Source organism: Erythrolamprus reginae, chromosome Z (assembly GCF_031021105.1).
Source record: "Erythrolamprus reginae isolate rEryReg1 chromosome Z, rEryReg1.hap1, whole genome shotgun sequence".
NCBI lineage: Eukaryota > Metazoa > Chordata > Lepidosauria > Squamata > Dipsadidae > Erythrolamprus > Erythrolamprus reginae.
The window spans coordinates 11,005,933-11,078,021 of NC_091963.1; the positions used below are offsets into that span (position 1 = coordinate 11,005,933).

General features: G+C 43.0%; 1 protein-coding gene across 5 annotated transcripts; it reads left to right on the top strand.

The window, feature by feature from the left end:
- Nucleotides 1-24,099: 24,099 nt before the first annotated feature.
- Nucleotides 24,100-40,538, top strand: INSIG1 (insulin induced gene 1). 5 transcript variants are annotated; one of them, XR_011556977.1, is made up of 7 exons: nucleotides 24,102-24,267; nucleotides 27,978-28,384; nucleotides 30,487-30,611; nucleotides 33,551-33,717; nucleotides 34,656-34,755; nucleotides 36,618-38,298; nucleotides 38,432-40,538. XR_011556977.1 is itself a non-coding variant. In XM_070729835.1 (6 exons), exons 1-6 carry the CDS (start codon nucleotides 24,276-24,278, stop codon nucleotides 36,645-36,647), a joined length of 834 nt encoding a protein of 277 aa, XP_070585936.1. In that variant the 5' UTR covers nucleotides 24,100-24,275; the 3' UTR covers nucleotides 36,648-40,538. The 5 variants fall into 5 exon arrangements, 3 of the variants coding, with proteins under 3 accessions (XP_070585936.1, XP_070585934.1, XP_070585935.1); XR_011556976.1 differs by having other exon boundaries at nucleotides 24,255-24,280; XM_070729835.1 differs by having other exon boundaries at nucleotides 24,100-24,280; nucleotides 36,618-40,538.
- Nucleotides 40,539-72,089: the final 31,551 nt, after the last annotated feature.

A 72,089-nucleotide genomic window follows, 5' to 3' on the forward strand; every position in this document is an offset into this window, starting at 1 on the left:
GGGCTGAAAGGCAAAAAGGAAGCTGTGATGCTCCTTCAATATACCAGGGTGATTCGACACACACACACAAAAAATATATATATGGCCCACTCAGGTTTTTGGCTTCTGGTGTTTTCTTTTCTGTGGGAAACAGGTCCAAATAACTCTTTGACTGTTTAAGGTTGCAGGCCCCTGGGCTATGCCAAAGTGACAATCAGCCAGCTGAAAAGAACAAAAGATTCCAGCATCTCCCCAGCAGTAATCAGCAGATCAGCATAGATTAATTCCAAGGTTAATTTCAGACCTACAATCAAGTAAGCAATTCCCCAATCAAGGAACTACCAAAGAACCATAGGTAAACAGTCCAACCAAAGAATCTCTAAAGACCGCCTCACCAACAACGAGAGGCAAGCCACCAGAATATTAACTGACAGCAAATAGCATTCCTTACTAGCACTGATGATGTTATCTAGTTAGGGTAATGAAATGTTTGCAAGAAAACAAGAAAATTCAGAGAGCACCAAGGGCCCCTTAGTGTTCAGCATTTGTGGGTGGCAGATATGTATACGTGGAAGGTGAAATCCCATTTCTACCTCTTCTTCCATCTGAAAAAAAGACTCAGTCAGAATAAACAAATATGCACGTCCTGAGGTCTAATGAAAACACACACGCAATCTGACTTTGGTGTCAATCAACAGGGATTACTTGCTCAAACCAGACAGCAGGAAACAAATTGAAGACCAGCCAAATATTTGAGAGAAAACATCAAAGTAAGAGAATGAAATATGTATTCAACATGTAGTGTGATGGAAAGAGCAAGAGAAGCCAGCATTAGGGGGCGGGCAGAAGGGGGGGGAAGGACCGGGTCTCATCGGGGCTGACACAAATTGCAGGTGACAGCCTGCAAGATTATGACTAATTACAGTGTGTTTACATAGGAGAACCAGGAGGAATAATCTGTCCAAGATGGGAACAGCAACAGAATATTAATCTGAAGACGGCTACCTGCTGAAAACATCCCTCATATGATAACCATCTGTACATACTCTACTAATCTGTAGATTAGGAGCAAAAACAAGGCCATTTTACTACCCTTCTGAATGTTTTCCTGTTGAGAAAGAAACGTCATCAACGCCAATTCTATGATGAATATCATTCGCTAAAAATAGAAAAAAAGTAAAAGCAAAAAATTGTTTGGCTTGCAGTAAAGGCTTAGCTCAAAAGGTTGCTTCATTGCTCTGAATATGCTGGCTTGCTTAGGTTTTTGGTCCATATTTTTTGTCTAGGTTATAAACATTGAATGCCTTCCTTAAAAAAACAGGTTAAGAATTATGGTAATACAATAAAAAGTTTAAGTCACCTAAGACTCTTCAACTAATACTGAGCCCTTGATTTAAGACTATAATTATGCCCACCATGTCATGATAGCTGTTGAGTGGGTAATCACATGACCATTAACCATTTTATGACTTTTCTACAGCATGCATTAAGCTGACACAGCAGTTGTAAGCCAACTCTATGGTCATTAAGGAAACCCATTATTCACTTTTTTTTAGTTGAAAACGGACTAAACAAAGGTTTCCAGCAAAAACATAAATAAAGGTCACATGACTACATTATGTTACAAATAGCCATAAATATGGATTGGTTATCAAGTGCCCAAAATGCAGTCACATGACTGCCGGAGAGGGGGGGGGGGCAACCAGCAGAGCTTCAAATCCAAGTTATAAATATTGTAATGCCAACCAGTGGTAAGTTGAGGGCTACCTATAGTAAAATAAAACTAAGGCTAATCTCAAGAGAAGGTCTCATCTTTCCTAGTAAGCAGGATCAACAAAGATAAAGCAATTTGCTAAAGACCCTGATTTATTAGCTATTAATTTATTGGTATTGATTATGTCATTCAAATGATTTCCATAATCAAGCATTTCTGGCTCATTGGATTTTGGTTATTAAATTGTAGGCCATGGTTTCGGACTGTTTTAAGTATTTTAACTGTTTTAATTATTTTAAGCTTCTGTTATAGACTCAAATATGTCCGCTGATTAGTTCAATAGTTTGAGTCAATCTCATTTTAACATTAATTGTGTTTAGTGCAGCTAATTCCCTTTCTTTGCAAGTACCGCATGGTGAAATTTCAAATCATCTGAACTCTTTGGGTCTCTTCCAAAACCATTCAAAGGGCATAGCACTTTTCTGTGCTCTGTCCTCTTTATACAGCTTCCGCCTTAAAGAAGAACAATTTTTATCCTTTTCCTTAAAATATATACACATCTATTCCCTGTCACACTTCACCAACTTTATAAGATACACAGAGGTATTGGAGAAAACTCCTGAGAATATCAGTACCAAGAAAACAAACTAGATGAATCGTCAAACAAATCAACCAGACTCCTAAGTCAACAGAAACGACCAGGCTCAAATTATGGGATCTGGTGCATATTATGCAAAACTCTCTGGAGAAACCCTCAATATTAGAAATGGTGGGAAGGAAGAAAATAAGAGAATACCCAAGAGAAGGAGGGGGGAAGGGAGGGAGGGAGGGGGAGAGAGTGGGAGAAAGAAAAGAAGGAAGGAAGGAAGGAAGGAAGGAAGAGAAAGAAAGAAAGGAAGGAAGGAAGGAAGGAAGGAAGAAAGGAAGAAAGAAAGAAAGAAAGAAAGAAAGAAAGAAAGAAAGAAAGAAAGAAAGAAAAATGAATTTTAGTCCTGCCTTAGATATAAAAGCTGGCTGGGTGACTGGGTGAATCATCAGAAGACAAGTGAATTTTGCCTTAGGCATAAATAATGGCTGAATTATGCCTTAGGCATAAATAATGGCTGAATAACTCTGGGCCAGATATTCACACCTCACAGGATTGTTGTTGTGGGAAAAATAGGAAGAGTAGGAAGGAGTATTAGGTTTGCTCATCACCTTGAATTATTTATAAGAATAATAAGGGCAGAATAAAATAAATACAAAATCGTTACCTAACTAAAAGTTGATACCAACGATGTGCATAACCATTCAATAGCAAACAATTTCTACTTGCAAGTTACAAAAATGTAACAGGAAGTTTCTTTAGCTGTACTGTTTTGACCGATTTGAGGAAACATACCCATATGTGAACCCTCTTTCCACACAATTACACCTATGCATTAATATTATCAAGCACAACATTTGGACACCTGAAAGAAAGCGTTCCTATCTCAACAACAGGGCTGACTTGTCATATTTTAAAATTGTTTAGAACACTTTTGCATTTGAAGAGCTTTCTTCCCAAACCTATTCAGTGTCTACAGATTAGCTAATTCACTACCACAAGTGAATGCAAATAAACATTTTTGAAAGCCTGAGTCACAAGTTTAACACTCAACAGTCAGCCCGAGCTATGAAATCGTACTAGTTCAACCAGTTTCTCAAGCACTCTGCAGTCAAATGCTGCAATTTATTTTTAAAAAATTCAGTCCTTGAAAATCAAACAACATATGGCCCACAAAACTATTTCTCAGCATCCAAAATGTACCATGTTTATAGGTGCCAGCCTAATTTTACTTCTTTTTTATTTTAATTTTAGTACGTTTCTTTCCACCTCTTTCTACCTTCCTGTGGGTCCATTGTCCTCAGCTGAGGACACGTGTCAGGTGAATCCAAAAGCATCCTCACATATGGGACCATCCAGAAGTAATTAATATAGACTGAATTATAAGTTTTACTGCCTGCATTCTGCAATGCATGTTATTGATGGAATCAACAGAATTGTGAGTAAAGATTGTACTTTTCATCTTTATGAAGGACTGATCATTTACAGGTAGTCCCCGGGTTACGTCGTCCCCGACATACAACGTTTCGTCGTTACGACGACCCAGGGCCAGCTTCGAAGCCACTGCTGCTACCGTGAAGCAGCAGTGGGGCGAAGGGATCTCCGCGGTGGGCTGCCGCTTCGGAGACCCCGCGGAGATCCCCTCGCCCGAAGGGAGGCGGCGACGGCTTCAAGGGACCAACAGCCGGTCCTTCTCGGCTTCCAAGGCTGCCACCGCTGCCGCCTCCTCCATTCGGGCGAGGGGATCTCCGCGGTGGGCGGCCTCAGAGGCTGCAGCAATGCAGCGCCGAGAAGGACCGGCTGTTGGTTCCTTGAAGAAGCCGCCACCGCCGTGTAAGTCAGAATATTCATGTAAATCGGAATATTCCGACTTACACCAAAGTCGGCTTACGACGGGTCATGGGAACGGATCCCCGTCGTAAGTCGGGGACTACCTGTATTATTGAGAAATAGGATTCTGAGCCATGTGTTAATTTCTTGCCATGCTGAATTCGCTGCAAATTAAGCCAACTGAACTCTGCTAACATTAATAATATTGATAGTAACCAAAATACCCAACAGCTTTTACAAGTGTTCTGTCGGATTTGGTTTTACTTCTCCAATGCTTCTCTAGACATCTCTTCTGGCGTTTCATCCTCCGGAATTCCTCAGTGAAACAAGGAGATCTCTAGGGTCTACTGCCACAGAGAGGTTGCAAAGGCGCAATTTGGTCTAGAGCCTCTGCCACCGCGTATTCCAGGCTGCAGCAATAGACTCTGCCGAACTGTGTACAAGTGAATCCAGGAAAACCCCAAGCACCCTCTGAAAGCCCTCTGGATCCATCCAGCGTCTGGGGCGGAACCTAATCGGCTCCGCCTCCTTGCGGGGGAGAATTGGAACCTTAAAATCCAGCAGTAGCAGAAAATGATCTGATCATGACAAAGGCAAGGTATCTAAGCCCCTTAATTTCAGATCATTGCTCAACTGTTCTGAGAGAAATACCATATCGGGAGCATGTCCTCCTTCGTGAGTCGGGTCCTGAACTACTTGGGTCAGGTCCATGGTTGCCATGGTGGCCATGAACTCCTGCACCAACCCAGAGGATTCGCCGAGCGATGGCAGATTAAAGTCCCCCAACACAATAAGTCTGGGGAATTCTACCGCCAGCCTGGCTACCTCCTCGAGTAGTGCAGGCAGGGCTGTTGACACGCAGCTGAGAGGCAGATATGTGAGCAACAAGCCCACCTGTACCCCTAGGTCCAATGTCACAAAGAGGGAGTTGCAACCCGGTATCTCAGTCAAGACCTTTTTGGAGGGTAGCACTGTTATCGGTGGAGTTGAAGAGTTATTCATAATCGGAAAAGAGAACCGAGTTGCTTGTAATGTGATTGCAAAGGTCATTTACATAGAGCATAAAGAGCGTTGGTCCTAGTATGCTGCCTAGGGGTACACCGCTGTTAACAGGAACGGGATTAGATTGGACGCTCCCTATTTTGACCACTTTCATAGCTGAAAACTGACTTATTTTAACTCTCTTATAATAATAATAATAATAATAACAACAGAGTTGGAAGGGACCTTGGAGATCTTCTAGTCCAACCCCCTGCTTGGGCAGGAAACCCTACATTACAGACAGATGGTTATCCAACATCTGCTTTAAAACTTCCAGTGTTGGGACATTCACAACTGCTAGAGGCAAACTGTAGCACTGATTAAATGTTCTGACTGTCAGAAAATTTCTCCTTAGGTCTAAGTTACTTTATTATTTATTATTTTATTTATTACTTGGATTTGTATGCCGCCCCTCTCCGAAGACTCGGGGCGGCTCACAACATGTAAAAGACAAATCATAAGTAATCAACAATTTAAAATTTTAAAGATTTAAAAAACCCCACAAACTAACAGACTCACACACAAGCATACCATATATAAATTCAACGTGCCCAGGGGGGGGGATGTTTCAATTCCCCCATGCCTGACGGCAAAGGTGGGTTTTAAGAAGTTTGCGGAAGGCAGGAAGAGTAGGGGCAGTTCTAATCTCCGGGGGGAGTTGTGAAGGCATGCAGCCCTCCTTCAGTGGGTCGCCCTCGGGAAAGGCACTGCATGCCATGATAGTCACATCAGAATGAAGCGACAGAGAGAAAGATTTTGGGAGGACGACCCAGAATGGATCCAGGTGTCTCCTATTTATTGTGTATTGACAGTTCTGACATGTGGTACAGAATGACCAATTAGCAAATGCCACATACATTTAAACCATCCTCCAGCTACTATTTACTTTTGTACCTTATAAGGCAAACTTCTTACATTCCTTGCCTTTTCCCATGCTTGTGTGATTGCAAAGGAATGTCAGTAATGCATACCATATATTTCCCTATATGGAAGTTCTATATGTTTTCTTTAAATGCTTTCCATACATGGTCATGATTCTGCAGAATGCTTGCTCAGCCTAGACTTTATTGCCTTTCCATAGAGGAAGAATTAAGATTTTAATACAGCACATAATTTAGGCTTAAATATCACTCTCCAGTAATATCTTATTCCTTAATTTCAGTGCTTATAAATCTATGATTACAACAGAGTTGGTTCCAGAGGGCCGGTGCCGCCACAGAGAAGGCTCTTCCCCTGGGGCCCGCCAACCGACATTGCTTAGTTGACGGGACCCGGAGAAGGCCCACTCTGTGGGACCTAATTGGTCGCTGGGATTTGTGCGGCAGGAGGCGGTCTCGGAGATATTCTGGTCCAGTGCCATGAAGGGCTTTAAAGGTCATAACCAACACTTTGAATTGTGACCGGAAACTGATCGGCAGCCAGTGCAGACTGCGGAGTGATGGTGAAACATGGGCATACCTGGGTAAGCCCATGACTGCTCTCGCAGCTGCATTCTGCACGATCTGGAGTTTCCGAACACTTTTCAAAGGTAGCCCCATGTAGAGAGCATTACAGTAGTCGAACCTCGAGGTGATGAGGGCATGAGTGACTGTGAGCAGTGAGTCCCGGTCCAGATAGGGCCGCAACTGGTGCACCAGGCGAACCTGGGCAAATGTCCCCCTCGCCACAGCTGCGAGATGTTGTTCTAATGTGAGCTGTGGATCGAGGAGGACGCCCAAGTTGCGGACCCTCTCTGAGGGGGTCAATAATTCCCCCCCCCAGGGTAATGGACGGACAGATGGAGTTGTCCTTGGGAGGCAAAACCCACAGCCACTCCGTCTTATCCGGGTTGAGTTTGAGTCTGTTGACACCCATCCAGGCCCCAACAGCCTCCAGGCACCGGCACATCACTTCCACCGCTTCGTTGACTGGGCATGGGGTGGAGATGTAAAGCTGGGTATCATCGGCATATTGATGATACCTCACCCCATGTCCTTGGATGATCTCACCCAGCGGTTTCATGTAGATGTTAAATAGCAGGGGGGAGAGGACCGACCCCTGAGGCACCCCACAAGGGAGAGACCTAGGAGTCGACCTCTGTCCCCCCACTAACACCGACTGCAACCGGCCAGAGAGGTAGGAGGAGAACCACTGAAGAACAGTGCCTCCCACTCCCAACCCCTCCAGCCGGCGCAGAAGGATACCATGGTCGATGGTATCGAAAGCCGCTGAGAGGTCAAGGAGCACCAGGGCAGAGGATAAACCCCTGTCCCGGGCCCGCCAGAGATCATCCATCAACGCGACCAAAGCGGTTTCCGTGCTGTAACCGGGTCTGAAACCCGACTGCTGGGGACCTAGATAATCGGCTTCTTCCAAGGACCGCTGGAGCTGGAGTGCCACCACCTTCTCAACAACCTTCCCCATAAAGGGAAGGTTGGAGACTGGACGGTAGTTATTAAGCACAGCTGGGTCAAGGGAGGGCTTCTTGAGGAGGGGGCGCACAAGCGCTTCTTTATAGAGTGATGGAAAACTCCCCTCCCCAAGGAAGCGTTGGTAATCTCCTGGGCCCAGCTCCGTGTCACCTCCCTGCCGGCCGAGACCAACCAGGACTTGTTTACTTTCCACCCATTGCTTCTTGTTCTACCCTCAGGTGCTTTGGAGAATAGGTTGACTCCTTCTTCTTGGTGGCAACCCCTGAGATACTGGAACACTGCTATCATGTCTTCCCTGGTCCTTCTTTTCATTAAACTAGCCATTCAACCATGCAACCGTTCTTCATATGTTTTAGCCTCCAGTCCCCTAATCTCTGTTGCTCTTCTCTGCACTTTTCCTAGAGTCTCAATATCCTTTTTGAATCGTGGCGACCAAAACTGAATTCGATATTCCAAGTTTGGCCTTATCAAGGCCTTATTAACACTTCATGTGACCTTGATTCTATCGCTGTGTTAATGCAGCCTAGAACTGTGTTGGCTTTTTTGGCAGATGCTACACACTGCTGGTTAATATTTAAATGGTTATCCACTAGGACTCCAAGATCCCTCTCACAATTACTACTGTTGAGCAATGTACCACATATACTGTACCTGTGTATCTTATTTTTCTTGCCTAAATGCAGAACCTTACTTTTTCCACCATTGAATTTCATTTTGTTAGATAGCACCCATTGTTGTCTGCTTGACAGGAACGCAGTTATCCAGTCATGTAGGAGTCCAGAGGTATCGTAGGATTTCAGTTTCAAAACAGTTTATCATAAACCACTGAGTTGAAAGATTTACAGAAGTCTATATAAATTACATGTATTGCCCTAACGGACGCAAGCAGGTGATGCCATGTTTATTGAAATTAGTATTAAAGGAGATACTAAATACACTTCTCAAAAAAATAAAGGGAACACTTAAAAAACAGAATATAACTTCAAGTAAATCAAACTTCTGTGAAATCAAACTGTCCACTTAGGGAGCAACACTGATTGACAATCAATTTCACATGATGTTGTGCAAATGGAATAGTTGTGCAAATGAAATATTCAATGAGAATATTTCATTATTCAGATCTAGGATGTGTTATTTGAGTGTTCCCTTTATTTTTTGAGCAGTATATTTTGTTTGGAACAGATTTCATTACTAATTATGTAAGAACTTTCAGGATATTGATAAATAAAACAGGCAGCTTTTTTATTTGCAGCTGTGTGAGGGATGTTGATCAACTAATTTTACAGAAATTATGATAAAAATCTAAATACTTGCAGAGATCGTTTTAATTTCTCCCTTTCTCTATAAATAGACCTAAAAAAATAAGAAAGTAATGTGAAACAAGCTATCAATGAGAAAAGATTAAATAAGTACTAATTAATATCAAATTCTTATTGCTACGAAACAAAGAGTAAATGATTCCTGATCAAGGAAATATAGTATTGTTGCTGGAGAAAAGTTAATGCAATGGTACCTCTATTTACGAACTTAATTTGTTCCGTGACCAGGTTCTTAAGTAAAATTTGTAAGAAGAAGCAATTTTTCCCATAGGAATCAATGTAAAAGCAAATAATGTGTGCGATTGGGGAGACCACAGGGAGGGTAGAAGCCGTTTCCTCCCAGGAGATTCCTAGAGAGGCCCCACGGAGGCTTCTCCCTGCCTTTTCCGGTTAGTTTCAGAAGCTCGGGTTTGTAAGTGGAAAATGATTCTTGAAAAGAGGCAAAAAAATCTTGAACACACGGTTCTTATCTAGAAAAGTTCATGTGTAGAGGTGTTCTTAAGTAGAGGTACCACTGTATTTGAATAGGGCATTGTTTTTTTTTATTAGTTTAATTTTGTATAGTTTATGTAAGTGTGGTTTTAATTGGTAAATCTTATATGACTGTTGTTGTATATACTCCTGGTCAGTTGGAGGATGATGAAGAAATTGGGGACTCTGATACAGATAGTGTTTATGAATTAGTGGTGGGCCCGGGGTTACAGGTAGTAGAACAGGTGGGAGGTCAGCCACAGGATGTGGCTATGAGTCCAGAATCTAGTGAGAAAGAATCAGACGTTCTCTGGGTCAATCCTAAATTCAGAAGGGTCCAAAAACGTAAGGAACAGGTGTTTGGAAGAAGATATTAAGGGGAGGAATGGGTTAAATACTGGAGTGATGTATTTGGTACGTCAGGGGGTCAGTGAGGAAGAAGGGTGGAGTTTCAATGTTGTAGGGCTAAAATGAAAGGTATTTTGTTCAGCTCCCAAGCAAGCAAACACATTCTGTGTTATTTTACAGTCATTTCTGCTGTTTTTGAATCATGCTGTGAGTACATAAATCTTGTTAAATGGAGAAGGCTGGGAGGAATGTATGAGGAATGTAATTAAGAAAGATAAAGGGTGGAAGAGGAATGTGCTAGTATGAACTGTATTTTGAATACGGAAGGAAAGAGAAATAAAGATGGAGTTTCTTTGTTTAAGAAATACTGCATTTAGTAAGAGTTACTTGTAATAGCTAAAGTTCCACCAGAAACCAGAACAACTAGCCAGATATTATCTTTCAAATAAATGCACTAGAGGACATACAATACTTAATCATTTCATTGCACTAGATCAGAGCTTTTCAAATAATGGGGCACCCTCCCGAGAGTGGGCACTGACCCTGGAGAACGTGCTTTTTTGTGTGGTAATGCTGCAATAATTGTTAAGTGTGAAGACCATCATGACTCACTTTTACCAATATCATTGTAACTTAAACAGTCACTGAACAAATAGTTATTAATCACCTTACTTATAGGTTCTTTAAGGATTTCCATAATGTGTTATTTGTCCCAGGCAAGTATGCATAGCTCCATCCAGGGGGAGAAATGATTATATTGTGTCTGTGATATGAAAAGGTGTTTTGATTTCACAGGACACCATGAGATGCTGAATTATTTGGGTTTCTCTCAGATAAAGAAAATTGGTAGAGAGAGCTAAACCATTATCAGAAAAACATTTCAGTCTTTCCCCCGTTTAACTTTAAACAAAATTATTAGAGAACATAAACAGAACTCATCATATTTCTGAATCAAAAAACATTTAAAAAAAATTACAGTGCAGAAACTTAATAATAGCTTGCAAAAAAATTAAATGTAGGTTGCCTGTTCCAAGCTTGATCATGTCCAATTCATCTTAGACTGAGGCAAGAATCTTTGGCATTTCAGCATCTGGATCACTTCCATTTTCTTGCCAATGAACACCAAAAGTAAACATGAGTCCTTTTCCAAAAAGCACTAAAGCTTCTCAACAAGCTTGTTATCAGAACATGCATTTCCTTATACTTTAAATATTTGGTGGAGAAACAAGTGCCCGGACTTTATGAAAAGATATCTTAAAATGTTGGGCCTCTTCCAAAGCAAAGAATAAACAAATCAGTAAGAGAAATTAAACACTTTAAAAGGTGGAAATCTTAAACCTTACCTTAAGTAGGTAAAAAGAGCTATTCGTTAAAAAATTAGGATATTTGACCTGTAGTAAGATTAGGCCTAATTTGAGGTTATTTCTTCAAATTAGAATAGCTCTGATTCAACCAAAGCATTCCTTGCAAGAAAAACAGATCAATTTGTTTATGGAATTGGAACTATTTTTCTTGTTTTCATTGGATTTTACGAATTAGTCAAAATACTGCTGCTTCTACATCTGATGGGAACAAAGTTAAGGGAGGAAACAGAAATTTCTAGAAGAGATCAGCTGAGGGGGTGAAATATCTGAAAGAGACTCGGATGTTCTGCTTTACATTACTAGCTGTAAACAGAATTATTTGGAAGGCTTTAAAGATTGTTACATTGCTCTACTAGTAATAAAGTTCTTTCCAGAAATCCAATTCAGTCTTTTGCTTCAGTTTCTGAGTCTTATAAAACTTGACATTAGATCTGAAAAGTTTTGCCTCTGCTTGGGGGCCCAAAGACAACTTGACTTTGTTTTTCCTTAAAGACATTTAGATGCCCATCCAACAAACCTCTTCAGAACTTCAAGGAAAAACAACTCCAGTTGTCTTTTGAAAGGCTATGTCCTATGACAACTATGACCTGGATGATTGAAAATCTCCACAGATTATCTGTAAGTGCAAAGACTTCTGGTGATTTTTACAAAATCATATACTTCACCTACAAACACCTCTAGAGGTAGTCTTGGACTTAAGAACAGTTGCTTAGCTACTATTAGAAGTTAGCATACACCCACCTGGGGGCCATTTACAACCTGGATGGTCAGACCTCCACTATAGGGACATGACTTAACTTTGGTCTCTTGGCATCCAGGTGACTATGGTTAGAATGGGGATGCGATGGCTCAATGGCTAAGACACTGAGCGTATCGATCAAAAGGTCAGCAGTTTAGCAATTCGAATTCCTAGTGTTGCATAATGGGGTGAGCTCCCTTTGTCCCAGCTTCTGCCAACATAGCAGTTCAAATGCACATAAAAAATGAGAGTGGGAAAACAGGGACCACTTTGCTGGGAAGGTAACACTGCTCCGTGAGCCTTCGAAGTTTAGTCATGCCGGTCACATGACCATCGAGATGTCTTTGAACAGCACTGGCTCTTCAGATTAGAAACTGAGATGAGCACTGCCCCCAAAAGCAGGAAACGAGTAGCACGCATGTGCAGGGGACTTTATATTGTGGTCACATGACTGCATTTTATGACGGTCGAAAACCAGCATTAACTTCTGACTTTCCACAAATCCACACCCTTAGCTAAAGTGACCAGATTTTAAGATTGGGAAAGAGGGACACCATTGAGAGGCGGCGGAAAGGGGGGGGGCTTATGAGGATAAAAAAGGGTTTAGCCAAAAAAAATTAGCAAAAAACTTTCTCTCTCTCTCTTCCTCCCTCCCTTTCTCTCTATTTCTCCCTCTTTCTCTTCCTTCCTCTTTCTTTCTCTCTTCCTTCTTTCCTCTCTTTTTTGCTCTCTCTTTTTCTCTTCCTTCCTCCCTGTCTTTCTCTCTCCTTCCCTTTCTTTCTTTCTTTCTTTTCTCTCTTTCTCTCTCTTCCTCCCTCCCTTTCTCTATTTCTCTCTTTCTCTCCCTCCCTCTTTCTTTTTCTTTCTCTCCCCCTCTCTCTTTTTCTCTTTCCCCCCTATTTCTCTCTTTCTCTCTCTCCCTCCTTCCATCCCTCTCTTTCTTTCTCTCCCTTCCTTCCTCTTTTCCCCTCCCTCCTCTGCCCCACGAACCCAGCTCTTTCCCCAGGGCTCAGTAGGCGCTCCTGCCCAGGAGCAGCTTCACTTGGCCCACCTGGAGAGAGAGGGCAGGCTTCCACTCCTTCTTCGGGCTCAGAGGCTGACGGGCAGTATGGTGGAGGTGAAGGCGGGAGAGGAGGTGGATGGGTGAAGCAGGTCCGAAGGCTCAGCATGTGTTTCCCTTCTCCCATGGAGTCTTTGCCCAGGAGACCTGGACTGCCCTCTGACCCGCCCTCCAAGTTCCTCCACTGCTCTTTCATACACCCCGCCCAGCTCCAGGCCAAGATAGAAGGCCAGCTGCAAGGGTGGGGATGGAAGGATGACCCCCCCAGTTCCGCTGTCCTGTTATTCATGCACGCAGCTGGCCTTCTTCTTTGGAGCGGGGGACTGGGAAGGAAGAGCAGGCAGCAGAGGCCTGGCCGGCCCTTAAGCTCCTCTCGGGTTGTGGCAAATCCTACCACCTGCCGTTCCCTCTTCCCCAGGGGTGCAGCACCGGGACACGACTGGGTCCGTCTGGGGGTGGGGCAGGGGAAAGGTCCTGCACAGCTGGCCTGAACTCCATGCAGAAATCTCCGGCCAAGCTGGGTTAGGGGTGGGGAGGGCAAGGCAGCAGCGGAGAGCTCGGAATCCCCTCCCTCCAGCCTCTTTCCAAGAGAGCTGGTTGGGAGGAAAAAAAGCAGGACATTTTTCAAAGGGTGTGGGATGTGGGACAAATGATGAAAAGGCGTCTGGTCACCTTACCATTAGCCAATCATTAATTTGCTTAAAGACCATGGCATTTGGTTAATGACCCCACAAAAATGTCATAAAATCTGTACCTGTATAGCTGTGAAGGGATAGAGGTATTGTCTGTGAATGTTCATAGAGGTTTACCCCGCAGCAACACTGCTCTTTGTTTTTGATGCAACTCTAAGCGGCCAGCCGTTTTGAATTTTCCTTGGGAATCTACAATCCTAAAAAGTAAGAAAGAAAATATTTCAGAATGTAAATGATACAATCATTTATAACTGGGAAAATTTTCAATATTTTTATCAAACACTTCACCTGAAATAAATAAAATTACATTTTGACTCACCCTCGTACATATCTAATATCTTTATGCATCATACTAAAATGCAACAATTATTTAACCATCTTCAAAAAATAAAAAGCTTTCCTGAATGGGCAATAACATCCCCTCTCTCCCCCCAAAATGCCATAACACATAAATGTTGGTTCAACTGTTACCCATCTTTCCTGTACTTTGTTATCCTGTATTTTTACAAGATTAATATTCCAGCAAAGTTTAATTTGACTAAGCATCATTCCATTGATTGTATGCAAATGTTATGACAAATTAAACATCCATGATTTCTCACAAATATGATTCACTATATGATAAGATTCATAGGTCAGGCGAGTTTGCTGGCCAATCAAGCAGAGTACGGTAATCCCATGATTATTGAATCAGGTTTGGTACTTTTGGCAGTGTGGGCAGGTGCCAGGTCCTGCTAGAAAATGGAAATCAGCATCCCCATAAGCTTGTCTGCAGAAGCATGGAGTGCTCCAAAATCTCCGTAAACGGCTGCGTTGACCCTGGACTTAATGAAGCACAGTGGACCAACACCAGCAGATGACATGACATAGACTGTGGAAACATTTGCATCTCATTTGGAAACCAAGGACCCAGAGTATGGAGGAAGAATGGAGAGTGTGTGAACTGCAGTATGAAGTTTCCACAATCTGTGTTGATTTGGGGAGCCATTTTGGATTACTGTGTTTGATTGGCCAGCAAACTTGCCTGACCTGAACCCCATAGAGAATCTATGAGGCATTGCCAAGAGAAAGATGAGAGACATGAGACCGAACAATGCAGAAGAGCAGGAGGCCGCTACTGAAGCATCCTGGTCTTTTATAACACCTCAGCAATGCCACAGGTTGACAGCTTCCATACCATGCCGCATTGAAGCAATAATTGCTGCAAAAGGGGCCCAAATCATAACTTGAACTACCTTATGTATTATATTTCACATTTTAAGTTGCATTACTGAAATAAATGAACTTTTGCACAATATTTTATTTTTTCGAGTTTCACCTGTACTTAGTAAAATGCTGTTATTTCAGATTGTAAGGATCCTTTAAGGAAAGATGCTGCCAATGCCCCAATAGGCAACAGTATGTGATGCTGCCAGTGCCCCAGTAGGCAACTGTATGCTTCCATTCCACAAATCAACAGCAGTGACAGATGTTTCAGTGATAGCAAAGAGTAAAATAAACAATAAAAGGTGCAAAATTTCTGGGACAATTTGGTCCAATGTTTTTTTAACAGATGAGTGGGCTATCCTTTCTTTTTAATCTTGTTGCAGGAGACTTCAATCTCAACTGGTGCTGAGTAAAATGTCATTTCATTGTAAACAGAATTTTAAGACATTTAGTTCTTAAATTTAATTATCTTAGATTGGGTCCATACAATTGTCTTGCCATGCTCCCTTCCCATGCCAAAGCAGGCAGGATATCATTCTGCCCATATGTCCTTACTATAATCCAGAGCAGATCCCCAATGTCTGCTACTCTTATAATGCACAAGTTACTTTAATAAGAAGCGATAGAAGAAAACCACCAAACTTCATCAATCAAAAGTTAGCCTGAAAAGCGTTTTGGTTATTTCATCCATGATTCCCCCCCCCCCCCAATTCCCTCGAATAGTGTTTAACTCTCCTAAATTTGATATAACTCCAAGTCTATTGGTCCATTATTTTGCTACTGGATGGCAGCAAAGAGTTTTTTGTATCTTAACGACCGTATTTTTCGGTGTATAAGATGCACCTTTTTACCTCAAAAAAATGGGGCAAAAAGTAGGTGCGTCTTATACATCGAATGTGGCTTGGGGGGGGGAGTTGGGTGGTGGTCAGCAGCAGTGGCAGCAGCCATTCCGTAGTCCTGCAGTGGTGGCTTTTCACGTGGTTTGAGGGATCGCACCGGGTGCCACTGCCAAACTGTACGAGAAGCCACCACTGCCGGACTAGCTGCTGAGCGCCACCACTTCAGTATGTGAGAAGCCGTCACCACCAGACTATAGGAAGTAGCTTCTCTCAGCAGTCAGCAGTGGCGGGAGCGGCTTTCCCGTAGTCCGGCAAGCTGCCTCTCTGCAACCCCTTATTAGAGACCCCTGGACCCGCTTGCAGGCTCCGCTCCCAGGATAAAAAAAAAAAAGACCCGCTCCGAATTCAGCAAGGAATTCAGCAGCGATTCTTCCCGGCGAGTCGTGGGCTAGTTAGGGCTGCAGACCAGTCTTTCACCACAACCACCACCATCCCAAAAGACCCACAAACCGGCACTTGCCGAGCTGACTTAGGCGACAACTCGTTCCCGCGGTAAAGGTTAGTACGCAAGGCTCCCAATCTTACAGCCGACGCTTCTTTGGATCCTGCCTCCTGTGCGAGCGGTGGAGGTCAGCGGCGGCGGCAGTGGCTTTTCTGAGCATGTGAGGCTCTCATTGCAAGTGCCACGCTGCTCTCTTTGGCGGACGGGATGGGGAAGGAAAGGTGGGCGCCCTTGATCTCTACACCCAAGACAAAGCTACCAAGGGAGTCGACCATGCGACAGAGGACAGAAGTTCGGCTTTCCCCCATGCCTGTCATGCCGACTTGCAAAACAGGAAAGCCGCTACCACCACTGCTGACCACTCAGAAAAGCCGCCGCTGGAAGAAGCCTTTATCTGAGGAGCCGCCACCACTTCCCCTGCCTGAAGCAAGCAGCCTGGCAGGTTTGAAGACCAACTTCCAAGTTGGAAGACCCCTGAGTTAGGAGTACAAGGGTCTTCAAACCTGGCAAGTTTAAGGCTTGTGACGGAAGGAGGAATTCTGGGAGTTGAAGTCCACCAGTCTTGAAGCTGCCACTGAATAAGCATTGTTCTGAAATCTGGAGTCAGAGAAAGATTTTGCTGTGGGGAATCAGCAGGAGAGCAGTAAACAATTACACAAAGGGACAAAATGAGCAGCCAAGGACTCCCTGGGGGTTGTGACTATTGGGAAAAACAATCCCCTGCATACAGGCTTCAAAATTGCAAGAGCTCACCAATTAGTTTTAGTTACAGCTTTTAAGCTGGACCTAGTCAATTTCAGAAACAAAAAGGTCTGCAGAAACCAAACTAATGCTCAAAAACAGGCACTGAGACCCACAATTAGATCAAAGAGCCAATCCAACAGCATATTTAGAGGTAAGAAGATCGAGGGTACACATTAAGTTAGAACTAAGCACCCACAGTTGATAACAATATATGCAGGAGCGGGTCATCTAAAAAGCTAATGACACCACTAAATTCATAATTTTAAATCTCAGTGTACACAGACCATTAATATGACCTATCTAATGACGGGCTGGGTGGACATGGATAGGTAGTTATGTGACAGGGGAATGGACTAGGCAGGTACTAATACCACTCTATAAAGCCTTAGTTAGACCACACCTAAGTACTGCATACAATTTTGGTTGCCACATTACAAAACAGAAACTGAAATTCTAGAGAAAGTACAGAAGAGAGCAACCAAGATGATAAGGGGACTTGAAACTAAAACATATGAAGATAGGTTGCAATGGCTAGTCTAGCAAAGAGAAGGACCAGGGGAGATATAATGGCAGTGTCCCAGTATCTGAGGGCCTGCCACAGAGAGGAGGGGGTCAGACTGTTTTCCAAAGCACCAAAAGGCCAGAGTAGGAATAATCAGTGGAAGCTGACCAAGGAGAGATTTAACCTGGAATTAAGGAGGAACTTTCTGATGGTGAGAGTGATCAACCAGTGGAACAGCTCCAGCTCTTCGCTTCCCACCAGGCTTTGGCCAAAGCTCTACACCTGCGGTCCCCAAACTACAGCCCGCTGAGGCCATTTATCCGGCTCGCAGGTGAGTGACAGGAGCACAGGATGCATCCACATCCTGTGCTCCTGGTCACTGTTCCCTCTAGCGGCTAAGGGAGCTGGGCATCGGAGTTGGGGCAGGGAGCAGCAAGAAAAGTGGGGGGAAGTCTTGCACCAGCAAAGGTTCGCGTTCCACTCTCCATTCCACTGCCAGCCCACCATGTGCCTGGGGAGGTGGGGAGGCTGAGCACTCCGCCGCAAACTTCAAACACTCTGCACCGGCCCATCCGCGGCGGATAGTGCCGGGGGCGGCAGCGGCTCCCTCTCCTTCCCCACTGCTTGTGTCTATTGCTGGTGCCTCCCGCCAAGGCGGGGATTGCGCCCGGAGGAGGCGGTGAGTCTCTGTGCCCGCTCACTGAGGCACCTCCACATCCAAATCCGAAGCGACAATGGCGAGAACTTCCCCCTCGATCTCATCTCACCTGAGGAAAAGGAAGGCCAAGCCGGGCACATCACACACACATACACGCACACACCCGCCTTCACCTTCTCTTTGAGTTGTCGGCTCCTGTTTTCTGAATGGGGATTGAATGGGAGTCCGAAGTCGGAGGGTGGAGGCTTGTCGGGTGAGTCCTCCGCGGAGAGAGAAGAGGGAGGGTGAAAGAGGGGAAAAGAGAGAGAGAAGTGCAGAGAAAGAAAGAAAAGGGAAAGAGAAGGGGAAAAGAGAGAGGAAAAGACAAGTGGAGAGGAAGGAATGAGGGAGGGAAGGGAGGGAAGGAAGGAAGGGGGAGAAAGAAAGGGAGGGAGGAAGAGAGATAGCAAGAGAGAGAGAGAGAGCAAGAGAGAGCAAATGAAAGTAAGAGAGAGAGAGAGAAAGCAAGAGAGAAAGAAAGCAAGAGAGAGAGAAAAGGAGAGGAAGGAAAGAAGGAGGGAGGGAAGGAAGGAAGGATAAATGGAGGGAAAAGGAAGGAAGGAAGAATGAAATGAATGGAGGGACGGAGGAAGGAACGACTTTTTTGGGGGGGGGGGTTGTACATTTTAAAAAAAATTTCTCTCAATATACTTTCAAACAATACAGTGTACCATCTAATTTTCCATGAATAAAATGTGGTATTTTGTTAGTAACTAATATCAATCATTAAAAAAGTTGCAAAAGGTTTTTTTCTAATGTTGTCATCCAGGTACATACGGTACTTTTCTTTTAATTAAATTCCCTCCTTAATGTTCCTTCAAAAAGTACAACACCAATTATATTTCTAACTTATTAATCATTATGCCAAAGTACTTCCTTCCTTATACATTTTTCTATAAACCAAGAAAACCTTGTATAGCCAATCAGATGTTAACAAAAGAAAATTAAAAACAAAATATAAACATATATGAATTTCAGACTTCTTCCCCCCCTCTAAATAGTACGTTCCCATTTTGTTTTTTACTTTAAAATAAGGTATGTGCAGTGTGCATAGGGATTTGTTCATAGTTTTTTTTAATAGTCCGGCCCTCCAACAGTCCGAGGGACAGTGAACTGACCCCCTGGGTAAAAAGTTTCGGGACCCCTGCTCTACACCAGGAGGCTGAAGCAAACTCTGAGTTGGAATATTTGCCCCCCTCTGCCACACACAAAAAGGGGAGACTCTCTGCAGCAACACAAATGTTCACTGCACCTATATAATGTAGTGGCCGTAGTTTGAGGACCCCTGATTTAGTGCAATATAAAAAATGCAAATAATTTTTCCGTGAACCAAAATTTTCTCACCGACCAAGGGTGGACCACAGAGCACCACTTGGTGACAGCTGCTAGATTTCCATCAAAGGGCATTTTCTACTATACTGAGTACCTCAACTAATTTTTAACAGGTGAGCATTCGAGGTTACATCTTTAACTGATTCTACATAGACGTGCTTGACTTCCTGACAAAGCTGGAAATTAGCCTATTTATCTGTTTGTAACCTAATGTTCTGACATTTAATACAGCCTTTCCCTAATGTTCGGACATTTAATACAGTCTTATTCTCACATATAACAATTCTCAAGTATGAGTGATGCATATGACAGCGATAGTCTAACTTCAAATACACACACACACACACACACACAAGGGAATCTAGGTAGTCCCTTGACTTACAACCATCATTTAGTGACCATTCAAAATTACAAATGTGTTAAAAATTATGATCAGTCCCCACACTTATAACTATTGCAGCAGCCTCATGGCCATGTGATTAAACTTTGTGTGTTTGCGATCAGCATATATTTACACTTCACACATCCCAGAGTTACACAATCGCCATTTGTGGCAGTTTCTGACAAGCAAAGTCAATGGGAAAAACAGAATTCACTGAATCATGTATAACATACAATTATTTGCTTAATCATGGTTTTAAAAAAAGGTTGTGAAATGAGGTGGTACTCACTTAAAAACTACCTTATCAATGGAAAACCTATCACCAATTATGGTCATAAATTGAGCACTACCTGAATCCAGCAATATACAAGTGCCTGGCACAAAGGTAGGGTATTCAAAGGTCTATTACACTCCAATCACATAAACCTGTCTTAGCAGGTCTGCCGGGAAGGGCATGCAATGATGGGTCTTGTCCAGAAAAGAAAGGTATCTGATGAGTGTCAGAGGACCTTTTTTCTGCTGTCATCTGTCCGCCGGAAGCGAGAGTGACTCTGACCTTCTTGAGATTGTAGAAGAATCCAGGGATCCAGTGACATGCTAAGTAGTTGTATTTTTAGGAAATGGTGTTCCACTGATGGTTATTTTTAATCCTTTTGATCAATTTTATTGCTTTCAATGTTACTTTTTGGATGGGTTTTTGCATCCAAAGTGTTCGGAAACTTCAGATCGTGCAGAATGCAGCTGCGAGAGCAGTCATGGGCTTCCCTAGGTATGCCCATGTTTCACCATCACTCCGCAGTCTGCATTGGCTGCCGATCAGTTTCCGGTCACAATTCAAAGTGTTAGTCATGACCTTTAAAGCCCTTCATGGCACTGGACCAGAATATCTCCGGGACCGCCTCCTGCCGCACAAATCCCAGTGACCGATTAGGTCCCACAGAGTGGGCCTTTCCGGGTCCCGTCAATTAAACAATGTTGGTTGGCGGGCCCCAGAGGAAGAGCCTTCTCTGTGGCAGCACCGGCTCTCTGGAACCAACTCCCCCCAGAGATTAGAACTGCCCCTACTCTTCCTGCCTTCCGTAAACTCCTTAAAACCCACCTTTGCCGTCAGGCATGGGGGAATTGAAACACCTCCCCCGGGCTTGTTCAATTTTATACATGGTATGCTTGTGTGTGTGTCTGTTAGTATATGGGGTTCCTTTTAAATCTTTAAATATTTTAAAGTTATTTGAATTATTTATGATTTGTTATATCTTGTTGTGAGCCGCCCCGAGTCTTCGGAGAGGGGCAGCATACAAATCTAAATAATAAATAAATAAATAAATCCTTTTCTGAATTTTTAACTTTTCAACACAGTCACTGTAGTTGAGACAGGTGGCTACATCAACTGAAGGAATGAATCAATGATCTGGAAGGAGTCCCAATTTGTTTTGTTTTTTTCCAAGCCAAAAAATCCAGAATCATGATCAAGCTACTGCAAACTCTAACACTGGAAAAAGAAAACTTCCCACCTGTAGGAGTTCAGTATTAGAAGTAGTTCTTAAAAAGAAACAGATTATCCCTTCTCTGGATGTGCTTAAGCAGAGAGGAATACTGTGTCCAGCTCTGTTTAAACACATCCAGAAAAAGGTGGTCTTAATTTGAATCACCTGGATTTAATAGAGGTTGGATTGGAGGGCTGCACAGCAGTGGTGAAATCCAATTATTTTTTACTATCGATTCTGAGTGTGGCTTGGTGGGCATGGCAGGGAAAGGATATTACAAAATCCCCATTCCCACCCTACTCTGGGGCCAGCCAGAGATAGTATTTGCTGGTTCTCTGAACTACTCAAAATTTCAGCTACCTGTTCTCCAGAACCTGCTGGATTTCACCCCCGCTACACAACCTTTCCACTACACATTATTTTCACTGCAGATTTGCATTTGGATAGAAATTGCTGGGGAAATTAGGGGAAAAGGAAAAGTGGGATGATTCAGTCCTAAGGGACAGACACTTTGGCCAGTTTACTGGGTATTTTCTTTGCAATGTGCCCTTTGGTAGGAGGCAGGATACCGGGATAAAGGCCAACCTCTTTTCTCCTCCAAAATGGAGCAATGCTAGCAGGGGAAAGATGCAGATCATGGGTAGGTAGATCATTCTCATTGTATGCCTAAATAAAATCACATCATCCTTGAAGATTATGACAAAAACTTCTAGGATGTCTGGTATGCATAATAGGTTCTCCTGCTCTCCATAAGTTCTCCCTGTGCAGGCTGTGATCAAAAAAGTCAGAATGGAGGTCTTCCATTAGAACCATGGTGGCACAGTGGTTAGAGTGCAGCTACTTCTGCTGATCCCAGGTTGTCAGCAGTTTGGCAGATCAAATCTAATGAGGGTCAAGATTGACTCAGCCTTCCATCCTTCTGAGGTGGGTAAAATAAGGAGCCAGATTATTGGGGGCAATATATGCTGACTCTGTAAACTATTAAGAGAGAGCTGTAAAGCACTGTGAGGTGGTATATAAATCTAAGTGCTATTGCTATGGCTTCCTGATTTGGGGCCACAATTTGCACACTCTTGTCTTTTAGGGAAAAGGTTTTCCGGTTCTCCCAGAAAACGCACACTGGAAACAATCTTGTCATTCCATCTCTCTTGTCCACTATGGCTCCAAACTGGTGGGTTAAAATACAGATAGTCCTCGAGTTACTACAGCTCATTTAATGACTGTTCAATATGACAACAGCATGGAAAAGAGTAATTTATGACTGTTTTTCACATTTAACAATTGTTGCACCATCCCCATTGTCACATTATCAAAATTCGGCCACCAATTTCTATCTATGACATTTGCAGGAACACAGGGTCCCCTTTTGTGAGCTGGAGTGGCGCAGTGGTTAGAGTGCAGCACTGCAAGCTACTACAGCTAGTGCTATCTGTGGCTCACAAGTTCAAATCTCATCAGGTTCAAGGTTGACTCAGCCTTCCATCCTTCCGAGGTGAGTGAAATGAGGATTGTTGCGGGCAACTTGCGGATTCTGTAAACAACTTAGAGAGGGCTGTAAAGCACTATGAAGCAGTATTGTTCCCAAGCTTTTTTTGCCCACGCCCTACCTAAACATCTTTAAAATCCTGATGCTCATCCCCCCACATATAATTCTTACTATTCAAATAGTGAACTGTGGAGGAAGCCTAAAAGGCCATTAACTTGCTTTAAACAAGTTTCCACAATTGCCCCTATTAAAAATCAAATGCCCCCCCCCCCTCCTATGGGGCATAGGCCCCACGTTGGGAATCACCAGTCTAAATGCTAATGTCAATGGACAAGCCAAATTCACTTAACTAATCTTCAGGGTGTCCAGGAGGAAAGCATTTTGAAATTCCCTGATATTGTGATCTAGTCACCCCAAAGAGCTAAGCTGTGGAGAAATATTGGTAGCTGAAGAAGCAAGTTGTTGCCAAGTTATGCTCATTTTTGCTTGACTCTGCCAGGCAGCGTGATCCGCTTTGGGGTTTTTTTAACATGATTTTCCCCTGACTTTTAAACATTTTAATAGTTTGGGTTTTTTCCCGATTTATTCCGGATTTTTTTCGTGAATTCCCTGATAATTCCCCGATTTCCCTATTTTCGAGGATTGTTTGACATTTTGTAACTCACTTAATAACTGCGATGATTCACTTACTTGTGGCAAAGGAAAGTCGTAAAGTGGGGCAAAACTCATTTAACCAACGTCTCGCCCAACAAAAGATTTTAGGCACCCTTGTGGTACACGTCGTCAAGACTACCTCTAACCCTCATCCTCTCCCAGTAAGGCCACCAGTGACGATGGCGGGTGGGAGTTGAGATACAAAGGTATTAAAAAAAAAAAAAAACCGGTCAGGACGACCTTTTATTCTGAAGCGCCATCCCAGCTGTGCTACCTCACGGGGCTCTCGCAGCCACCAACGGTTCACATAACAACGGCGACGTGACTAGTAGGAGGAGCCAACGGCCAAAAAGGACGACAAGAGTACAAATCTGGGGGGAGGGGGAGTCGGGCTGTATGAGGAAAGACACGCGGATACTCCCTATGGGGGCCCCGCTAAGGGCGTCACAACATCCCCTCCCCCCTTCCGCTGGAATTGGGACGTTCCATCCTGCCACGCGCCTTCTCCCCCCCCCTTCCAGCCCCCCCACCCGCCGTTTGCTTTCGCTGATTCCCTCACTCCTTCCCGCCCTGTCAGTTGAGGGGAAGAGCGGGTGGTGTGTCCCTCACGTCATATGGCCCGCCTGTCTCCCATTGGCTGGCTGGCCTCACCAGACTGCAATGCTGTTCCCGGGTACTGCTCGGGCAGCCCCGCCTCCTCTCTCCCCTCCGCCGCGTCAGCTTCAGCAGCAGCGGCGCCGTTGCTGAAGGGGCGGAGGCGCGCCGCACGAAGTGCCTCGCGCCGCGGCGCTCGCGCCTTTATAAGCCGGCCGGGCGCGTGTACGCGAGGGGGTTCGATTGAGAGGAACGCCGCTACCGCCGACACCACAGCCAGACTCCCAGCAGGTAGGGACATGGGGTGAGGTGTGTGTGTATGTATGTATGTAAGGGGCGCTCCCTCCCCCAGAACGGTATCTGCTTCATGGAAGACGGACAGTTAGCGGTCACCTGAGCCTCCCCAGTTGGAGGCAGTCTACCTGAGGGTACCGGGAAGGAGGAGGGGGGATCCCCGCGTCCTACCTGATGGGTCTTGGATGGGTCCCTCGAATCTGCTAAGGGGAAAGGGATGGGATGGGTGGGTGGGAGCTCTGCCTTTTGCAGCTTCTCCAGCTGGGCGCCCACCAGATTTACCCTCCAGGAGAGAGGGGTGTTATTTTCCTGACCGACCATCGTTGGAGGAAACTTAATTTGTAAAAATAAAATAATCCAGTTGGGCTTTTCTGGGGGTGGGTGGTGGGTGGGAGAGAAGAGATGGATCTTTGGGTGGGGGTCCATTTAGTGGTTCTTTGTAAAAATGCTTTCTGATTTTTATATCGCACACACCACACACACATAACTATGGCATTGCAATAGGTAGGTGGGGGGGGTTGAGCACTCCATGTCTAACATGCACCATGCATGGTGGTTTGCATCTTGCCTTATTTCCTCTGATAGCTTGCAGGCAGTGGCAGGGCTTAGGAAGTTAAGAGCCTCAGGACCAAGAGAAATGGCATTAGAAGCTTTAAGCTCTCTTCAAGTCTTTGCAGTTAAATGCTGGAGGGGAGAAGAGACAGATTTGTAAGTCTTTAGGCTGCACTTGAAGTAGAAAAGGTAAGCAGTCGCGTGAGTCAAGCTTCACTTTTTGTGACTTCACATAAAAAATAAATAAATGTCATTTCTTTATCCTACCAAGGCCATTGCCTTCCAGAATATGTATTCAGTTTCCCAAGCTGGCCTACCCATTTAGTTTGTCCTGGTGGTCTCCTATCCAACTATGAAGACTGAGCTTGCTTAGTCTTTTTCCAAAGTTTGAAGTCACATGTTTAGGCTGGTGAAATCTTGAGGAAGCACAGCTGGTCTGAGTTGGAGGGAGACTTGTTTTGCTCCTCCCTCTTATCTGATAGGAGAATATGGTAAAGTCAGATGTCAGACTGGTGGTTCTGTCCCTACAGCAGGAAGGATTCTGTGACCAGATACAGTGGCCTTGCAGGTACATCTCTCAAGAAGCTGTCTTTTTCTTATAATATTAGCATTCTTGTAGCAACAAATAGACAAAACTAGTCTGGCATCTTATTACAGTTTGCCCTACTTTGAAGAGGGGGAGGAAAGGGAAGTTCAGTAATCTACATGTAGTGAGAATGTTTAGATTATAGGCTCAAACTGTTTGAAAAATTAAGCTTTTGAAAAAGAAACTACACAACCATTTGTCCAGAATGGTATAGTCTCTCTCTCTCTCTTGGACTAGAAGACCTCCAAGATTCCTTCCAAGGCTATTATTCTCTATTCTGTTACTTAAACATGCCATGTCACTGGTTTTGGGGCAATTTGATGCTGCATTTCATACTGGGTTAGGTTTGAAAGGTCTATACCAGCATGTCCAATTTTGGCAGCTTTAGGACCTGTGGATCTCAACTCCCAGAATTTCCCAGCCAGCCTTGGCTGAGGAATTCTGAGAGTTGAAAAATTCACAATACGTAAAGTTGCCAAAATTGAAGATCCCTGGTCTACACATACAAAAATCAGAATTGTGTGTGCGCTTTGTAGAAATTAAATCCTGGAGGTGCAGGACATAAATCGTACCTAGAGAGTTTTGAAGTTTGGTATTGGAGAAGAGTACTGGGACAACCATGGGCAGCCAAGAAAATAAATATTATCATAGAATAAATTGTCTAGGATTCTCTCTGGAGACAAAAATGCCCAAAGTCCCAAATTATCATGTTTTGCACACACAGGGTGAGGATCCAGCTCACTCAAGAAACCTACAATGCTGGGAAAGGTGGAAGGAAGGAGTAGAGGGCAATTAGTAACAAGGATGAATGCATCTTTGGAAAACCTGAAGGACCAGGTGTTCCTGGAAACAATATACTTATGTAGTCACCAACTTGTTGGCATTTAATCAGTCAGTCAAAAGTTTAAAGGGCTATATTCTATTCCTTAAAAAATCTTACTGTTTTAACATTGTGGTATATATCAGGGGTCTCCAAACTTGGCAACTTTAAGACTTGTGGACTTCAACTCCCAGAATTCCTCAGCCAGTATAGTTGGCTTGAGAATATAGAATGGAATAGAATTCTTTATTGGCCAACTGTGATTGGACGCAATTGGTTCATGTGGTTTTGGTGCATATTCTCTCAGTGTACATAAAAGAAAATACCGTATACATTTTGGGAGTTGGAAATCCACAAGTCTTAAAGTTGCCAAGTTTGGGGGTCCCTGTTTTATGCGGATGATTGCGTTTGGAATTCTGGATAAAACTCTTCACTGCAATCTGGGTTGAATTCAATACTCGTTGAAGCAGTGTAAATATTTAACTCTAATAATGGTTTTATCTGGCGGTGGTTCTAAAAGTTCAAAGCAAGTTTCTTTTGGCAGCAGCTTCGTGTGATAAGGAAAGTCAAGTGACTTCATAAATATACTTGGCTAAGTAGCAATTTAATCAGCCTCTAATTCCGTAGCCTGGTAACAAGACACGGAATTACTGCCTCAGTTTCACTATAAGGTACTTCACACATCCTTAATTCTTACAACAATGTAGTTAGGTGGGCCAAGACGTGAGATGGAGAGGAGTTTTTTAAATTAAAGATAAGGAGAAAATTCATTCCTTAAGGTCGTTTTCTTTCCTCCTATATTAATGCCGTCAGGGCCAGAGAATAGCAATAAAGGAAGGAAGGTCTAGTCCAACCCTTTGCTTAGGCAGGAAACCCTGCAGACAAATGGTTATCTAATCTCTTCTTTAAAACTTCCATTGTTGGAGTATTTACAACTTCTGGAGGCAAGTTGTTCCACTGATTAATTGCTCTGCCCGGAAATTTATTTGCCTCTCTCCTTGATTAGTTTCCACCCAGTGCTTCTTGTCCTGCCTTCAGGTGCTTTGGGGAAGAGGTTGACATCCTCTTCTTTGTAGCTCTTCAGATATTAGAATAGTGCTATCATATCACCCCTAGTCCTTCTTTTCATTAAACTAGACATGCCCAGCTCCTGCAACCGTTCTTCATATGTATTATCCTCCAGTCCCTTAATCATCTTTGTTGCTCTTCTCTGCACCCTATCTTAGAGTCTCAACATCTTTTTTATATGGCAATACAGTATTCCGCGTTTGGTCTTACCAAGGCATTATAAAGTGCTATTGATTCCACATTATAATGGAGTTCATTAAAGAAGTATAAGGCCTTTTTTTGTAGAGAGGAAAGCATACAGCACATGGCATATTATTATTATTATTATTATTATTATTATTATTATTATTATTATTATTTATTGGATTTGTATGCCACCCCTCTCCGCAGACTCGGGGCGGCTAACAACAATGGTAAAACAACATGAACAATCCAATTAATAAAAACAACTAAAAGACCCTTAATATAAAAAACCAAACATATACACAAACATACCATGCATAACTTGTAATAGCCTAGGGGGGAAGGATAACTTAACTCCCCCATGCCTGGTGACAAAGGTGGGTCTTAAGTAATTTGCGAAAGACAAGGAGGATGTCTTCCTTCTAATCTCTGGGGGGAGTTGGTTCTGAGAGCTTTCTGAGTCTTCTGTATCCCACAAGACCTTAACATCTCTTTCAGGAACCCGATGGAGAAACCTGCACCCCAACCTGAGAATCATACCTGGAGTTGCTCCTGTACAGCCAGGGGAAGATACAAGGGTCACCTGGGTGGAAGTGCAACAGGGCTAGCAGCCAGAGTGGGTGAAATGCTGACCTCATCTGTTTCCAGCTCTCCCCTGACCTTAGTGGGTCATGCCACACGGCACCCAGGCAGCCCAAACAGAGGCCGTGTCCCCGGGAGCAGCTTGAACTTAAGCAGAGACTTAGTGCAGCGCAGCCTGGTGCTTTTTGCTGTGGGCACTTTCCTTGCCCTGGTGCTAAACCTACTGCAGATTCAGAGGAATGTAACCCTGTTCCCTGAGGAGGTCATCTCTACCATCTTCTCTTCCGCCTGGTGGGTGCCCCCTTGCTGTGGGACAGCAGCAGGTAAGTGGGAAGCTTATTTAAAAAAGAAAAAAGAAACTGGTGGAATTTCCAATTGTTGTGTCTCCAAGACAGGTTAGAAACGTAGGATATTAGCGGCAGAAAAAGACCTCATGGTCCATCTAGTCTGCCCTTATACTATTTCCTGTGTTTTATATTAGAATGGATCTATGTTTATCCCAGGCATGTTTAAATTCAGTTACTGTGGATTTACCAACCACCTCTGCTGGAAGTTTGTTCCAAGCACCTACTGCTCTTTCAGTAAAATAATATTTTCTCTCTTTGCTTCTGATCTTTCCCCCAACTAACCTCAGATTGTGCCCCCTTGTTCTTGTGTTCACTTTCCTATTAAAAACACTTCCCTCCTGAACCTTATTTTAACCCTTTCACATATTTAAATGTTTCAATCATGCCCCCCCCCCCCTTTCCCTTCTGTCCTCCAGACCAGTGTTTCCCAACCTTGGCAACTTGAAGATATCTGGACTTCAACTCCCAGAATTCCCCAGCCAGCAAACGCTGGCTGGGGAATTCTGGGAGTTGAAGTCCAGATATCTTCAAGTTGCCAAAGTTGGGAAACACTGCTCCTGACTGTACAGATTGAGTTTATTAAGTCTTTCTTGATAAGTTTTATGCTTAAGACCTTCCATCATTTTTGAAGGATGTTAGTTCATTGCCCAGAATGGTGGGTGCTATTTTCCTTTTTGTTTACTTTAAAAGTGATTTTACATTTTCCTCATTATTTAACCAAACAGGTAACAGAGTAGAATTTAAAGGTGTGCGTGTGTGTGATATTTGATAGGACTTGACCTCACAAGGAGAGCCTTGGGATTAGATATAAGAAAATAACACCTTTAGCAGCACAGCGGGTTTCCTCCCCCTCCCTTCCAAAAGCTTTGCGAGTTTGGCATTTATTTTTTCACTCTGGGAAGCGGAAGAGTGCTCCTCTAGCTATTATTGCTTGGCAAGTTTTTAACCCAGGAGCTGGCATGATTCATCATTGCTCTTGGCCATATCATTGGCTCTCTGTGGAAACTGGTGAGTCGCGTGCTCCGTTTCCTATTGGTCCTCAGTCTGAACATGCCACATACTCAATCAAAAACAAGGAAGTCACATGTTGTGACAGAGGAGAGGAACTGAGACTGGCTGAGTGCCTATTTTTAAGAGCAGTAGCTTCAGTTCCTAGCAAGATGCTCATAGAAAATTACCCTTTTAAAAAAAATTTGCAAGGTACAAATAAAAGTTCAAAGTTGAATGACTACAATTCCTTTTCGATTGAAATATTTTGATATTTATTTCAATATGGTATTTTTGGGCACTGGGTTCCAAACTGCAGTACAGTATTTGATTAGAGCTGTTGTTGACAGAAGATTGCACACAGTTTTAGCTCCAGAGCCATTTATGGCATAGACTTAAAATCCTCTCTCTGCAAGTCAGATTGGGAAGAAGATTTTATTTCACAAAAATAGGTGTGTGTTTTTTAAACCACCTATAAGCTAAAATAAATCAGGCAAAAGAAAGCATAGATATAATTGTTTCATTGAACTTAAAATGGCTGGCATGGAGATGTTCGGGGCATTGCCACTTAATCATTGTGCTGATCTGAAAGATATTTGACATATCTTGGTTTTTCCATAGAGGAAAAATGTATTTCTATATTTTATAGTATCTTAAATCGCAGACTATGAGCCTTAAGGAGACTTTCTTATAAGTTACTATTGAATGCAATAAGTATTGGTAAAAATAATTGTTGATTGTTTCAGAGGCAGCCTGCTTCAGCTTTAAACTAATCTGGCTTCCCTCGTTTATTTTAATTGTCAAACATCCCCTCCCCAAGTAATAAATAGTGATCACGTGACCCTGGGATTCTGCATCTGTCATAAAGATGTGTTCGTTCATCATGTAACCAATGGAGGTTCTGCAGTGTCATAAGTGCTAGGACTCATCATAACTTCAAACATTTTTTAAGCTAACGTTGAACTGTATGTTGTACTGTAATCTTCAGTAGCGTAGAAAATGAAAAAGAGGCTTTGCTGGTTGTTGGGGGGGAGGAAAACGAATGGTTAACAGAACATCTGGTTTCAGCATCTCTTCTATTACTTTTACAGCTGTTATTGGCCTGCTGTATCCCTGCATTGACAGCCATCTTGGTGAACCTCACAAGTTCAAACGAGAATGGGCAAGCGTGATGCGATGTATTGCCGTCTTCGTTGGCATTAACCATGCAAGTGCTGTATCCTTGGAAAAAATAAAGTCTTCACGTTTCCTAGCATTTCCCCCATCATTACTGGGCCAGCTTCAATTGTTTTGAGTAATTATGTTTCACAAATCAGTGCCTGTGGCGTCTATACTTTAAAGCAGAGTTTCTCAATTTTTGGAAATGCCAGGACTTTATTTTCCAGCCAGAATTCGTGAGCTGAAGCCCATATAACTTAAAAAGTTCCTAAAGTTGAGAAACTTTGCTCTAAAGTCTCTTCTTAAAGTTTATTGTTTCTCTTTCAGTTTTGTCCTGAAGAAGCTGAACTAAAGCTGTTATGGCTGACCAAAAAAAGCATCCTTTAATTATTTATATTCCACCTTTATGCCAATAGATATTTTCAGTCATCCACTTTGTGATTCTTGAAAAATGTATCTTTTATTTTATTTACACTGAGAGCATATGCACCAAGACAAATTCCTTGTGGGTCCTATCACACCTGGCCAATAAAGAATTCTAGTCTAGTCTATTCTAAAGGTGGAATGTCCCAGAGGTGCTTTTTCATAGAAACATAGAAGACTGACGGCAGAAAAAGACCTCATGGTCCATCTAGTCTGCCCTTATACTATTTCCTGTGTTTTACCTTACAATGGATATATGTTTATCCCAGGCATGTTTAAATTCAGTTACTGTGGATTTACCAACCACGTCTGCTGGAAGTTTGTTCCAAGGATCTACTACTCTTTTCAAAAAGCAATTTGACTTTCTGGTTTTTCTTTGAAGATGCTTCTCTTCCCATCTAGGAAACTTCTTGGATGAGAAGTAAAATGTCTTCAAAGAAAAACAAAGAAAGTCCAGTTGCCTCTTGAAAAAGCACCTCTGGGACATTCCACCTTTAGAATAGACTAGAATAGAATTCTTTATTGGCCAGGTGTGATTGGACACACAAGGAATTTGTCTTGGTACAGATGCTCTCAGTGTACCTAAAAGAAAAAATACATTTATCAAGAATTACGAGGTACAATATTTAATTATTATAGGGGTCAAATAAGCAATGACGAAACAATATTAATAAAAATCTTAAGGATACAAGCAGCAAATTACAGTCATATAGTCATTAGTGGAGGAAATGAGTGATAGAAATGATGGGAAAAAATTAGTAGTAACAGTAGTGCAGTGCAGAGCTAGTAAATAGTTTGACAGTGTTGAGGGAATTATTTGTTTAGCAGAGTGATGGCTAAATTATAAATTATTTATAATTTTTTATAAATAATCCAAAACAATGCTTATACTGTACACTCTTTCCTTCTCCTACGTTCCCTTAGCAACAATCCAGCTGGCTTTCATGTCTAAGGCAGGACTAAAGTCACTCAACTACTTTCATGTATTTTGGTGGCATGAGGGCTTGCTTGCTTGATTCCATTCCAGCGGTGGGCCACCAGCCGGAATGCTAAATTGCGCTTGCCGCCGTGGCGCGTACGTTTGTGCGAGGCCAGCGCGATTTTGCTGATGCACCTTTGGAGGAAGCGAAATCACGCACAGATCCGTAGGTGCGTGCCTTTCGGCAGGGGCGCATGCCGAAATACAGGCGCACTTGCGGCTTATTTTGCTTCCTCTACAGGTGGCAGCAGCAAAATTGTTCTGGCTCCTGCAAGAACTTACGAGCCGCGGCGACAAGTGCAATTTAGCGTTCCGGCTCGTAGCCCACCCCTGTTCCATTCTATCGTTAACTGAGATAATGACTATGATCTGAAGGATTTTTATATCCCATTTCTAGCTTCCAAAGACTTGGCCACATTTCCAATATTTATTTATTTATTTATTTATTTATTTATTTATTTAATTATTAGATTTGTATGCCGCCCCTCTCCGTAGACTCGGGGCGGCTCACAGCATACAATAAAACAATTCATAACAAATCTAATAAATTTATAAAAACCCATTATTAAAGCAGATATACACACAAACATACCATACATAAATTGTATAGGCCAGGGGGTGAGTTTTAAGGAGTTTACAGAAGGCAAGGAGGGTGGGGGCAGTTCTAATCTCCGGGGGGAGCTGGTTCCAGAGATTTGGGGCCGCCACAGAGAAGGCTCTTCCCCTGGGACCCGCCAGACAAGATTGTTTAGTCGACGGGACCCGGAGAAGGCCAACTCTGTGGGATTCGTGCAGCAGAAGGCGGTCCCGGAGATATTCTGGTCCGATGCCATGAAGGGCTTTATAGGTCATAACCAACACTTTGAATTGTGACCGGAAATTGATCGCCAACCAATGCAGACTGGAGTGTTGGTGTAACATGGGCATACGTAGGGAAGCCCATGATTGCTCTCGCAGCTGCATTCTGCACGATCTGATACCTACATTTTTCATGCCAACTAACTTAAATAGCAAAGTGAGACACTCCCTTCTGTATCTCTTCCCTTGCAGAGCATAGGGCATTGCTTAGGTATTACCAACAAATGTTTATTGGAAATGTAGTAAATTGTAAGCACAGGAATTATTATTTTTAAGCTCAAAAAAAAAAAAGGCCTATGATTTTTTTAAAGTCTCCCTTTACAGAATTGGAGATTTCTTTAACAATCTGTTGTTGTCCTCCAGCAGCATTCATGCAACACATTGTTTTAGGATAAATGTGGCAGTTTGCCTAATTGTGAAAATAATAAGCAATTTGTTTTTCCTTTGCTGTGTTATAACTTCTCCCTCAGGATAGACTTTAAATTTCATTTCATGAAATTTAATGTCTCCTTAAAAGAGTTTAGAAAAACACATAGAAAAGGCTGCCCCCTGCAGGTCGAAATGCTCAGCTGAAAACAGGAATCTAATACATTTGCAGGAAAACGGTTTCTCAGATACACTCTTACTTGTACTTTCTATAAATGGATTTCCACATGTGCGTGTTATAGATAAAAAGTAAAGAAATGTGGAGCAAGAAATTTACCACACTATCAAATTTCCTTAGCTTGCTTTTTTAGAAATTGGATTTTGCAAACAACATCCAGCTTTCTCTGACCCTTGCCGCTTTGTCGCTGGGCCTCTGGTGGACGTTTGATCGTTCAAGAAGTGGTCTTGGCCTTGGGATTACAATTGCTTTTGTAGCTACTCTGATTACACAGTTTCTGGTTTACAATGGAGTTTATCAGTAAGTACCTTGCATTCCCTTCTTTCTAATTGTTCAGCCTTTTTTTTTTTTTAAAGGCATGAATTATAAACTAAAGATTTGTGGATATACTTGCACATTCATTTCAGTTTACATGGTTGCTACCATCCTGTTGCTACCTCCAATTTTCTCTACACCCCTGTGAAGTGGCTTTACTATTCCTAAATTCACCTGGAAACTAAAACTTATGGTGTCTAATTTCAGCACCTTAATTACTATACCAAATTAACTCTTCAAGTATTGATGGTTTATTCTGTTAAAGAAGGAAATGTGTGTCCTAACTTAATAATACAGCCTTGTTTCTATCTGTATGATCAGAATTTAACTCTGCACTAAGGGCAAACAGTTATAGTTATATGTACAGTTAAGACAAGAACTGGGCACAAAGTGGGTCTTTTCCACCCCACTCCCCTTGTTGCTTTACCTAAAACTAGCATTTCATTAAAACATTTGTCAAGAGTTATAGGTCCTGTAATGTTGCAGACAAGCAAGTGAGTGAGGAAGTATTGAACAACTGATACATTTCTCTACTGTGCACAAGAGCCAAAGGGTACATTAGAGAAGGCCTGTTACTTCTAACCATAGTAAATTCCATGGACTTATTTACAAAGCCACATCATAATTTTTCTTTTAAAATTTTTAAAATGTTCTTCCCTTTCCTAGGTCAAGGGAATGCATTTTATTTATTAAATATATATGCCACCTGTCTTGTGGGCAATTTATGGTGGCATAAAATGTAAATATAAAAGTATTAACAAATTTAAATATATCTGTAAATATATTTGGTACTTCTAATAAGATAGGAAAATCTTGAATTCCTTATGCTCTCTCTATTTCCAGCAAGGCAAAATATCCAGAGCAGTTGTGATGAGATGCTAAAAAACTACAAATAATACTTTTTTTCCTCTCTTTTTCTTTAGGTATACATCTCCAGATTTCCTTTATATCCGGTCTTGGCTACCATGTATATTTTTCTCAGGAGGTGTGACTGTAGGCAACATAGGACGGCAACTTGCTATGGTAATTATATATCTCTGCTGGGTTTCTAATGTGAAAAGTGCATCATCAGCTAATAAAACCATAATTATTACCTATGGATGCAATATGATGCCTGTTCACAATGACAAGTATTCAAAAGCAGTGTAAACATGTATCATCCTAGGCGATCTGCAGACATGTTTATTGCTAAGCCCTTATGTTTTTTCAATAAATGTAAATGAAGCAAGACAGAAAATATCTAAGTGACTTGAATATTGAAATGGCTATGGCATTCAGTCTCCAGAAATGCCTCTGAAAACTGGCTTCTTCTATGATTGATTTTACTAAGAATGTGTGGCCTCAAACTTAAATGCCTTGGTTCTTCCATCTCTCTACAACTGGGATAAGAAATGTGCAGAGTAACATCCTTCTCTGGGATTCAAGATAGGTCTGCCAGCAGCCTTGTTAATGAAAAGACTTTTGATTTAAATAAAATGTATTGAAAAACAAGTTTGGGAAGAAAAGGTGAGCTTAATAGCAGTTTCCAGATATTAGGCTTACTGCTTTTGTTGGTGATTGGAAGTCTCTTCTGGACTTTTTTGCATAAAAGAGAAAGAAACTTGTGATGTATGATTTGATAATTAATATGTTATAGAAGAGTAATATGTAAATTTAGACAGGCAGGTCAAAACATCTGTTTATAAGTGCAGTCGCGAAAAATAATCAGCTCTTTTTCCCCTTTTCTATTTTCTCTTGTGCTTTTTTGTTTTTTCTTTGATTTCTTTTTTATCTTTCTTCCTTAGTTTATATTAGTTTGCACCAGTTTTTAATCATCTTGCTTAAAGTAACGAAGGATGCTTTCTCCACTTCATAAGGAGTATCATTTATTTTATTTATTAAATTGATTTGTATAAACATGCAGCTCATACATGGTGACATTGGGCAATGTGTACAGCGTTAAAAATCATCAACATAAAAATCCCAGAGTCTCCCACACCTCCCCCCATGGCAACGACAAGTACAATTATACAACCCGCTTGATTGCTTCTGAAGCAGTCTGGTGTCCCCAGGCCCAATGGCAGAATCATGTCTTCAGGGCCTTCCAGAAAAGTAGCAAGAAGAGAGCCAACTTGATTTCCAGGGTGATGATATTCCTAAGGGAAGGAGCCACCACAGTGAAGGCCCTTCTTATTAGATCCCTTCGGGTATACTCTTTAAAAGACCCAGAGCCTCCACTGTCTGGTTGTCCAGGTAAATATAACTGGGGAGGAGTGGTCCTTCAAATATGCTGGCCCCATGCCATGTAGGGCTTTGTTGCATTTCCACCTATTATGCTGTCCAAAGCAGAAAGGATCTGTACCCTCCCTTAGTCATGCTTATTATTTGACCTATAGTGCAATGTTCCCAATTTTGACCTTTGATCCAGTTTCCAGAAGCAAACAAGAGTAGTAGTTAGCATTGGGCGGTGGCTGAAAGCAAAAAAGATGCTTCATTGGATTATACGTTGCAGGCCTGCTCATCTCCCTCCCTTTTCTTGCTTTTTAAATGGTAATTATTTCAATGATTACAAAATTCTTATCTTTGTTTCGTGAAAGGAGTTACCCGAAAGATGTTCCTGGCTGATATACTAGATGGTTCTCTAGCGTTTCAGTAATAGCATTTTGGAATCTTAAGTTATTACACAGCTTATTATTATTATTACTATTATTATATTATTATTATTATTATTATTATTATTATTATTATTATTATTATTATTATTATTTATTGGATTTGTATGCCGCCTCTCTCCGCAGACTCAGGGCGGCTAACAACAGCAGTAAAACAGTACAACTAATTTCAAAGAAGACATATTTCAATTGATTTTTTTTTTAAAGTAAACTAATTTTTGGCTTTGTCCACAGGGTGTTCCTGAGAAGCCTCACAGTGACTAAATAACTGGATCTGACTTGTATTTGGGAAAGCAGAATAAGCATCAGTTCAAGCTAGGATTTTTCGCCTTGAATTACCAGCATGAGCTCCCTAAATGTGGGAAGGAATGAACTCACCATAAAGTGGCCAAGAGGTTACCTTGATTTATTTCTGAGAAGTTTCTGGGTTTGACTGTTCGGTGGAAAAAAGTTCAGCACAGACTTTTCATGCACAATTAAGCCAAGTTTTAATGGCTGTCCTTCCGAGTCTTTGAAACAGCTGCCATTTTTCAAAGCCTTGAAGCAAATCTTAATTCTACCCATACTCAAAGACAGTTGCTTGGTATGGCATGGTAGAATAGTACAATAGTATTTCTCCAAATATCGTTCATCCTGTGGTTGCTTTTAAGGGACCTGAATGAAAGAATCATTGTTGTATAAAAGAATAAGGGGCAAGGTCTCCAAGAAGAGGCAATTGCAGATCATCCTATTGTAAAAGGGCTAGCACAGGAATATTACATTGATTTATGTCTTAAACACCTGGCTTCTTAAAGTGGGAAGCCAATCATCTTGAAAACCAACAATTTGTTGTTCGGCTGTTTTATGGCTTCCTATATCACTCCTCTTGGAAATGCGCAGCCAAATTTTTCATATTTCCAAGAAATAGCCTACTGGGTCCTTTAGGCAGGATGAATTTAGATGGGTCTGTACCGGCTTCACCAATAAGTGTATCTTCATTACACTATACCACAAAGAAGAGGACATTTTTACGGGATACTTGTTAAATTCTCTGGGAATCTGGCAGGTTTCGGAGCAGAAACAGGATTTGCTATGAAAAGAGTGGGGAAAGTTAATAGTGTTAGTTACAGTCTCTTGTAAATGATCTCTTCTCTGCATTTCTGAAGAGATCACTTTGGTGTTCTTGATTTTGCAAATTTGCAGAACTTGCAATCTGTGATTGCTTTATAAGGAAGAGTGCTAATGTCACTGCATTGAATATCTGGTGTACTCAACTAGTTCCAGGGTGGGCTCAATAGTTAGTTCAATACTATAAGTCAACACTGATCTAATGAGCGGGTGTTAAGTTTCAAAATTTAAAAGTGCAATGTACAGCTGAAAGGAATCTGAGCCTTGTCGTATCCTCTTTAATATCTCCAGCAAACAATGAATATTAAAGAGAAAAAAGTTTTGAACTTATTTAATGCTTCATGAAAGCAAACATCAGCAATAATCTTAACTAGTGTTGCTAGTTTGCATCTTTTACTAAACTCTTGAGAAATACTCCATTACTGGGGCTCTAACAATGAAACAGAGCTCATGCTGCATTATTATTCAGGCACTTTTGCTTCAAGCCTTGTTCAGCTTCCATTCCAATCAGGAGGTTTGTGTTTTAGACCAAGGAGAAGAAGCTGGGGAGCTCCAGATAATTGTTGAACTGTTTCCCATCATCTTTTAATCATGCTGCCTGGTGCAGATGAGAACTGAGAACCCAAAACATCTAAGGTGTCACTAGTTTCCCTATGAGTTTTGCATAATCTGAAGAATTTTCTGCAGGTTTTGTCTCAAAACATTTTTTCCCCAAACTGGATCCTTTTCCAACTTTATTTTCTGGCCTCCCTCCCTGAAGAGCTGTTTGGGGAATACAAAATCCTCCAGTGGTGTGTCTGCAGGTTAGGTCTCAGGGGTCTCCAACCTTAGCAACTTTTAAGACTTACGGACTTGAACTCCCAGAATTCTTCAACCAGCAAAGCTGGCTGAGGAATTCTGGGAGTTGAAGTCCACAAGTCTTAAAGTTGCCAAGGTTGGAGATCCCTGGGTTGGGAGATTGACTTGCAATAATATCGGGAGACAACTTAGATTCTCTTCTTAAACTGACCACTTTGTGGCGAGCGAGACAACAAAACTGTTTTGCTCAGGGAAGGTAATATTCCCTGATGTAGTCACTTTCCAGAATCCTAGGTTGCTGGTAGTTTTTTTTTTTTGCCTTCCTGGGGACCATAAACCTCAGATGTCCGTATAGATTTTCTGTTTGAAGTAGTAATTAAATTCAGGTGCTGGAAAAAGCCTGCCAAAAAGGGAGGGGTAGTTTTCTAAATTCTAGAATTGTTGTCCTATTTTGGAACCATGGAAGAGTTTTGAGATTCCCTCTGTTCTCAGAGAACATCCATTACAGCAGCGATTTTCAACCTTTTTTGAGCCGCGGCACATTTTTTACATTTACAAAATTCTGGGGCACATCACCAACCAAAATGACACTCTAAGACACTCTCCTCTCTTTTTCCATCCCTGTCTCCCCCCTTGTGTGTGTGTGTGTGTGTGTATACACACTCTTGAACCATTTCCCAAAACAGGTGAGGGCTGGGGGGTTTTCTCTTATTCTTTGGGTGCTTTTTATCATATGCTTTAAATCAAGAGTCACTTCTCTCTCTCTTTTGTTTCTCTCTCTTTCCTCTCATTCTCTGTCTCAATCATTTTCTCATTTCTCTTTTTTTCCTCCCCTTTTTGCTCATTTGTCTCTCTCTCCCTTCCTCTCCTTTTCTCTCTCTTGCTTTCTTTCTCTCTTGCTTTCTTTCTCTCTCTTTTCTTTCTCTTGCTTTCTCTCTCTCTCTCACTCTCTTTCTCTCTTGCTTTCTTTTTCTTTCTTTCTTTCTCTCTCTCTGTCTCTCAGCAAAAAGTTGCGAGACCGGAACCTGAGCTTCCTTCTTCGCGGCACACCTGACCATGTCTCACGGCACACTAGTGTGCCACGGCACACTGGTTGAAAAACACTGCATTACAGCATATTAATGCAAGGGAGAAGGATACCAATAATTCCAGAATCGTTTCTCTTCCAACTCAGGAGTCTCCAAACCTGGCAACTTTTTAAGAGTTGTGGATTTCAACTCACAGAATTCCTCAGTCAGCCATGGCCCATGTGTGCTAAAGTTGCCAAGTTTGAAGACCCCTGCTGCTTTAAAAAGGAAGTAAACAGAAAGGCTATAGAGCTCAGAGGCTATATAGGCGGATGAAGATGGAGGTCACTCCCCACACTATGGTTTGACTAAGTTATTGGAATCTTTGAATGCTTGTGGATCACTTCCAAAGTGAATATTTGAATTTGTTTGGAAAGCATATTAATTCTCAATCAGCTTTTTGTTTTGTTTTTTCTTATACAAAGTGGCAGACAAAAAAAGAAGAAGCTTCAAGCACGATAAAATACATGATTTATTTTGAAGAAGTTACATTGAAATCTGTGGTATTTTTGAATAGTGAATTGTAGACTGAAGCTTTAAAGCTTGGTTTTTCATTTTCCACTGTTTTTTCCCCAAGTGTTTTGATTCATTTCTTATATAATCCCGTTTAAATGGTATTATCCAAGTATGCCTCTGTAACATGTATGTGCAAGATGAAAGCCACTATATCCCCTAAATAAAGAAGTCCCCAAACTTGGCAACTTTTAAGACTTCTGAACTTCAGCTCCCAGAATTCTTCAGCCAGAAGACTGGAGAATTCTGGGAGTTGATGTCTACAACCCTTAAAGTTGCCAAGTTTGAAGACCTCTGCTCTAAATTTAATTTTGAGGTTGCACAAGGGGAAACAACTACCTTCCTATAATATCTCACTACCAGATGTAATTAAGAAAATGGACAATTGTAATTGTAAATATGTAATCATGAAATCAGATATTTAATTTGTAAAGTTTATTTGTCAATCTGTGTTTTGAAATGACAGCTAAGTTCAATCTTGCCAATACTTGTAAGTATCTGAACCAAAGTGATCAGAGTTTGTGTTACAAAGAAAAGTGTGTTTGGGGGGAGGGGGAATTGCACTGTATTCCACACAAGAATCCTTTGATTCTCAAACTTGGTAGATTTTTCAACTGTGTGTATTTGTGTGGGTTTTTTTTTTAAATCCATTAAAGGATTTGACCATTTAGGCCCTGCATTTTGTCAAAAATTATCCTTCCTAGGAATTGCCTGACAAATATAATTGTTGTAAATTTTCTTTGCAAATGATATCATTTTCTTTAATATTGTACCTGGAGTTATTATTTATAAGAGAACTGTTAGTCTTGCTCAACGTTAGAGTGTCCTGTAAAACTGTCCAGTAATATTTGTTTATATAGACTGTTCTGTCGGGCTCTCTGGCAGACTCTTCCTGAAAATTCACAGGTACAAATTTCAGACACACACACGTTTGAAAATTCAAAACAATGTTCTTTATAATGAAAATTCACTTAAACTAAGCCCTCTTTTTGTATAGCAAAGAGCACTCGTCTCCAAACAAACTGGTAATTTGTACAAGTCCCTTATCAGTTCTGTGATACCTTAGCATGCAGCTGTGAGGCAATTCACAGTCCTTCTTTCACAAAATGAAACACACTTTGCCCTGGTTTAGTTTCAAAGCGGGAAAAATCAGCACACAAAAAGTCAAAGGCAGCAAAGCAGGCACGAAACACAACAATCAGATAATCCTCCACAATGGCCAAACCCACAGGCTGCTATTTATAGCAGCCTCACTAATTACCACAGCCCCACCCAACCACAGGTGGCCTCATTTTCTTTGATAATAATCTCTCAGTTGTTGCTGCCTATGCATCGCTCCCCGCATGCGTGGCTGTATCATTAACTCTTGTTCTGAATCCAAGGAGGAGCTAGATAATTGATCTCCTGAGTTGTCTGCCACACTCTCCTCCTCCCTGTCACTCATGTCTTCCTTGTCAGAGGAGCCTTCATCATCAGATTCCACGGGGAGGGCGGCAAAACAGGCCTGCAGCATGTGGATGTCTCCCGCACATCCACAGTCCTTGGGGCAGGAGCTGGGCCAGAGCTAACCACAACATAGACCAACTTAATTATTTTTATAAACCCCTCAAACATACTCCTTCCTTCTATTTTCACCACAATAACAATCCTGTGAGGTCATTTGAGCGGAGAGAAAGTCACCCAGCTGGCTTTCATGGCTAAGGTGGGACTAAAACATATTGTCTCTTGGTTTCTAATCTGGTGCCTTAACCACTAGACCAGTGGTTCTCAACTTTCTAATGCTGCGGCCCCTTAATTATAATTCCTCATGTTGTGGTGACCCCCAACCATAAGTTCTAGCACCAATTCTCCCAACAGAGCTTTAAGCTGATTGGCAGGAAGGTCAGAGGGACACACACAAACCACTCTAAACGCCTGATTGGTGGATTGTAAAAGTATGTTCCAAGGCGCCAGAATAGAAGCTTTTGTTCCTAACACTGGGAAATTTGTCTTTTCCCATGGTCTTAGGCGACCCCTTTGAAACAGTCGTTTGACCCCCCCAAAGAAGTCCCGACCCGCAGGTTGAGAACCATGCACTAGACCAGTGATGGCAAACCTATGTCATGACATCCCACAGGTGGTACACGGAGCCATATCTGCTGGCATGTGAGCCATTGTCCTAGCTCAGCTCCAACATGCATGTGTGTGCTGGGCAGCTATTTTTGGCTTGCACAGAGACTGGGAGGGGGGTTTTGGCTTCCAGAGAGCCTCCGGGGAGGTGGTGAAGGGCGTTTTTACCCTCCACCAGCTTTAGGGAAGCGTTTGGAGCCTGTGGAGGGTGAAACATAATAGTAATGGCCCCACCAGAAGTTGGGAAATAGGCCGTTTGTGGCCTCCAGGTGAGGGAAGCTCTTTTTTGCCCTCTCTGGGCATATGGGTGTGGGCATTTGTGCATGCACGATAGCACACGCACATGCTCTTTCAGCACCCAAGGAAAAAAAAGGTTTGCCATCACTGCATTAGGCCAAACTGGCTATTTCTAGTCATATATTTCCAAATTTCATCTGCCCAGATGTATCTCCTTTTATACATTGCAAAGAATATCAGTCAGATATGAGATATATAATATTTAATATGAACTGACACTTCATTTTTGATAAGTAAATGTAGAATTTCTTAGGGGCATTTAGTTATGTGAAAACAGGGGTAATCCAGGTGATAAAATTAGATAAAAGGAAGTAGCATGAGATTAATGATAGACACTAAGAGTAATGGATATGAAATTAAGAAGTACAGTGATACCTCGTCTTACGAACCCCTCTTCATACGAACGTTTTGTGATACGAACTCGGTGTTTAAGATTTTTTTGCCTTTTCTTCCGAACTATTTTCACCTTACGAACCTGAGCCACCGCCACTGGGATGCCCAGCCTCTGGACTTCCGTTGCCAGCCGAAGCGCTGGGATTTCCCTGAGCCTCCCCTCGCTGGGATTCAAAGCAGCGCTGGCAAAAATGAAGGGAATCCCAAGTGAGGGGAGCCTCAGGGAGATCCCAGCAATGCAAGAACGGGTGCTTTGGCTGGCAGTGAAGTCTGGAGGTGGGGTTTCCCAGTGAGGGGAGCCTCAGCAATTTACTTATTCTGGGAGTTGAAATCCACAAGTGTTAAAGTTTGGTCTACAGCAGTGATGGGGAACCTATGACATGCGTGTCAGCACTGACACGCGTAGCCATTTTTAGTGACACGCGGCCGCCGGAGAAACTTTCGGAGAGAATGCGCCAAACGCACGCGACGCGAGCCAAAAAAAATATAGCCTCCTCACTCTCACCCCTCCCTCCTGTTTCACCTTCATTGCTGCTTGGATTAGCCCGCGCCTCCTTCGCCTCCCCCCCACCCAGCCCGGGAAGGAAAAAGCCGGCAGAGCGCAAGCGCAGGTTCTTAAAGGATCCGCGTTGTTGATTTCCGAGCACCAAAAAAAAAAAAGGACGTGCGAAGAGCGAGAATAGGAGCCCGGCCCGGCTGGAGCTTCCCTGGCGGTGATGGCACGTGAGCTTTTGGGGCCCGGTGGGAGGGTGCCGGCCATTGTGTGCCCGCACAGCTATTAGGAACCCCCTCCCCCGGCAGAAATTTTTGAAGTGGCGCAAAGCCACACAGTCCTGAATCGCTCCCTTCTCTGGCCAGCAAAGTCGGCTGCCCAGGAAAGCACCGCATTTGAAAAGCGCGCGTTTAAAAATCGCGCCACTTTCCCTGGCAGCCGGCTTGCTGGCCGGAGAAGCGAGCGATCCGGGACTGCCTGGCTTTGCGCCGTGATGACAACAACGGCGCCATGGTGGCCTTCAAGCGTCGCCCTTCGTGGCGCCCAACCACCCGTTCCTCAGGTAGATGTCTGGCGCGCTACCGGGAGGCGGAGGCGGCGCGTGGCCAGGTGCTGAGCTCCATGGACACCTGGGAGGGCAAAGGGGTGAATGTGGCTGCTGCCTCTTAGGCGGAGGCGAAGGCGATGGCGGAGTCTGCGCTGGGGCCATGCAGGGACGCTGATCCAGGGGGCCACGGACTGGCAAGCCGCCCTCCACTCTCTCTCTCTCTTTCTCTCTCTGTTGCTGCCGTGGTGCACGAGAGAGAAAGAGAGAGAAAAAGGAGGAGAGAGAATAAGAGAGAAAGAGAGAGAGAAGGCAAGAGAGAGAGAGAGAGAAAGAGTGTGTGTGTGTGAAAGAAAGAGAGAGAAAGAGAAAGAAAGCAAGAGAGAGAGAGAAAGAGAGAAGGAAAGTAAGAGAGAAAAAGAGAGAAAGCAAGAGAGAGAGAGAAAGCAAGAAAGAGAGGAACAGAGAGAGAAAGAAAGAGAAAGAAAGCAAGAAAGAGAGAAAAAGAGAGAAGGAAAGTAAGAGAGAGAAAGCAAAGAGAGAAAGCAAGGGAGAGAAAGAAAGCAAGAAATAGAGAAAGGGAGGAAGAGAGAGAGAGAGAAAGAGAAAGAAAGCAATAGAGAAAGAGAGAGAAAGAAAGAGAAAGAAAGAAAGCAAGAAAGAAAGAGAAAGAAAGCAAGAGAGAGAGAAAGAAAGCAAAAGAGAAAGAGAAGGAAAGCAAGAGAAGTCCGGAGGTGGGGTTTCCAGCAGCGCAAGGCAAAAGGGGTGACTTTTGGGATGGGGTTGCATGCATTATTTGTTTTTACATTGATTCCTATGGGGAAATTTCTACTTACGAACCTGGTCATGGAATGAATTAAGTTCGTAAGAGGAGGTATCATTGTATTAATAATTATATTTAGTAGATGATATGTGTTTATTAAGCTGTATTGAAGTATATGATAGGCTATGTATGTTATTAATGGGGAGAGAAATAATAAAATATTTTTTTTGTAATTAGAATTACTAGGAAGGGATTTAGAGGCTGTAAGAGGAAGTAACAGAGAAGGAGAGAAAGGAGAGAGAATAGAAATGGATGCAGAGAACCAAGAAGGAAGGAGAAGGGGATGGTAATAGGAAAGGGGAGAGAAGATGTAAGAAGGAGACAATGGAGAGAGTGGAAGGAGAGGTAGAGAAGGAGGAAGGAAGAAATAATTGAGAGGCCGGGTGAACTAACGCCTGGCCGACATTTGCAGCAGGCGGGAAGCAACTCAGCTCCGCCTACGAGTTGGGGTGATCTCGTGCGGTAGCACGAGAGCACTATAGAGAATCTCGGCAGCTGCTCGGGCATTCTGGGAAGCGGGGGCAGGGCTAATTCCCTATAACAGAGCCTGCTTGCCCCCTTTGCTTCCCTTGCCCTCCGAGCTTGACGCCCTGTGGAAATCCACCCACCCTCTGCTCAATCCAGGGTGTTTTTAAAGGTTGCCCGGTGGGGGCCAAGTAGGAATTTTTTGCAATCCTAGAGCATTTATTACGGATTGTTTTTTCGCCTACTCCATCCTGGATAGGTGAATTGTATTTGTGGTTACGGGGTGCATCTGTCTGTAAATAGGTTTTGATTCAACAATTGGATGTATATATATTTGGTCACTATAGGGCAGAAACGGGACGGAAAGGGTATCAGTAGCAACTGTGTGTTCTCCTTTGGGCATCTTTTGTATGATTGGCACCCCCATTGCACAACTCATGCTGCCTAACCGGACAGAGCGGTGTAAAGGGGCTGCCCTTGTGGCTCACCTACGTCATTTCCGGTTCCAGGTCATGGGGGGTTTAGCCTTCCCACATGCTGGGCGTGGCTTCAGGGCTGGGTGCAGGCGGGGCATGCCCACCCTGATCAGGCATGGAGTTACGCCCAAGCATGTAATGTTCAGGAAACTCTGCCCCATTTAGTGACCCCCGCAGGTCTTTCTGTTAATATTTAATAATGTGGCCCATTTTACCCAGCTTGGTGTCCGAGCGTGCATTTCTCGTCCAATGCAATAGTAGAAAAGGGGAGAGAAGGTGTATGAAAGTAGGTATTAGAAGTGGGATAGCCACCTGAGATAGAAAGAGGAGAGGGGAGAGTGAGAAGATTGAGATAGATTGAATAATAAAATTAAAATTGGAATGCAGTTTAGGTTATTAAAATTAAAAACAGTGCTCAACATCATTTTGTTTCGGGAACACCTGTAGTAGCCAAGTGCTAAGGCAGGATTTCCCTAAGATCTTCCATCACTGTCATAATCTCCTTCCTTCCTTCCTTCCTTCCTTCCTTCCTTCCTTCCTTCCTTCCTTCCTCCCTCCCTCCCTCCCTCCCTCCCCTCCCCTTCCCCCTCTCCTTTCTGTTATTCTCTTTCTTCTTTTTCCTTCTTCATTCTCCTTTATTCCTCCTTCCCTCCTTCCCTTCTTTTTTCTTCCGTGCTCTCTTCCCAACTTTCCTTCTTTTTCTTTCCTCTGTCCCTTTCTCCTTTCCTGCCATTCATTCATTCATTCATTCATTCGATTTTATGCCGCCCTTCTCCTTAGACTCAGGGCGGCTTACAACATGTTAGCAATAGCACTTTTTAACAGAGCCAGCCTATTGCCCCCACAATCCAGGTCCTCATTTTACCCACCTCGGAAGGATGGAAGGTTGAGTCAACCTTGAGCCCGTGATGAGATTTGAACCGCTGACCTTCAGATCTACAGTCAGCTTCAGTGGCCTCCAGTACAGAACTCTACCTGCTGCGCCATCCTGGCTCACCCTTCTTGGATGCTCAAATGCAAAAGGGGAAACATTTCTCCTTTTGTTTTGTTTTGCTTTTAGTTTGCTTTGCTAGCCCTTTGCCAGCAAAAACGGAATTGAGGAGGTGTACGTCCGCCCCTCAAACTCCATTTTCGCTGGCAGAGGCACCGCATGCCAGCCCTTTGCTGTTTCGAGGCCAACCCTAAGCAGATCTAAGCATCCCACGGGCCAGATATGGCCTGCAGACCTTGGGTTTGACATTGTTGATCAAGTTAATTTTTGTCCCAATTTTTTAATGTGCTTTTTGACTTTCAACTGCTAGGGCTTCCAGATCATTAGCATTGAAAAACAGATGCTTGCAACCTCCCCAGGCTTTAAATAAACAATGTTTGAGGCGAATAAACATGCTTTTCCCAAATGTCATTCCTTGCATCCATCCACGCAGCTATTTCTATTGCACATTTGGAATATTGTTTTCAAAAATGACAACCACTGACAACCTCTTTCCAAACACTCCTCCCCACCCCCTCAACTTCCCCTATTCTGCCGTAACTGAATTTTCTTTAGGCCCAAGAGAGAGGTCTCTTGGCACAAAATGCCGCAAATTGGGGGAATACGGGAAGCTTTCAACACACAGCTCTTGCATTAACAGAACTGAACCACAGTCTGCCGTTTCAGCCACCTGAGTTTCCCAAAGAAAGAGCAAAACGCAAGATGCTGTGATAAATAAATAGATAGATACCTGGTACTGAACTTTATGTATGTATGTATGTATGTATGTATGTATGTATGTATGTGTGTGTGTGTGTGTGTGTGTGTACATACATACTCAATCTGTATAGTCTGGAGGACAGAAGGAAAAGGGGAGACATGATCGAAACATTTAAATATGTCAAAGGGTTAAATAAGATCCAGGAGGGAAGTGTTTTTAATAGGAAAGTGAACACAAGAACAAGGAGACACAATCTGAAGTTAGTTGGGGGAAAGATCAAAAGCAACATGAGAAAATATTATTTTACTGAAAGAGTAGTAGATGCTTGGAACAAACTTCCAGCGGACGTGGTTGGTAAATCCACAGTAACTGAATTTAAACATGCCTGGGATAAACATAGATCCATCCTAAGATAAATATACAGGAAATAGTATAAGGGCAGACTAGATGGATCATGAGGTCTTTTTCTGCCATCAGTCTTCTATGTATGTATGTATGTATGTATGTATGTATGTATGTATGTATGTATGTATGTATGTATGTAATATATGTGCTTGCTTGCTTGCTTGCTTGCTTGCTTGCTTGCTTGCTTGCTTGCTTGCTTGCTTGCTTGCTTGCTTGCTTGCTTGCTTGCTTGCTTGCTTGCTTGCTTGCTTGCTTGCTTGCTTGCTTGCTTGATTTCTATGCCACCCCTCTCCAAAAACTTGGGGTGGCTTACAACATTGATTGATTGATCTGTTGGTTGGTTGGTTGGTTGATTGTATTTGTATGCTCACTCCAAATGGACTCTGAGCGGCTAACAATCGGAATAAATACAACAATAAAAACAGTTAAAATCTAATAATAAATATCAATAATAACAATAATATAAAAAACATACATACATGCAATCAGCCTAATTCCAGGCCTGCTGGAAAAGCCAGGTCTTAACGTCTTTCTGGAACATTGGTAGGGTGGAGATAAAGCGGATCTCTAGAGGCAGTTGATTTCAAAGGGCTGGAGCTACCACAGAGAAGGCTTTTCCCCAAGGTCCCGCCAGCTGACATTGTTCGGCGGACGGGACCTGGAGAAGGCCAGCTCTGTGGGCCCTTTTTGGCCGCAGCGAGGTATGAGGGAGGAGGCGGCCCCATAAATAGCCTGGCCCTGAGCCATTTGGGGCTTTAAAGGCAATAACCAACACCTTGAATTGTGTTCGGAGACCGACTGGCAACCAATGCAGCGCGTGTAAAGTTGGAGTAATACGGGCATACGTTGGTACATCGGTTATTGCATGTGCTGCTGCATTCTGCACCAGCTGGTCTCCGCCCTGTTTCCTCCCAAGAGATTCCTAGGGAGACCCCACAGAGGCTTCTCCCCACCTTTTCTGGCCCTGTTTCCTCCCACGAGATTCCTAGAGAGGCCCCACGGAGGCTTCTCCCTGCCATTTCCAGTTACAGTTTTGAAGGCTGGGTTTATAAGTGGAAAAGGCAAAAAGAAGAGGCAAACAAAAATATCTTGAACACCCGGTTCTTATCTAGAAAAGTTCGTAAGTAGAGGCATTCGTAGGTAGAAGTACCACTGTAACTGCAAGGCTTTGCAGAAGTTAACTGAAGTTATTCTTGAAATAAAAAGGGAGGGGCTTTGCCTTGGGAACTCAGGGGAAAACTGGCAACATCTGCTCAACCTGGCCCTGCCTAAATGAATATATAATTCATATATATAAGTCCCTCTGGGAGCCAACCTGACAATAAAGAGACGATAGCACGAAACATCTGGAAAAGCTCCTCTATTAAAAAAAAAGCATTTATTTTGAGCTGGGTGGGAACTGCCGGGAAAAGAATTTTAATTGCTTAAATGAATGAACAACTTTCTATTTACTCCCAAAACGAAATCTGAAAAATCTAATAAAGAGAGCAGGATTTGGGGGGGGGAGGGTTGGGGTGGTGGTAAATTTTTTAATTTATTTTTTCACTCCAACAAATACGCAGAATCATACACTTTAAATCATCAATTACAATACAATAACTCATGTCTTTTTACATTCGGTATTCATTATCCATCAAATGCTGCCTCCTTTTACTTTTGACACCTGGATTATCAAACAGATTGTTCTAACTCCTTCTTCAAATTTAAAATGCTATTAGCTAATACATTTTATAAAGCTGCTTTCTCTCTGATCTCATCTAATACATTTAGGCCCTGGTGCTTAATCCTCTCCATACATCCCTATTTATCTATTTTATGTATACTTCCTAAACCCAATTTTATAATAATTGCCCTTTAAAAAATAAAAAATACTTATCTTCAAACATTCAATATCCATTCATGTCAACTAAATCCTACCTTATACATAACCATAACAATAGTGTTATTGTGGGAGGGGGTATTTCAAAACTATACTGCTCAAAAAAATAAAGGGAACACTCAAATAACACATCCTAGATCTGAATGAATGAAATATTTCACTGAATACTTTGTCCTGTACAAAGTTGAATGTGCACAAGAGCATGTGAAATTGATTGTCAATCAGTGTTGCTTCCTAAGTGGACAGTTTGATTTAACAGATGTTTGATTTACTTGGAGTTATATTCTGTTGTCTAAGTGTTCCCTTTATTTTTTTTAAGCAATTCCAAGGGCGTAAATCAAGTCAATTTCTCTCATTATTTGTTCATTCTATATATTTTCCCTTCTCAAATCATAAATATCCCACTATAACATAATAAACTTCAAAAAACCATATTACTAATTAACATATAATATTCAAATCTCAATTAGCCTAATTAGAACAAATTCTTTTTAATAGGTACCGGTAATAGGGTTTTTTTTAACCTGATTGGCAAGTCCTAGGAATTTGAAGAAGATGCATACAGGTAGTCATTGACTTATGACAATAACAGAGCTTGTTCGACATGGCCATGTGCTACAAGGGGTAAGCTGGCCAGATGACCTACCTGATTTTGATTATTGTTAATTTTTGCACCTGTCATTAAGAAAACACAGTGGTTTTCCCCGTGTTGTTACAGTTAGATAAAAGTTATAAAATAGTTGATATGAAATGATATTGTTTGAAGACAAGTCAATTTGGATTTGCTTTTAAAAAGGGCATTTACTTATGGAAAATACGGATTAAGAAAGAGTAAGTAAGGATATAAGACAGTGATGCAAAATCTCCATTCCTACTCCACTCCAGGGGAAGGATACTACGAAATCCCTATTCCTTCCCCACTTCCGGGAGAAGGATATTGCAAAATCTCCATTCCATCCCACCCCAGGAGAAGGATACTACAAACTCCCTATTCCTTCCCCACTCCCGGGGGAAGGATATTGCAAAATCTCCATTCCCACCCCATTCTGGGGCCAGCCAGAGGTGATATTTGCCGGTTCTCCAAACTACTCAAAATTGCCACTACCTGTTCTCTGGAACCTGTCAAAACCTGCTTAATTTCATCTCTGGAATGTACTATCCTGTTTCTATGACATCCAATTTATCTAATCCTGAGTTTCTTCCCATGGGAATGCCCTTGCATTAACCCAACCCGTGAAGATGTTTTGGAGTGATGTGACCAAAGCAAATAAATACCTGTAGCCAACTCTGCTTTGCACCCTCTGGCATGTAACTGGCATAGCTTTCAGGGCCAGAGGTGGGAATGTGCGGGGAGACTTTAAAAAAAAAAAAACACGAAAGAAAACTGTTCTGTCTGGGTTCCCCCAGACCTCAACACCAACTGGAAAAAACAGCCAGACACTCTGGTAAAAGCAACAGTACTTTATAGCTGGAAAAAATAAACACAGAGGAAAACCTGTTCTTCCCAACAGACAGGCTATAATACTTTACAGCAGAGTCCTGATGTCCAGACAATACAGCAAGCTTCTTGCTGGCACACCCACCCCAAGGTTTCAGTAGTCAAAGGCACAAACCAGGATTCCAAGACGCCAAAGTTCACAGCCAGGTCCCAAGACTCTCAAAGATAAAACTCCACAAGCCAGGAAGGGTGGGTCTGCCTTTTAGCCTTTCCAAAGAGCACCACACCCAAACCCAGCTGTTGCCTCTTTAATGCTGAAAGTACCTAGCCAATTGGTCCCTTCGCTGTGTAGCTCTTCTCTGTCGCAGATCAATTATGGCTTGTGCATTTTCCTCTAAGGAATCCAGGCTGCTTGCTGGGGAGAGCTCCCTCTGGGGGGACTCTGGCTGTCCTCCCTCTTCTTCAGCCTGGGATTCCTCCTCCTCGTCTGCCTGTACCTCCTGTTCCTCATCCTCTCCCTCTGAGCTGGAAACCGACAGAAGATCAGCCGTTCCCTGAGGGGCCTCAGACGGAACCACAACAAAAACAAGCAGAGAAATAGGGGGGGGAAATTCAACCCTCTCCTATGGAAGTCTCCTGTGTACCCTCTTTAGAAAAAACAAAATTAGGCAATCTGCTAACAATACATGGCTTCACATTTCAGGGCCTAATTAATCAGCATTGTGAGTCGTGCATAATGGTGGGAAGGTGGGATCTCTAATTAATCAGCTGCAACAGCTCATCCTTTCCCTTTTCCGATTGCCGCTTTTCTGTGTTGGAATTATGGCGTTCCTTAAAATTTACAAAAAACTGGTTGCGAAATTACTGGAGGTGGGGAATGGAAGAGGAACGTTGTTGAAGTCCCTTATTTGAACATGCTGTGAAAATGTGTTCTGGGTGAAATTATTTTTTTATGGTATTTATGTATTCACTTCCACTTCCATGAAGGATGCATCATTACTTCAGTTCATACAATACCATAACCTGACACCTAACTCTGGTAGAAAAAAATTAGTCATGTACGCAGAACTGGTAGAAAAAAATTAGTCATGTTCGCAGAACTGGTAGAAAAAAATTAGTCAGGTACGCAGAACTGATAAAAAATTAGTCTGGTATGCAGAACTAGTAGAAAAAAATTAGTCAACTATGCAGAACTGGTAGAAAAAATAGTCAGGTATGCAGAACTGGTAGAAAAATTAGTCAGGTATGCAGAACTAGTAGAAAAAAATTAATCAACTATGCAGAACTGGTAGAAAAAATTAGTCAGGTATGCAGAACTGGTAGAAAAATTAGTCAGGTATGCAGAACTGGTAGAAAAAAATTAGTCAGGTACGCAGAACTGGTAGAAGAAAATTAGTCAGGTACGCAGAACTGGTAGAAGAAAATTAGTCAGGCACGGAGAACTGGTAGAAAAAAATTAGTCAGGTACGCAGAACTGGTAGAAGAAAATTAGTCAGGTGCAGAACTGGTAGAAAAAAATTAGTCAGGTACGCAGAACTGGTAGAAAAAAATAATCAGGTACGCAGAACTGGTAGAAAAAAATTAGTCAGGTACGCAGAACTGGTAGAAGAAAGTTAGTCAGGTACGCAGAACTGGTAGAAAAAAATTAGTCAGGTACGCAGAACTGATAAAAAATTAGTCTGGTATGCAGAACTAGTAGAAAAAAATTAGTCAACTATGCAGAACTGGTAGAAAAAATAGTCAGGTATGCAGAACTGGTAGGAAAAAATTAGTCAGGTACGCAGAACTGGTAGAAGAAAATTAGTCAGGTACGCAGAACTGGTAGAAAAAAATTAGTCAGGTACGCAGAACTGGTAGAAAAAAATAGTCAGGTACGCAGAACTGGTAGAAAAAAATTAGTCAGGAACGCAGAACTGGTAGAAAAAAGTTAGTCAGGTACGCAGAACTGGTAGAAGAAAATTAGTCAGGTACGCAGAACTGGTAGAAGAAAATTAGTCAGGTACGCAGAACTGGTAGAAGAAAATTAGTCAGGTACGCAGAACTGGTAGAAAAAAATTAGTCAGGAACGCAGAACTGGTAGAAGAAAATTAGTCAGGTACGCAGAACTGGTAGAAGAAAATTAGTCAGGAACGCAGAACTGGTAGAAGAAAATTAGTCAGGTACGCAGAACTGGTAGAAGAAAATTAGTCAGGTACGCAGAACTGGTAGAAAAAAATTAGTCAGGAACGCAGAACTGGTAGAAGAAAATTAGTCAGGTACGCAGAACTGGTAGAAGAAAATTAGTCAGGTACGCAGAACTGGTATAATAAAATTAGTCAGGCACGCAGAACTGGTAGAAGAAAATTAGTCAGGTACGCAGAACTGGTAGAAAAAAATTAGTCAGGTACGCAGAACTGGTAGAAAAAAATTAGTCAGGAACGCAGAACTGGTAGAAAAAAGTTAGTCAGGTACGCAGAACTGGTAGAAAAAAATTAGTCAGGTACGCAGAACTGGTAGAAAAAAATTTGTCAGGTACGCAGAACTGGTAGAAGAAAATTTGTCAGGTATGCAGAACTGGTAGAAGAAAATTAGTCAGGTACGCAGAACTGGTAGAAAAAAATTAGTCAGGTACGCAGAACTGGTATAATAAAATTAGTCAGGCACGCAGAACTGGTAGAAGAAAATTAGTCAGGTACGCAGAACTGGTAGAAAAAAATTAGTCAGGTACGCAGAACTGGTAGAAAAAAATTAGTCAGGAACGCAGAACTGGTAGAAAAAAGTTAGTCAGGTACGCAGAACTGGTATAATAAAATTAGTCAGGCACGCAGAACTGGTAGAAGAAAATTAGTCAGGTACGCAGAACTGGTAGAAAAAAATTAGTCAGGTACGCAGAACTGGTAGAAAAAAATTAGTCAGGAACGCAGAACTGGTAGAAAAAAGTTAGTCAGGTACGCAGAACTGGTAGAAAAAAATTAGTCAGGTACGCAGAACTGGTAGAAAAAAATTTGTCAGTTACGCAGAACTGGTAGAAGAAAATTTGTCAGGTATGCAGAACTGGTAGAAGAAAATTAGTCAGGTACGCAGAACTGGTAGAAAAAAATTAGTCAGGTACGCAGAACTGGTAGAAAAAAATTTGTCAGGTACGCAGAACTGGTAGAAGAAAATTAGTCAGGTATGCAGAACTGGTAGAAGAAAATTAGTCAGGTACGCAGAACTGGTAGAAAAAAATTAGTCAGGTACGCAGAACTGGTAGAAAAAAATTAGTCAGGAACGCAGATCTGGTAGAAAAAAGTTAGTCAGGTACGCAGAACTGGTAGAAAAAAATTAGTCAGGAACGCAGAACTGGTAGAAAAAAATTAGTCAGGAACGCAGAACTGGTAGAAAAAAATTAGTCAGGTACGCAGAACTGGTAGAAAAAAATTTGTCAGGTACGCAGAACTGGTAGAAGAAAATTTGTCAGGTATGCAGAACTGGTAGAAGAAAATTAGTCAGGTACGCAGAACTGGTAGAAGAAAATTAGTCAGGAACGCAGAACTGGTAGAAAAAAATTAGTCAGGTACGCAGAACTGGTAGAAAAAAATTTGTCAGGTACGCAGAACTGGTAGAAGAAAATTTGTCAGGTATGCAGAACTGGTAGAAGAAAATTAGTCAGGTACGCAGAACTGGTAGAAAAAAATTAGTCAGGTACGCAGAACTGGTAGAAAAAAATTTGTCAGGTACGCAGAACTGGTAGAAGAAAATTTGTCAGGTATGCAGAACTGGTAGAAGAAAATTAGTCAGGTACGCAGAACTGGTAGAAAAAAATTAGTCAGGTACGCAGAACTGGTAGAAAAAAATTAGTCAGGAACGCAGATCTGGTAGAAAAAAGTTAGTCAGGTACGCAGATCTGGTAGAAAAAAATTAGTCAGGAACGCAGAACTGGTAGAAAAAAATTAGTCAGGAACGCAGAACTGGTAGAAAAAAATTAGTCAGGTACGCAGAACTGGTAGAAAAAAATTTGTCAGGTACGCAGAACTGGTAGAAGAAAATTTGTCAGGTATGCAGAACTGGTAGAAGAAAATTAGTCAGGTACGCAGAACTGGTAGAAGAAAATTAGTCAGGCACGCAGAACTGGTAGAAGAAAATTAGTCAGGTACGCAGAACTGGTAGAAGAAAATTAGTCAGGTACGCAGAACAGGTAGGAAAAAATAGTCAGGTACGCAGAACTGGTAGAAAAAAATTAGTCAGGAACGCAGAACTGGTAGAAAAAAATTAGTCAGGAACGCAGAACTGGTAGAAAAAAATTAGTCAGGTACGCAGAACTGGTATAATAAAATTAGTCAGGTATGCAGCCCACTTGGGTTGGTTGGGAAGTGCAGAAATTTATAAAATAAAATACCACCCTATCTATCTATCTATCTATCTATCTATCTATCTATCTATCTATCTATCTATCATCTATCTATCTATCTATCTATCTATCTATCTATCTATCTATCTATCTATCCTATTTGTTTGTTTGATTGTTTGTTTGTTTGGACGTATATGCCACGCTCTCCCAGGATTCGGGGCGGTATATAAGTCCAATCAAATATTGGTTGCGTCATTTTTTATGGGTGCCTCGATATTCTCACGGGGGACCATCACAGATTATGAATGGATAAACGGCTGACCGGAAATCCCCCTAATCAACTCGTGTAGTTTCTGGGTTCAATTCCTTCCGAACGAAAGCCTGAGGAATAGGAAGCCCGACAAACAGCCAGAAAACCGCTCTTTAGCGCCCCTGCTGGAAGCGGAAGGGTAGAGCACCGAGGGCTTTTATTCAGTGCCGGCGCTGATCTGTTTCTACTTGGTTGAGGAATGAATTCGATTTGGCCCACCGGAAAAAGCGCGCAGATTCGTTCAGTTTTCAAAAAAATTCTGGGAACCGAAACGAATAATGAAACAGCAACGAGTATTAGGAAGGAATAAGTCGGGAAGGAAGGGCGCAAATAACATAATAAACTCAAATCCGGGTTGAATTACGCGAGAGCAATTAACTAATATTTCTGCTAGCTGATTTAAAGGCAATTTTTCCCAGAGAAGTAGGGAAGAAAAAAAAATCAACGCTGAATTTCGTCAGCTGATATGGCGATGTCGTTACCCCTCCCCCCCTCAAGAACACAACAAATAGCATGCCAAGGTTTCGGGATATTTTGAGTTCGCAATGTTTTCTACCTAGGAATTTTGGGGTTGTGTTTTTCGTCTTCCTCCCCCCATCACCAAATTAACAAATGTGACCTTGCTTAGCTTTCTGAAATCCGGACATATGTCTTTGCCCCCCCCCCCTTTTCGCTTCCTTGGACTGTCTAACATTTTAAAAAAACATATCGCGCTTTTATTCATTTTTAATAGGCAGCGAACATATCTATTGATACTCCTTCCTCCTATCTTCTCCGCATCAACAACTCTTTGGGGTGGGATGGACTAAAAGAGAGGAACTGGCTCAGTCACTCAGCCGCCTAAACCGGGACTAGAACTCACCATCTCCTGTCGATTGGTCCAAAGTCGCACAGTTGGCTTCCATGGCTTCATTGGGACTCAGATCTTCAGGTCGCCCAAAGTCATCCAGCCAGCTCTCATGCCTGTGACAGGATCAGAACTCAGGCTCCTGGCTCCTAGCCTGATGCCTCAACAACTAGACTACTCTTTCCATCCATACCCACCTACTTGAGGTGGAGGGAGAAGCGCGGGAGGAGAGGCACACCACTTCGAAGTCCAGGCCAGAGTGGCTTCGTTAGTGAGCTGCCGCCCAGCGCTGGTGGACCAAACCGTCACTTGGGTGGCTGAGTTCTTCCTAAACATCTTATTACTATCACGTGGCGCGAACCACCGGCACAATTTGGAGTAACTGTGCACGTCCCAGTGGCTGTGCGACCGCCAGTCTACAGTGCGTCACCCGCCCAGGAACAAGTTGATAAGTGGAGCCGGGGTGGCACAGCAGGTAGAGTGCTGTACTGCAGGCCAATGAAGCTGACTTGTAGATCTGAAGGTCAGCGGTTCAAATCTCATCACCGGCTCAAGGTTGACTCAGCCTTCCATCCTTCCGAGGTGGGTAAAATGAGGACCCGGATTGTGGGGGCAATATGCAGGCTCTGTTAAAAAAGTGCTATTGCTAACATGTTGTAAGCCGCCCTGAGTCTAAGGAGAAGGGCGGCATAAAAATCGAATGAACAAACAAACAAACATAAAATAAAATAAAATAGAAAGAAAGAAAGAAAGAGTCGGCATCGGGGCCCATAAAAAGGGGACCAGAAGCAACTTTTAGCTATGTGGACTTCAACTCCCAGAATTCCCTTGGCTACTATGCTGACAGGGAGATTATGCCATGGTTGATAGAAACCGCCCTATGTCAGATTTTTCTCTCTCGGGCGGAAAAGAAACGCAGACCCCTGTAAATCCAAATAAGAGGGAGTATGACCGCCTGCGCGCGTGTACTAGTATTTTCAAAGTCACCCTTTCTCAGTAGCGCTCCGGTTAACCGAATTACAAATATTTGGCTTGTTTCCTCCGTCCCGTTAAATAGGGCAGGCGGAAAAAGCGCGCAGCCAGCGAGCCGCTTACCGAGAAGACTCAACCGGTTTGACGCTCTGAGCAACCAGAGGTTTAAAAAAATCCCACCAAGAATTCATCGACCAATTGCTACCCAAACCGATTGATTTTTCTCGATTCCCGTTCGATGCATCCGTTGGCGCCTCTCCTTGGTCCCTTTCCTCAAGCCTTGGAATGTGCCCAAAAGCGGCTTTAAATAAAATTTATCAGGGCCTCATTCAAGGACCAAAATGCTCCATATAGTGGAGTGGAATGGAATAGAATATAGAATAGAATATTTCTTACTAAACAGTTTAACTTCCTTTCCTACTTTTCCAAGCTCCTTAGATTTGGGGACAGTTTTTTTACTTGAAGGCGTTTCCTCGTGTCTGAAAACTTGAATTTCGGACCCCCTCCTCCCCTAAGTCTTGCCTGGAAACCGTGCACCTTGCACGAATCCTCAGCCAGCCCCATTCACACCTGCTGAAGTACGATTCGTGCAGTAGACCGCCTAAGCATTAGGTTCATCAAAAACGAAATGGCTTGGGAGCGCTTCACTCGTCCCACAGGCTTAACCTCTGGAAAGGCCACGGGCAGGCATGGTTAGAAAAAGGAAAAGACAGGAGACGCAGCGGCCTACAAGTAGCTTGACTCAATAAGCGCTTAAAATTTAGAAACGAGAGATCATGTGGGGGGGGGGGTAGTGGCGTTGCTGGCTGGGGGGCTCCGAAGGCACACCCATCTCCCAGCGCTTGGACTCCCACCGCTTACCGGTTGGATAAAAGCAGCGCGGCGCGTACTTGTGCGCGGCTTCAATTGTTATTACTGTTATTATTTCTTGCAGTTTTCTTGCAAGATTTCAGAACTAGTTCACTCTTGCTTTCTCCCTGTGAGAGCGTGTGACTGCTCCAAGACTGCTCCATGACAGCCCAAAGCAGGACTAGAACTCAAGATTCTCCAGTCTGGTGCTTTGAGTTCAGCACCAAAGTGGTTCCTTAACAGGGACTAATTTTAGGAAAACGTGGCCTGCGTCGGGAGAGGGCAGTGGGGCAGGCAATGTCAGCCTTGTCTTTTCACTTCAGCAAGCTCGTCCGCCCGCCGTCGGGATGTAGCTTTCCCAGCGGCGGCACTGGGCGGAGGCTTCGTTTCGCCTCCACAGCGCGGGAGCCGAATGGGGCCGCGAGTGACTTCCTCCCCGCAGTTTACTCGCACTGTGTTCCTTCTCCCGTTTTCGGGGAACTGAGCCAAGCGGCGTTGGCTTTCGGAACGGGAAGAAAACGCCGCAAGGCCTGGCGCCAGACCAGACCCTCAGCGGCTTTCTCACTCCAGCCACTCACTGCCCCCCTCCCTCCGTCGGGAGCTCCTTTTAAAGAGAAGGAAACTCTCCGTCTGGAATCCGCGTCTGAACGAGCCGAATCCAAACGAGCAGGGGGGGAGGGAGAGAGAGAAATCAGTTGGAATGCGGGACCTGGAAGAACAGAGTTCAAGGAGGGTATCTTGGGGGGGCGCGAGGTGAAGGACTCCCGGCGTTGGCATCAGTCGACGGACTAAGTTTACGCACGCCTAAATTCTTTCTCGTCCTTCTTTACAGCTGGGTTTAAACGAGCAGTCGATCCAAATAGCTGCTTGTCCTGCGGCTACTATTGGACAGGCACTAGCAAATACTGTACAGCATTTGGAACCAGTCGCCGCGCTGGCCAACCAATCACCGCTTGGGGTTTTATTTTTCTAATAAGGGTGCACTTGGTCGTAAGGTGTTTTTTTTTTTAAAGAGTAACAAAACAAGTGAAAAAATAACGTCCTTTTGCCACAAACAAACCAATTCGCCGTAAAAACATAGAGAAGGGCAGAATAGTAAGTATTATTATATTATTAAACTTTTTAAAATATTTAAATTTATTTGGATTTGTTACGATTTGTTTATGCCTTGTTGTGAGCCGCCCCGAGTCCGCGGAGAGGGGCGGCATACAAATCTAAATAATAAACAAAATAAATAAATAAATAAATAATAATAATAATAGTAGTAGTAGTAGTAGTAGTAATCGTAATAATAATAGTAATATTAAATAAGCCACCCCCGACAAACGCAATTGATCCAGCCAAACAAGATATTTGCGAAGCCGAAAACAGCATGCTTTCTGAAGATGGTTTTTAAAATATTTAAAAGTGGAAACAGGATAGCAGCGAATTTCATGCTTTTCTACGCTTTTAAAAAGATTTTGCAGAATATTTTTTCTCCCTCCCCCTGTGGAGATTGGCAGACCGGCGCTTTAAAAGAGGGTGGAGGGCAGGAAAAACAGAGCGAGAAAATCCCAAACGTTAGGCAGGTGGACAAATGGGGACAATCAAAGGAAGTTCGAAGAGGCTAATACGACTCGCCTCCCTCAACAGCTCCAATATCCCATAAACGGAAAGAGAAAGAACCCACGGCACAACAAGCTTCTGGATTATCCAGCATTCTTCGTTAGAGATAAAGAAGGGAAACGAGGTGGTGCTCCTCACCAGTTTAGTCGGTAATTCTTCTCAGGAATTTATCCCTAGTTTTAAAATGGGGCGTGGCTGGAAGTAGACAGCTTTTCCCCACGAAAGTGGGACTTCAGTTTTTAGGTTTTTCACTTGCGTTTGAAACAAACGCGTGTCTTAATCAAAAACCTTGACGAATTTATTTTTTCTTTTATGTACACTAAGAGCATATTATTATTGTTGTTATTGTTATTGTTGTTGTTGTTATTATTGTTGTTGTTATTATTATTATTATTATTATTATTATTATTATTATTATTATTTTCATTCATTCATTCATTTGCTGAATTCCGAAGGACTCAGGGAGGCTTACAACAGTATAAAAATTACAAAGGCAATAAAAAGAAGTCAAATATAACAACAAAACTATAAAACCTTAGTTAAAAACCACAACCCCATTAACATGCATACATAGCATTCATGCAATATGGCCATGATAAGTTCTTAAATTCATGGGTCCCAGGCCGGGCCCCGGCAAAGCCAAGCCAGGTCTTAGTGGCCTTATGAAAAACCAACAGGATGGGAGCAGGACCTTGTGGGAGCAGTTGGCTCCATAGAGCTGGGGCAACAACAGATAAGGCCCTTCCCCCGTGGCCCCGCCAACCTGCATTGCCAACTCTGTGTGTCCCGAAAATATGCACTAAAACAAATTACTTGTGTGTCCAATGTCACTTGGCCAATAAAATCCTATTCTATTAGCGACTGGGAAGGCCAGCCATCGGAGGGGTTGGGGCTTAGCGTGGGTCTTCTTCCCACCTAGGCCTCCCCCTATAGCTGCTGGGAGTTCTAGTGTGGGTAAACCAGTAGTGGTTACCCAGTCCTTCTATAGGTTAATCGTCTGGAGATCTGCTTCATTTTGATTTGTTTTGAATGCAACCTTCTAAAGAACGCCTCCAGAAAGGAAATGCTATTTAGGCAGGAGCAACAGGCGTAAGAGTTCCTCCGAGAACTTTTAATTAGATTTCGGGGGTGCTTAAAACACGTCCACGAGTGATTTGTTTGTTTTGTTTAAATTTGGGCTCTTTTGGTGTGAATGGCAACAGCTCTACAAGTCTCCTCCTCTCCTCGCAGCCTTTCCTTTTGATTTAGCCAAGATTTCACACAGTATCGTAGACAGATTTTGCAGACATCTATCCATCCCCGCCCCCGTCCTCCACACCCCTGTAAGCGCCGTCTCGTCCTTTCCACGTGTTGAAGCATCATCAAATTCTAATTAAACACTTCTACCAGAAGGGGCACGTTTTTTTTTATTTTTACACTTTCTCACTCAGCTGTTCTCTTCCCCTCCCACTCCGAAGCAGATTCATTTCCATTTTTTTCTCCTTTCCGCGCCCCCAACCCCAACCCCCGCTCCCGTTCCCTTGCACTAGATGAGAGAGGTTTCTTCTGGCTGCCAAGATTTTAAATGCGATGTCAGGGTGCGCCACCAATGTTGTAGACAGAAGGTAATAATTTCTCTCTCTCTCTCTCTCTCTCTCTCTCTGTGTATGTGTATGTCTGTGAGTGTATACACTCACACATATATACATACGGGTACACACACACATATAAAACTATATAAAAAACAATATGTGCATATAGATACTGCTGAAAAAAAATAAAGGGAACACTGGAAGAATACATCCTAGATCTGACTGAATGAAATATTCTCATGTTCTGTACAAAGTTGAATGTGCACAACAGCCGGTGAAATGGATTGTCCATCAGTGTTGCTTCCTAAGTGGACAGTTTGATTTCACAGAAGTTTGGTTTACTTGGAGTTATATTGGGTTATTTAAGTGTTCCCTTTATTATTTTTTTTAGCAGTGTGTGTATGTATGTGTGGGTGGGTGTGTGTACACATATTCATACATATTTTGATCTCATCAGCTAGCCATATCCTTGCCAGGATTGAACTCCCATATTTGGATATACCAGGGTGATACCTCTGTGTGTGTGTGTGTGTGTATTTCTGTCGAATATGTTACACTTACACACATATATGTATGTCTATATGTGTGTGTGTGTGTGTGTGTTTCTGTCGAATATGTTACACTTACACACATATATGTATGTCTATATGTGTGTGTGTGTGTTTCTGTCGAATATGTTACACTTACACACATATATGTATGTCTGTGTCTGTGTGTATGTGTGTGTGTTAGTGTGTTGTTACCTTCTGTCTATTAATACAACATTGGCTGTGCACCCTGAAAGTCACATTTAAAATCCTGGCAACCAGAAAAAAAATCTCTCATCTAGTGAAGGGTTGTTTTTTTCCTCTGTCCAATATGTTACATATACACACAGCCACAGGAGGGACTTTGCCTAGTAGTTAAAATTTGTGAGCCAGGAAGTTGAAATTAAATATTTAACTTTGCAATTTTGAATTCCTCCTGGAATTGCTGCTCAACTTCTACTGAGTGCATTCAATGGGTAACAACTACCAGGCCAACTGAGGCATCTTCCAAGAGTCATCTACCCTCTACCCAAGAAAACAAATGTCCTTTGTGTCCCTCTATGGCAAGGAAAATTACAACCAATCGAAAACCTACATTTTAAAGGGGACTATTTTAAAAGGGCATTTTTGTAAGGAGGGGTTCTTCCAACCCCTTTCAGTCTTCAGCACCAAGTCTTGTCCGGATTGACCCACCCTTATTCTCACTCACAGCCATCCCAGAAAGAAACCTAGTGGGATTCACCGACCATTCCAGCCTAAATCTTTTATTTTGTCCAGAATCCTTGTTTAAAGAACTCCCACCCTGCTTCTTTAAAATTCAAATAATTAAAAAAATGCCTTCTGGGGAGTCTGCTCCCCTCTTCCTTTAAACAGAAATTTTGTACATCTAGGACAAGATTTGTGGATAGCAAAATGTATTTTTCGTTGGGTTGCTATTTTGATTGAGGCCTCGATTCATTTGGATCAACCTTTGTCTTTCGGTGGAATTGGCCGGGATTAAAAAAGACTTAAATCCTAATTTAGCCCATTAATCCACCGGTTTGATAGACCAATCTAAAGCCTTTTGAGCAAGGTTTTAGGTCCAGGACGCGTGAGCTACATTCCGAAGAAAATAAATAAAGAGCAGTATCGTTGTTCTATTCATTCTAAGGGGTTTTTACAGTAGAAGTACTGTACAGCGTTTTAAATTCTACCGCCCTCTCTCTCTTTCCCAACGTGGAACCTTCCAGCTACCGCGGCTTTCAGCGCCCATCAACGTTAGCGAACGCGGCCAATGTCCGAGTCGCCTAGGGCATTATGGGAGTTGAAGTCCAGTTTAGCTGGAGGCTTCTGGCTGGAGACAGAGCTTCCAATAAACGCCAAACTTAAGTTCTGCGCTCAAGCCACTGAGCATCAGGGTGTAAGCAAAATGCTTGGCTTGGGTTACAACCGACAACTCTGCCCTGCCGTCGTTACGGGTGCGTCTTTCCTACTTTATTTATACGCGTCTTCCCTACTTTATTAACATCTTCTTTGCCTGGAGGTCAATCCAATCAGGAAAGGAAAAAACGAAAGCTGACTCCCCACCCTCCCTCGCCAAAACTACAATTGTTTTATTCAAATGAGACAATCGTAGCAGAACCGACTTAGACAAATTAGTGACGGTAGAAGCGGCCTCTCTCTCCCCACCCCCTCCATCCCCTAATACCACCCACTCCCTACTTCCATTAATTAAGGAGAAGAGAATTTCTTCCCTGCAGTCTCTCTGTTTAGGAGTATTTGGACGGCCCACGGTCCTGAGCAAAAGATCCCGGATCCACGGCGGAATTCCTCCGGGGCGGGAGGATGCAAAGAGAGCGCAATTTTCTCCCGCCCCTCTTCTGAAGCGTATGAGTGGGTGTTAGACGAATCAACTTTCAGGCGTGGAGAAGTATAGGGGGGAACCTGCTAGAGTGGGGAAAATGCGGCCGGGGGAAAAAAAAGCGCGCCTGTAAAGGGCTTGAGATAAAACTGCGAGGGCAAGGACGGGACCACCACTGTAAGCCACCCGGAGACTTCGCCGCAGCCACTTCTGGCAATGGATGGGTGGCCCGGCGGGCGCAGCCTGTGGACCCGAGCCTTCCCTCTCGTGCCAGCTACTGCGGTGGACGGAAGTGGACATGCAGAGTTTGTCACCCAAGAAGAAACCACGGAGGCAGAAATGCGCCTGGCGGGAAGGGAAGCAGCCGCCCCCACCACGAAGGAAGAGCGGGAGAGCTGAGAACTTAGGGGGGGGGAGTGGGTGGAAACCACCGGATCCACGCAGGAGCGGGAAGAGTTAAAAAAAAAAAAGAGGGCGGGCAGCAAGCATAGGAAACGAGCCAGGATCCGCGGGCAGGAACGGCAGGGCGCGACTCCGTTTGCAACACCGTGGACTTCGACGAGGCAACGCCGAGACCTCCTTTTTTCTATATTTGCGTCCTTCAAGGACATCCTGCTAAATTGACCGATACTATGCGCCGATTACGGAGAAAAACCCTAATTTGCTTTATTAGGTTTTTCCCTCCCACTTTCCCTTTCACGGAGTCTGCATGGGCTAGTTTCCTGGGACAGGTTTTTCAGAAGCTCCATTGCCTCCTTCCTCAGTAAAGGATTGAGAGAAAGCCACTGGCTCAAGGTCGTCCAGTTGGCTTTATTACACCTAAGGCAGGTCTCCTACCTCCTATCTAAGAGCCTGATGCCTTTAACTTCTTCCACACCCGACTGGCTCTTTAACAAGGAGTTCAAGCAAATCTGTCCTGAAAGACCAATTCTTTTTGTTGTTGTTAACAATGGATTGATACTGTTTTTAAAACACAGGCAATCCAATAAATAAATAAATAAGTGAGTGAGTGAGTGGATGGATGGATGGATGGATGGATGGATGCTGTAGGTAGATAGGTAGATAGATAGATAGATAGATAGATAGATGATATATAGATCGATTTGATAGATTAGATAGATAGGTAGATAGGTAGATTAGATAGATAGATAGATAGATTAGATACATAGATAGATTTTATATATATATATATATACTGTGTATATATATATATATATATAGATAGATAGATAGATAGGAAGGAAGGAAGGAAGGAAAAAAGAAAGAAAGAAAGAAAGAAAGAAAGAAAGAAAGAAAGAAAGAAAGAAGCTTAAGAGATTTCTGGTGCACAATATAATAAAATCTATCTAGCCATCCACCAAAAGTCGTGGTAAACAAAACACACACCATCGTATTTTCTTTTTTTAAAGCATAAAGTGGTCCCCTTTTAAATTACTAACATTTTCATTTCAACCTTACTTCCTCAGTACCATGCTTAGTGATACAGGCTTAAAGGACAGGAGACCACCCACTTGTGGATGAACCTCAGGCCTCTAAGTAGTTGGTGAAGAGACTGCTAAATGCCACCATATTTGTAGGCTAGAGTTAGAAATCAGGGGGGGGGGGTTTCTCTCTGAGCTGGCTTGTTTTCTTGCAGTCCTTTCATTTACCCTAACTAGGTAACAAGGTCAGTGCTAGTAAGGAGTAGTATTTCATGTCAGTTTATATTCTATGTGAGTGGGGGCGGTGTTACAGACTGCGTTGCACTGTTTACTGAGGACTGGCACTTTTTTGATTGTTGGTCAGAAATTAACCTTGGAGTTAATCTATGCTGATTTGGGTGCTCCTTTCTGGATTATTTTTATTCTCTTTTGGGCTGGTTGATTGTCTCTTTTGCATAGCCTGCAGATGTTATTCACGTCTATGTGTCTATTGATGCCATTTGCTAATTAGAAATGAAAAAAATAATAATTAACCCCTGACGAAATCCATACTACCGGGAAAAAACCTTGTCAAAAGTCCAACTGAATTTTAGGCATATGCAGGGTACCTGCATCCTTTCCCCAGGTATATATACAAGGGCTGCCTTTTTTAAAAAAAAATAAGGCACCTTTGGAACAAGCTGTACTTATTATCCTTATAAATAAATATGCTCACAATTAGCTCTCAAACAGTTTATTTGCATAAATCGAACCTCAGGACATTTCTGATTTTTAGCCTCACCTGGAAAACATGCTAACAATTTAATATCATTTTAAAAACGTCTAAACCGTAATTTACAAGGTCGCCTTTCCCATCTTAAAAATGGGCAGCGAAGAAAGACCACTGTTTTGCCTTTGGCCTCTCGCTTCCCGCCTCCACCTCTTCATTCCCGATTCTCCCGGTTTAGCTTCTTTCTGGGACGCCGGAAGTTCAAATCCAAACATGCTAAAGAGAGAGGGGGAGGTTCTTCTTCCTTTTTCACTCGTACAATTTATAGATTTTTTGGAACTCCTCAAAAATTACCAGGAGCATAACCCCGAGGGTCTCCGCCTGCCCTAACCCGGACCGACCGCCAGGGGGCGAGGAGACATAAAATTTAAATTTGCAAAACGAAACGGGATTTAAAATGTGTTATTTACAAAAAAGAAAAGGTTATTTGCAATGGGCGGCTTATGAAACCGTCCGCGCTCACTCTCGTTGCTTCGCTTGCGTCTGGTGGAAAGCTTTTCGCGGCTGCAGGAGGAAACACCTTCCTGGGATGCCTCCCCCCCCCCCACTCGAGCGGGACAAGCCACGATTTCAAGCCGTTTATTTACCGCAGGCTTAGCGCTTTCTGGCTCCTTTGGAGCCTAAATTCTTACCTGTTCGAAACGCCGGTCACCTGCATTCCTTCGGCAAGGAAGCGAGCCCAGAGCCCTCCTTCCTTTCGCCTTCCGCGCCAACGGTCTCCTCCGTCGGGTCGCGCGAGCTCCAGAATCTTCGGGGTTTAACGGAGCCTGCGAGACCAGATCGAAACCGAGGGCAGCCCCAAACTCCCCCCCCTCTCTCACACATACATAACACACGAGGAGGAAACTCCCCCGCAGACAAAACACCCCCTCCCGCCGCGCACCCCTTTTCCCTGTCTGCGGCTTTCCACCACCATCACCCTCCGGACTTATTTAGTTGGGCTCTGGTCGGTTGCTAGAAGGCAAAGTCGCGGTTCTTGTCAATCGCTCCGACTAGCGGGCTTGAAAAAGTCTTCCTGGCGGCGCTGGGCTGTTTAAATAAATCATTGGGAAGAAAGTGCGCGGCTATCTCTTCTCTTCCCTCCCCCTTCCATCGCTCTCTACCCTTTCAAACTCCCCCCCCCCCCACGACTTCCTTGCCAACTGGAGCATTTGCAACCCTACTGGGTTTAGCAGACAATGCAGCCCAGTCTTTGGTGGAAAAATCGCCTCCTTCTACCCCGAGGAGCACGCCGCTGGGTTTGCGGCTCTTCTCCCCCCCCCATCACTTCCGCCCCCCCTCCAAGGAATAGCAACTGATGCGCATCCACCGCCCCCACGCCCTACTAGCGTCCCGCTGCCTTGAAAAGGAGCCGGGATTCGGTGCTGGGCTACGCTGAGAGGCTGGCTTGATTCCGAATAAATAAGTCGAGCCGGCCGCGTGCTGGGGGGCCGGGGGGGGGGCGGTTTTTTGTTTTTGTTTTTGCAAAATCCGAGAGTCTTTCTTCTGCAAATGGGGAGCAGACTGAGGATCGGGCAGCAGCTACAAAACGTAAAAGCTATCCAAAACGGTTCCGAATAGTTGAGTTCGGTCTTTCTTTTTAAGCGCCGGCGAAAAGACGCAGCTTTCTCAAAGGACGGCTCTGTCGAACCGCGGCAGAACAAAAGGCTCTTCCCGCGCCGAGGCTCAAAGCGGGCAGAAACTGGGGTGGAAAGACCCCTAAAGTGTTAACTCCCGAACTATTCGCGCCCAGGGCAAGTGTGGGAAGGAGGTGCTCGCTCCAAAGGGGCCCAAATACCAGCTCGCCAAAAGGGCCGCAGAGTTTTGCTTCCCCTCCACGTCTCCATTTGAAGCTGTGGGTGGGGAGAAATGGGGTCTCGCATCCCGACCCCATCGCTGAGCTGCTTTTCGGAGGCAGTGGGACCTGCCTTCCCCCCGCCGGCTCTTTTCCTTGGGTGAGATGGAAAGGGGGCGGCCGCCCGCGCACTCGAGCGCTTCGGCGCTTCACTCGTCTCACCCATTTCAAAGTACAATCAACCACCCCGCGAACGGGGTATGGAGGGAGTAGGTTCTCACGCCAGTGGGCTCCCAGGACCCCGATTTGCTCCTCTGCCGGTCAGAGGGCTTCTCCTTCGGGAATACGCTCAGCCTGGCTGGCGGGCGAAATTCAACCGATGCGCAGAGAATGGCCCTTCCGCCGCTACATGGTGCCGGCCCTAATCCAGCCTCCTAATCCAGTTTGTCTCAATCTGAGCCCGACGAATACGGACACCCAGATCACGGAATGTGTTTATGGCAGGTTTAAATCAAAAAAGTCAATAGGCAATAGATGCAGAGAGTTATAGGATAGCAGTGTCTGCAACCCGATTTAGATCTGCCCCCCAAAAGTAGATGGAGTAAATTACTCAACCACAGAAGTTCCCCAGGACATTCATTGCTCTCCACTGACATACTCAAGCTTCTGCTAATGTTCCTTCTAAAACATCTGGTATTTCTCAACCTTAGTAGCTAAAATGTGTGGACTTCAATATCTGGGATTTGCCAGTTTAGCTGGGCAACTTTAAGATGTTTGGACTTCAACTCCCACAATTCTCCAGCTAGTGGAGACCCACGTTGCTGTGGGTTTAAGTTGCACAGCTCGCTAGAAAATTGTGGGAATTGGAGCCCAAGCTCTTAAAAGTTCCTTAAATTGAACACTTAAATTTAATCACAATTCACTTCAGTAGCTGGATTCCTAAGAAAGGAAGAAAGGCTGAGCACCAAAGAATTGAGACCTTTGAACTTTAGTGCTGGAAAAGATACCTGCGAGTCCCCTGGACTGCAAGGCGATCCAACCAGTCAATCCTAGAGGAGATCAACCCTGACTGCTCTCTAGAAGGCCAAATCCTGAAGATGAACCCCAAATACTTTGGCTACCTAATGAGAAGGAAGGACGCACTAGAGAAGAGCCTGATGCTGGGAACGGCTGAGGGCAAATGAAGATGGTGATGAGACAGTATGTGGTGGCTGGATGGAATCACCTGAACCAGTTGGCATGAACTTAAATGAACTCTAGAGGATGTTAGAAGACAGGAAGGCCTGGAGGAACATTGTCCATGGGTTTGCAATGGGTTGGACACAACTTCACAACTAACAATAACAAAAGTTGGATTCCTTATATGGTATCATGAAATCTGAAGTCTCCTCCATATATTAATTAATTAATTAATTAATTAATTAATTAATTAATTAATTAGTCCAATACATAATGAAGGTTAATGAGATTAACCATGTAGAATATATATCAAAGAAAGGCAAGAAAGGAAGGAAGGAAGGAAGGAAGGAAGGATAGGAAGGAAGATATAAGAATAAAATGCAATATATCAATGGAAGATAGAAGAAAATGTATATGAGTGGAAGAAAAGAAATATGAGATAAAGGAGAGACAATTGGGTAGGGGATGGAAGGCACCCTGGGGCACTTATGCACGCTCCTTAGCGTTGATTCCTGGCATGGCTAATAACATAGATGCACATGTACATAGATGGTAATCCTTGACTGACAACAGTTTGTGTGGAGACTGTTCAAAGTTACAGTGGTGCTGTAGAAAGTGACACAGCTGAGCTGCTTTTCACACCTAGGACTGCTGTGATATCCCCAAGGTCATGTGATCAAAATTTGGATGCTTGGCAATTGACTTGCATTTATATGGTTCTGGTGTCCTGGGATCTTGTGATTCCCCTTTTGCGACCTTCTGTCAAGCAAAGACAAGAAGGAAGCCAGGTTCATTCCATAGCCGTTTTGAGAGGTGGGATTCAGCCGGTTCGGAGCAGTTCAGACGAACTGGTAGTAGCAACCCGTAGATGCCCACCCACCCACTTGGACGCAATGCTGTCCTATATTGCTGTGGTTTTTCATGCTGCACACGTGTGTATAGCATGTGTGAGTGAATTGCCATGTTGTTTGATGTGTGGGTGGTGCATGCGCACTTATTATTATTATTATTATTATTATTATTATTATTATTATTATTTATTAGATTTGTATGCCGCTCCTCTCCGTAGACTCGGGGCAGCTCACAACAGTGATAAAACAATATACAATAACAAATCTAATATTAAAAGTCTAAAATAACAATTTAGCATTAAAAGCCCAATTTTTGGTGCTGGATGAATCAGTTGTTACAATATGTGAAGCCCACCTCTGATTGTGTTACTAACTTAACAACTCCAGGGATTCACTTAACAACTGTGGCAAGAAAGATCGTAAATGGGACAAAATTCGCTGGACAAATATCTAACAATAGAAACTTGGGTTCAAACTTTGTGGTCATAAGTCAAGGACTTCCTGTATTTAATTTAATTAATTTGATTTATATGTCGCCCAATCCCAATGGAGTATTTCAACCAGCAATGACCATGTTCCTAAATAGCAAGTGGCCATTCAGATCAGAAGTTATTGCATTCTGAACTCCTTTGGGTAGAGAGAGTTGAAGGAACCTTGGAATTTACTTTTAACAAACAAATAGAATGTGGTTGACTATGTTAATAATAAGGACAACACCTAGCTCTGCCAAACATTTACATATACCAAAACCTCACCTTGCACTTTTGAGATTTTGGATCTACGTGTGTGCTGCCTCTCCATGTTTTACTTTCCTATTAATATTACCAAATTCTGTATAGTTTAGGTTTTTTCCCCCAAATATACCCCATTGTTCTAGTGATTCAAGGGAATAGTTTAAATATAAATACAGTAATGGTAAAGCAAATTAAATTAGGAGAATCTGTCTCCAACTCAAGGTTTCTACCTAGAATTTCCTAATTTAGCTTCCCCATGCTTTGTTAATTGGATTCTCAAATGCTCTTCTGAGGCTTCTTTGGTTTTATATTATTATTATTATTATTATTATTATTATTGTTGTTGTTGTTGTTGTTGTTATTATTATTATTATTTAGATTTGTATTCTGCCTCTCTCCGTAGACTCGAGGCGGCTCACAACAATAACAAAGACAATGTAAGAACAAATCTAATAAGGCGGCAGAGGGGCGCCTACAAGTCCAACAAATAAATAAATAAATAATAAATAAATAAATAAAAAACACTAAAAAACCCATTATTAAAAGCAAGCATACACACAAACATATCATATATAAACTGTATAGGCCCAGGGGAGATGTCTCAGTTCCCCCATGCCTGACGGCAGAGATGGGTCTTAAGAACTTTATGAAAGGCAAGGAGGGTGGGGGCAGTTCTGATCTCCGGGAGGAGCTGGTTCCAGAGGGTCGGGGCCGCCACAGAGAAGGCTCTTCTCCTGGGTCCCGCCAAACGACATTGTTTAGTCCACGGGACCCGGAGAAGGCCAACTCTGTGGGACCTAACCAGTCGCTGGGATTCATATACAGTATACTGCTAAAAAAAATAAGGGAAACACTTAAACAACACAATATAACTCCAAGTAAATCAAACTTCTGTGAAATCAAACTGTCCCCTTAGGAAGCAACACTGATTGACAATCAATTTCACATGCTGCTATGCACATTCAACTTTGTACAGAACAAAGTATTCAATGAGAATATTTCAGTCGTTCAGATCTAGGGTGTGTTCTTTGACTGTTCCCTTTATTTTTTTTGAGCAATGTATAATCAAGTACAGAATTTATTCTATTGCACTGGTGTTATTGTTCAGACTGGTGTTATTACTCAGACTGAACTGAGTAATACTGGTGTATTACCATCAGTATTTTATTGATTTTCCATTCTGGTCATCTTCAGAACTTTACCTGTGTTCTTGATACAGATTGAAGATTAACCGAGATTGACTTTGGTATAGTGTTAAGATGCTGGCCTAGAAACCAGGAGACTGAATTCTAATCATGAAAGCTGGCCCAGTAGATTACCGGGAGATCGTGACTTCTAGTCCCCATCATAGGCACAAAACCCGGCTGAGCAATTTTGGGCAATCACCAGGAGATTGTGAGTTCTAGCCCCAATTTAGACCTGAAAGCTGGCTGGGTGACTGTGGGTCAATCACTTTCTCAATGTAGCCCATGGAATGAGCCGGGGTGGCGCAGCAGGTAGAGTGCAGTACTGCAGGCCACTGAAGCTGACTGCTAGATCTGCAGGTCAGCGGTTCAAATCTCACCACCGGCTCAAGGTTGACTCAGCCTTCCATCCTTCCGAGGTGGGTAAAATGAGGACCCGGATTGTGGTGGCAATAGGCTGGCTCTG

Excerpts from the sequence above, each read along its gene's own strand:
- INSIG1 (XM_070729835.1), top strand. Across the intron at positions 28,385-30,486 it reads TTGCTGTGGGACAGCAGCAG|CTGTTATTGGCCTGCTGTAT; the intron begins GTAAGTGGGAAG and ends TTACTTTTACAG. Across the intron at positions 33,718-34,655 it reads GTTTACAATGGAGTTTATCA|GTATACATCTCCAGATTTCC; the intron begins GTAAGTACCTTG and ends CTTTTTCTTTAG.